The sequence below is a fragment of the Aquarana catesbeiana genome, linkage group LG03 (assembly GCF_042186555.1).
Source record: "Aquarana catesbeiana isolate 2022-GZ linkage group LG03, ASM4218655v1, whole genome shotgun sequence".
NCBI lineage: Eukaryota > Metazoa > Chordata > Amphibia > Anura > Ranidae > Aquarana > Aquarana catesbeiana.
In genome coordinates this window covers 489,039,304-489,111,392 of record NC_133326.1, presented here as the reverse complement: position 1 = coordinate 489,111,392, position 72,089 = coordinate 489,039,304, and positions in this window count along the sequence as shown.

Sequence of the window (72,089 nt, the reverse complement as noted above, 5' to 3'; positions counted from 1 at the left end):
GAGGGTGCCCGTATGGCCACAGTTTCTCCAGCAGTCGTGTGAGGCGTGTTTGTGGAATTTGGCCAGTCTGGACGGAGTTAGGTACCATCTCATTAGCGTTTTTTGGGTGATTTCCCAAAGGGAGGTGCAAGTTGTTGCTTTATAAATAGATGTGATTGCCTGTTGCCATTGGGCATCTGTGAATTGTGTCTGTAGGTCAGGAGAGGAGAGGTTTGGTTTTGCTGAACATGTTTTTTTCCTGTAGGAATGAGTATATGAGGGAAGTCCCTTTAGTGTTAGAGTGTTCTGTAAAGAAGTAGGTCCATAGTTTCAAGGGTAGTTTTCCTTCTAGAGATGTGTGTGCCTTCAAACAGTTTTGTAATCTGAAGTAGCTGAGGAAGTCTTTGGAGGGTACATTGAGGTCTTTGCCTATTTGTGAGAAGGATTTGCAGGTTGTTAGATCGCAAAGTTCTTGTGTGTATGTTACCCGGTCAGTAATCCAGGATGGGAGTGTTAAGTCAGGAGTAAGAAGCTTTAAGGTGTTTAAAGGAATGTGTAGTGGTTTTGTCAGTATGTGTGACCATTTGGTATTGTGTAGTGTACGCCACACTTTAACTGAGGCTTGGACAGTGGGTGAGTAGTGGAAAATGTGAGGATTATGTGTAGAGGTACTAAATAACCAGTTGGCGAGGTTTGTGCCCGGTGTCTTGTGATTTTCTATATTCACTCCAGAGAGTTTTGGGTGAGGTATTCATCCATTCTTTCATTTGTGATAGAATGGTGGCATTGTAGTAGTCTTTGATGTCTATGTATCCCATTCCCCCCGCGGATCTGTGTTTAATAAATTTTGTGTGACTACATCTAGATTTTTTCCCTTGCCAAACAAATTGGCTTAGGATGGATTGGAGAGATTTCAGGTAGGTAGATGAAAGTGGTATAGTAAGCGTGCGAAATATGTAGAGCAACCGTGGCAATACCATCATTTTAAAGGCTGCCAGGCGGCCTGACCATGAGAATTCATGTTTGGAGAGTTTTGTGGTTTCAGTAAGCATCATCTGTTTGGCGTCTGTGTAGTTGTGTGCGAAAAGACCTCTAGTGGATTTGGTGAGATTAATCCCGAGGTAGGGAATACTATCCTCCGCCCATGGGTAAGGATATTGGGTCTGGAGTAGATTACTAGTGGTTGCATCAATGCCCAGGTCTAGAATGTAGGATTTATGTTCATTAACTTTGTAGTAAGATAAAGTACTAAACCTTTTCAGTAGCGATTGGACCGAAGCCAGGGAAGAGTGAGGGTTTGTGATCATCATTATCACGTCGTCTGCAAATAAATATTTTTTGTGTTCTGTGGTACCAATGGTGAAGCCTGATATTGTAGAGTGGGATCTGACATGTTCTGCTAAGGGTTCCATAATTAGGTTAAAAATGATTGGTGAGAGCAGACAACCTTGTCGGGTGCCATTAGTGATGGAAAATGGATTAGACAGCATCTCCGACGTAGAGACCTGTGCTGATGGGGAGCAAAACCGAGCCATTATGGCTGCCAGAATGGGGCCCTGAAAACCAAATTTGCCAAGGGTTGCTTCAAGATATTTCCAATGGACCCTATCGAACGCCTTCTCTGAATCCAAGGATAGGAGCAGAGAAGGCGTTCTAGATATCTCAGCGTGATGGATTATGTTGATAATTCTGCGAGTGGCATCAGTTGTCTGCCTCCCTTTTGTGAAGAACCAGAGAAAAAAATTAAAAATACTGCGCTTCCCTACACCTCCAAGCTGCAGTTCTAATTCCTAGGTAGAAGAATCAAATAAGTACAATTTTTAAGAGAACCGCGCTAAAATTTAAACATACAGTGAATCCTCAGACATTTCAAATGATATAATGTAGTCAATATAATATATTGAATTCTGAACTCAAATAACAACACGATATGTAGTGAAAGGTTAGATACTAAAAGAAAATGTGCTATAAAACTAAACACAGATAAATATGAAAAGTGACAAAAAAGAATAAAGTCTGTGACATTAAAAGTGACTTCCAATATCAACAGTCCTTAATATAATTAATTCCACCAATAGTGATTGAAAATTTTAGTGAATAAAATCATCTTGTGAGAAGAATCCACCACCTATGCAGATATATGTTTACCAGAGATAAGCTGTAATGAAGCTTATGCCAAAAATCCACTCAATGGGGACACCACCATCTGTCTCAGCATAAAGGGAGGATCACCTGGGACTCACCGACAACACGGCCAAATAACTCAGCAATGGGAACCCAAAGGAATAAAAAACACATCCTCCATAGTGTGAATCCGCTTAACCAGTTTATTGAAAACAGTAAAAGTAGCGCACTTACCAAAAAGAACAGATAAAACAGCATATAGTATAAATCAGCCGGCCGGCCTGCATGCACCCGTTCACAATGGAATAGAAACGATGACGTCAGCGCGTCTGCCTTCCGACGTACGTTTCGTCCTATTGGACGTTGTCATAGGAACGGGCGACGCACTGACTCATCGTTCCTTAAATACAAACATAGAACCACACCTCGTTCTGACGCTCTGGTGGCCACATCCTGATTTGAAAACAGGAAGTACTCAGGACTAAACCAAGCCTCACTATGATGTCAGGAAATGACGCTGGTCAGACCTATCTAATTGCGACTAAGAGATTGGTAAACACAGATATCAAGAAATGACGCTGGTCAAACCTATCTAGTAGCGAACCAGAGACTGGTAAACACAAAACAAACATTTACTACAGCATTCAAACAATGAAATTCCTCGGTCGCTAAAGGGGCCAAAACACCATAAAAATATCCCTTAAAAATAAAAAACATGAACACACTAACTGAGCCTCACAGAATAATGCTATTAAGAGAATAACCACTTAATAGGATAGCTAATTTAGAAACATCCTATCGGAACATATCTATGAACAGTTTAGAAAAACGCCATCTAGTGGGGAATGTTCTATTATACATATCCTAAAGAGTATACCTAGTACGCTAAGATGTTATTAAAGGGAGTTTCTTATTGTGACATTCCCAAAATCATATACCAACCTGTGATTGAGTGCGAATCATATCATTCCCTTGTTAATGCATTAAAAGCAAAAATCAAGCTTGTTATATAAACATAAAAAGCATGAAAAAAATGAAAAAACATATAAATAATAAGATTAAAAAATAGTACCCAACCTCATAGGTACATAGGCCTCCACATATCTAATCAGCCAACCATTAAGAAGTATTAAAATCGAAAGTAAAAAAGGCAAAAAAGCCTTTAACAAGGGTAGAGCGTACCAAACCTCCGTAGGTATCCTAGCAAGTAATAATAGACAAGTAGGACAAAGAAAAATCAAAAATTAACTGTTAGAAAATAATTAAATAGAATATTTGTCAATTAATAAAAAGACCTTAGACAGTCCGAACTTCGAAACATATGCACCTCCACAGAGAAAAAAAAAAAAAAAAAGGGGGAACAAGGCCAACAATGGCCATTTATCAAAAACTAGTTGACATTAAAGTAAGGCCACCAGAGGGTCAAAGCGGGTTCACATTGGGCAGTAAATCAGAAGTAGAAACCTTAATTAATAAATAAATAAACACAAATAATTACAAATAATTAGAGTCCATCTTAACATGTATATAGCCCTCATAACTCCATGATTGTGTTACAAAAAACGTAAATTCATGAATTATCTAGAAAGGCGTTAAGGTCTACCTCAACGTTGAGCCCAAATGGGGTGTAACACCTGAGTTTGTATATCCAGGCCATCTCGAGCCTAGAAATCCCCCTTAAAAGGGAACCCCCTCTCCAAGGTATAGTATATCTATCAATTCCCAAAAAGATAGTCTTCCTAGGGTCTCGATTATGTGTTTCAAGATAATGTCTAGAAACCGGATGCTTAGGGAAACCAGCCAAGATATTAGTTACATGCTCATTGAGCCTTACGGAGAGAGGGCGTTTTGTCCTCCCTACATATTGCAATCCACAAGGACATTGCAATAGATATACTATGCGCTCGGTGGAACACGTAATAAAAGATTTAATTTCGAATTCAATCGAAGTACTGGTAGAGGTAAACTTATGTGTTCTCCTATGCGTACATCCACTCAGGGAACATATTCTGCATTTCTTACATTGGTAGAAACCCGTCATGTATTCAAAAAAACCCCTCTTGATTGGTGGGGGATCAAGGATGTTGGGGGCCACTCTCCCTCTAAGGGAAGGGGCACCTTTATATACCATTTGTGGTTTAGCCGGGAGAATGGTACCCAATACATGGTCATTTTGAAGGACATGCCAATATTTTTTAACCAGCCTCGCCACATTCCTATGTTGTAGGGAATAGGTGGTAATAAATGGTACGGATGGTGCCCTATCCATATTGGGAACCTTGTCGTTAAGTAGAGTACGTCTATCGAGGGTAGCAACCTCATCTAATGTGGTTTTAAGGGACACCTCCGAGTAGCCTTTCTCGAGGAAACGTCCTATCAGGACATCAGCTTGAGCCAAAAATTCTTCATGGTCTGAACAGTTACGTTTCAGGCTTTTCGGCACTGACTTTAGCCAGGCTTCATGGTGGCAACTGTCTACGGATATATAAGAATTACGGTCAGTATTCTTGAAATGGGTTGCTGTGGAAAATTGTCCATCTTTGATACTTATCTTGAGATCCAGAAAATTAATCTCGGTCTGGCTTGCCTCATATGAGAATCGTATGCCACGATTGTTGTCATTTAACATACTCATAAAGGCGTCCAGATCATGGCGATCACCATCCCACAGGAGGAGGACGTCATCTATATATCTAGCCCACAAGACCACCTGTGGTCTCTGGTGGGCATAGATGACATCCTCCTCCCATAGGGCCATGAAGAGGTTAGCCAGACTTGGGGCGTATTTAGCCCCCATGGCGACCCCTCTATCTTGCCTATAGAACTAACCCCCAAACCAAAAATAGTTCCGGGTGGCTACAAAATGGAGTAATTGCATGATGAAACAAATCTGTTCATCAAATAATCCGGAGTCACGCCTCAAATAATACTCTACTGCAAATAGCCCCAAACTATGTGGTATCACCGTATATAATGAGGCGACATCCGCTGTCACTAACCAACATCCTGACTTGGGAGTAACATTGGAGAGTAGGTTGATCACATGACGGGAGTCCTTCAAATGTGACGGCATCTTTAGAACCAATGGTTGTAAGAAGAAATCAATGTACCTGCCCACCCGGGATGAGATGGAATCAATGCCACTAACGATAGGGCGTCCCGGGGGGCAGGTTTTTTTTTTTTTGTGAAGCCTGATTGGTCCTTATGTATTAGAAGGGGCATTAGGTTGAGTAATCTGTGGGCTATTAGTTTGGCATAGATTTTTGTGACCACATTGAGAAGAGATATGGGTCGGAAATTTTGTGCAGAGGTAGGCTCTTTCCCCGGCCTCGGTGGTGTAACAATTAAGGCACTTAGCATTTCTGGGGGGAGAGAGGAGGAGGAGGCAGCGTCATTGTCACTTTGGTCAGATATGGTGTTAGCACAGTTCCAAATTGCTTGTAATACTCTCCTGTAAGACCATCTGGGCTAGGAGATTTGTTAGAGGGAAGTGATGAAATTATATTTTTGATTTCTAGATCTGTAAATGGGGTGTTCAGGGAGTCTAGTTGTTCTGTGGTCAGTTTAGGGAGGTTGATCTCATTGAGAAATGCCTCTATGTCAAGTAGAGACGGCTGTGTGACAGATGTGTCATCTTTTATATTATAAAGTGTATTGTAGTAGTAACTAAATGCGTCTGCAATAGCTTGTGGATCTATCAGTTTCTGTTTAGTAGCTGGGTGGAATAGATGGGTAATTTTGGTTTTGGAATAGTAACCTTTGATTCTATTGGCCATTGCCTTTCCGGCTTTGTTACTAATAGAGTAGTGTTGAGCTCTAAAATGCTTATGTGCTCTTTCAAAGGATTCTAGAAGGAGAGATTTTAATTCCTGTCTAAGGGAGTCCCGAGATGACTGGAGGCTTACCAGAAAGTTGGGACCCACCGAGCATACGCTATATGGGTCAAACAGGCTTAGGTTGCTCACACAAGGTGCAAATCATGATTTGCACCTTGTGTGAATAAGCCCCTTCTTCATTACATGTGGGTAATGTCCATTGATGTCCGAGCTTCCATATGGAGAAGACTGTCTCGGGATAGCAACGTCACAACTTCACCATCTACCAGCCCTTGGTATCCTACCTCCTTTGCCAGTGAGCAACCTAAGCCTGTTTGACCCATATAGCGTATGCTCGGTGGGTCCCAACTTTCTGGTAAGCCTCCAGTCATCCCGGGTGGTGGTTGTGCACAAGTGGTTATCAGCACACGTTGGAATATATCAGAAATTTTCACGAGTATACGGTTTTGGAATTCATCACCATTGCAACATTTATGTTCACTGCACCTGCATATTTTGTTTTGGACTTCATTGCTATTATTGCATCTTGTCATCACGTTTGGTGACCTTAAGGGTTTATTATATGAGTGACTTTTATGTATGAATTTTCACAAAATATACAAAACACCATTTTTTCACAATTTATTGTACATGTGGTACAGCAATAATTTTTCTCATTTTTTAGCGCTACACCTGGTTTTATATGTAGGGAGAAGGAGCATGTAGATTTAATGGCTATCATGACTCCGTTTTTTTTGTCAGGACCCGAGGCTTTAAAGATGTTTGAAAAATTCTTATTGGAGCACTGAGGTTCGGTGTTGGTTTTAAAGTGCATTTCTTGGATGCACAGGACATCGCAGTGAGAATCCTGTGCAGTTTGCCACAGAGATGTCCTTTTAGCAGGGTGATTGAGTCCTTTTACATTCTGTTCCTTGTATTTTAGATGACACCTTAGATCTTCACTCTGTTTTTGGTGTCAGACTCAGGGATTTTATCGTTAGACATATCCCTTTTCTTGTCAGCATTATGGGGACAAGTTATGTCCGGCATTATCTATATAGTCTTGTAGTAATTTAGATGCAGTATGCCAAGCATTTAACATATACGTTTTTATTCACATACACACATTGTGTCACATTAATTATATTATACTTTATTTCTATTCGACATGTTCATGTCAGTTCTCGATATGCATGATCCTTACCAATACTTCTCTGTGTATATTACACCACTCTTTTGTTCTCTATATATCATTTGTTTCAAGGTTTTTATTCCTATATGCATGTAATTCTATTAATTGATACACTTGGGTTGTGACTTTGTAATTTTATTTCGTGATATACTGTCCCTCTTTGGGTCGTGTGGTCTGATTGCCTGTTATCCATATGCTAATTTGTATACAAGTCATATGGTGGCCTGCATTTACAGTGTCTACCCAATATAAGTCAGTTTCCGGTCATAACGAGCCTTTGGAGAGCGTTTGCGTTTCAAATTAAGTGTGAATTGGTTACTGCTTCCTGTCTCCGATGATACTCGATCTCCGAGCGCATATTACGTCATTGCGCAAACGTCTGGTCACATGGTTATCACTTGACCCCTCATGCTGATGAGCACTTTGGAGCTGTTGATTGGAGCACGATAGGGACACCTGGTTCCTGACCAACCTCGCTCACACACGATTGGCTGATTAAACTGTCACATGTTAGCAAATAGTTATGGATGCTAACAAACCCGGAAGTCAGGCCGTACATGGTCCGATCAGGTGTGTAATGGTTTTAATTTATTTATTTCTATATAAGCGTAGTGGTGGCAGGTTGGCTTACACCCCAGCAGAAGTCCTAGAGGACGAAACATGTCGGGTCCATTTTGCTACCCTAGCTACCTTTTACTGCGCTTTTTAAGTTCAATTGAACCCAATTTTTTCCACTCACATTTTTATTGTATGCTGGAAAACGTTTTATATCAATAAATTTTCCATCCTTGTCGGATTTACACTATGTGGAAGTTTTCCTTTTTTCTTTTACATTATGGGAACTGTCTCTGATTAAGCGGAGTTCGGTGGATGATCCAAGCCAGCCTTAAGATAGGAGATCAAGACAGCTGGAAATCCGGGTCTAGTCTATCCTCACTGCCGACGGCCTGTGAGTCTACCATTTCTGGTAAGGGTAGTTTATCTTTTTTACTTGAAGTCTGTTTTGGAGAAGACAATACCCTATACATGTCAGTGTTCTTCCAACATCGTTTCAGAAGCCTTTAACAAGCACCATGGCTTTAACACCATGAATTCTCATCTCGATGATTGTTATGGACTACCCTTCCATGTCAGCATTCATTTACGCCTATGATATATAGTATTGTAGCCTATTTTGTATGCGGTATTCCTATATTCGCTCATTTATTTTTCTTTGTATTTTCATGTCAGATTGCTACTCATAGGATCATTCACTCACAGCATGTTGATCCCGCCCTCTTACTGATAATTTTGTTGGTTTTGTATTTTTGATGTTGCACTCACTGCTTTTCACAAGCACATTTTCTACCTCAAATATATATTCCTTATATATATTGATTTGAATTATGACCTTTACCTACAAGCTACAGTGATCCCTGTGGCTATTATTATCCACAACAAACATATTGCATATTCTTTGAAAATGATTAAATGTGTTTTAAGTGCATCCTGTGTAAATGGTTGAATGTGTCTTCTTAAAGTGGTTGTAAAGGCAGAAGGTTTTTTTATCTTAATGCATTCTTCTATACATTAAGATAAAAAGCCTTCTGTGTGCAGCAGCCCCCCTCAGCACCCCTAATACTTACCTGACCCCCATCTCTGTCCAGCGATGTCCATTTGTCCCTTGGCCGTCCGGGACTCCCCTCCTGATCAGCTGAGAAACAGCAGCAATGCCATTGGCTCCTGTTGCTGTCAATCAAAGTCAGTGAGCCAATCAGGAGAGAGAGGGGGTGGGGCCAAACCACGACTCTGTGCCTGAATAGGCACACAGAGCTGCAGCTCGGCTCGAGTTCCCCCATAGTAAGCTGCTTGCTGTGGGGGCATTTGACAGGAGAAAGGGGCCAGGAGCACCGAAGTGGGACCTGACAAGAGGATGATCCAGGCTGCTCTATGCAAAACCATTTCACAGAGCAGGTAAGTATGACATGTTTATTATTTTTTAAGAAAAAAAAAAAACAAGACTTTAGTATCACTTTAATATCAGCCTCATATAACCCTGCCTACACAGCAGAATGTAGAAACAAGATTGGCAATAGAATCCAGTCACGCTTTGAAGTGGGAACATGGTTCAAGGAGGAGAGAGCAGTGATCACTCTTCACTGTGCTGCAGCTTCTTCACTGTCCAGTTAGTTGTCCAAGGTTTCTATATTTTAGGTGGGTGTTGCAAAGATTCATAGTGGAGGGTGCTCCTAAGCAGAGGCTAGTCAAATAGAATAGGCAGTGGGTTCATCATGGATGACAAGATTTTGGCAAATTTACCCACTAGTTTTTTGCCCTACTATGCACTGGAAGGTGTAATTAGGAAGAATGCAAATAATTTAAAACTCCCCTCAGTTCAGCAAAAAAACCCCAAATTGCTCCATGCACTAGCTGTATCATTTAGGTAAGAATATCATCAATATAACATCTTCTGAATGGTCTGTAACGTACACAAAGGACCACTAATTACAAACAGAGAAGGGAAAATAAAAGTGATTGTAAATAAGGATGAGCCGAACACCCCCCAGTTCAGTTTGCAGCGGAGCATGCGAACAGGCAAAAAATTAGTGCTCATTTAAAAGGCTTAAATGCAAGTTATTGCCATAAAAAGTGTTTGGGGACCCGGGTCTTGCCCCAGGAGACATGAATCAATGTAAAAAAAAACTGCAGTTTTTTCGGGAGGAGTGATTCTATTAATGCTTAAAGTGAAACAATAAAAATGAAATATTCCTTTATCGTGCCTGGGGGGGGTCCTTAGTATGCCTGTAAAGTAGCGCATCTTTCCCATGTTTATAACAGTACCACATCAAAATGACATTTCTAAAGGAAAAAATTTCATTCAAAACTGCTCGCGGGTGTAATATATTGTCGGATTCTGGCAATATAGATAAAAATATCAAAAATACCCAAAAAAATGGTGTGGATGTCCAGACCCAAAATCCATACCAGGCACTTCGGGTCTGGTATGGATATTACAGGGAACCCCGCACCAAAATTTTAAAAAATGGCGTGGGGGGCCCCCAGGCACTATATACTCTGAACAGCAGTATATATACTATATGGCCTGCCCTATATACCCTGCAGAAAAACTGGGCCTTGGGTGTTGGTGGTACCAGAACACTGTAACCCCTCACTGTAACCCCTTACTCTTGTTGGGGGCAGGAACGGGACCTGCTGTGAAATATTATATCAAAAATTGTAATTACATGGCCCTGTTAAACAGGGGCAGAAAAATTGGACCTTTGGTTTTGGTGGTGCCAGCATACTTTAACCCCTCACAGTTACTCTTGTTGGGTGCAGGAACGGGCCCTGCTTAACTATTATTTCAAAAAAAGTAATTACATGCCCCTGTTAAACAGGGGCAGAAAAAAATTGGGTTACATCAGCATCAGGTGCTTGGTAGCTGGTGGTGATCCAAGACTGATTCATTTTTATGAAGGTCAGTCGATCGACCGAGTCGGTGGACAGACGCACCCTGTGATCGGTTACAAAGCCTCCAGCAGCACTGAATGTGCGTTCAGAAAGAACGCTGGATGCAGGACAGGCCAGTAGCTCAATTGCATATTGAGCAAGTTCTGGCCAGTGGTCCATCCTCCAGACCTAGTAACCCAGTGGATGCTCTGTTGGAAAGGTCTCCAAGTCTGCTCTCGCCCCTAGATATTCCTGCACTATACAATGAGGACGTTGGCGATGGTTGCTTGAACCGATCAGACCTTGGTGCTGAGGACTGAAAAATTGTTTAAAGGTATAGGTCAGCCGGCCACCTTCTCCACCACTCTTCCTCTGACTGAACGAAGCCTCAGCAACACGTTGTCCAGCACCAGGAAATGGTAACCTCTCAGGGTCTGGAAATGCATTACACAAACCTTTCTTCAAGGCCTCCTGAAGATGTTTCATCCTCTGCTCCCTCTGCGAAGGCACAATGAGTTCTGCAACTTTACCCTTGTAACGTGAATCAAGAAGGGTTTGCCAGCCAGTACTGATCCCTCTCCTTGATACCACTAACCCTAGGGTACTTTTGCAGGCTTTGCAGAATCAGGGAGGCCATGCAGCATAAGTTTGCAGAGGCATTAGATTCTGAGTCCTCTGGGTCACTAAAAAAAATCACATTATCAGTAACTACCTCCACCCAGCCATGTACAAATCCTTGGGTTTCTGGGAACTGAAAACCATCCCTTGAAGACTGCTGCTGAGTGCTATCCACTACACCCATGCTGACACAATCCTTCTCCTCCTCTTCTTCTTCCTGTGTGTGTCTTGCAGGCCCGCAGGAATGCTATCTGGATAAAGGGGGCCTTGAGAGGAAAGGAAATCCTCCTTTTCCTCCCGCTGTTCTGCCTCAAGTGCCCTGTCCATGATTCCACTATGCGCGTGCTCCAACAGGAAGACTAGAGGGACAGTGTCACTGATGCATGCAATTTCGCAGCTCACCATCCTTGTGGCCTCATCAAATGGTGATAGGACAGTGCATACATCCTTGATCAGTAGCTGCTGGCGTGGCGAAAAAGAAGCCAAGCTCCCCTGACCCTGTCCGGATGCCACACTCGCACAGGTACTTATTGATGGCCCTCTGCTGCGTGTACAGCCGCTGCAGCATTGCCAACATTGAGTTCCACCTGGTGGGCATGTCACAAATGAGGCGGTTGGTGGGCAGGTTGTATTCCCTTTGAATGTCAGCCAGCCAAGCACTGGCATTGTATGACCGGCGGAAATGACCACAGACTTTTCTGGCCTGCCTCAGGAGATCTTGTAAGCCTGGGTACCTGGTCAAGAACCACCAAATTCAGGACGTGTGCCAAACATGGAACATGGGTCAAGTGTCCCTGTTGGAGGGTGGAGAGAAGGTTGGTGCCATACAACCATTCATGGCTGAAGCTGGCATTGCGTCAACCACCTCTGAGCTTGCCTCTGCAGAGCTGACAGAATCTCTGCCCTAGTGTTGCTTCTGTACCCTAGGCAGACCAGCTCAAGCACCGCATGGCATCTTTTAGCCTGACTGCTTGCTTAGCCTCTTGAACGCTTGTGGAGCACTGCTGGTTCAGAGGACAATTCTACAGAAGAGGCCATAGAGGAAGAAGAAGAGGAGGGGGTGGAGGAGAGAGCTGTGGCAGAATCACCACTAGCATTTTGGAGGCATGGTGGTGGAACAAGCTCCAACAATACTTAACCCTGTCCTGCATAATCCCCAGCTGCCAGCAGAGTTAACCAGTGCGCCGTGAAGGAAAGGTAATGTCCCTGCCCATGCCTGCTAGACCATGAGTCAGCGTTAATATGCATCTTACTGCTGACCGCCCCTGCCCAACGAGGCCAAAACATTGCCTTTCACATGCCGGTAGAGAGCCGGAATGGCCTTCTGTGAAAAGAAATGGCGTTTTGGAACCTGCCACTGAGGTACAGCACATTCCACAAATTTGCGAAAGGGGGCAGAGTCTACCAGCTGAAAAGGCAGCAGTTGCAGTGCTTGCAATTTGTCCAAGCTAGCATTTAGATGCTGAGCATGTGGATGGCTGGGACCGAATTTCTTTTTACGGTTCAGCAACTGGGGTAGGGAAATTTTCCTACTAAAATCAATTGTTGGTGTACTGCTAGCAGATTGGCTGCAAGTACTTGGGACACCTATTGCTATACCTTCATTCCTCTCAGTGCAGGTTTTTGAGAGAACTGGAGGTATAGTAGGGTTGGAGATCCCAGATGAGGAGCAAGGAGAAGTCTGCCTTTTTTTTGATGTGGGTCTTTCAAGTGCTGTTGCCAACGGACTGCATCGCAGGTCATCATACGTGTGGTCAAGCATGTGGTGCCCAAGCGTCTTCTGTTCTGACCACGCTTGATCCGCTTCAGAAATAGGTTGCAAACAGCAATGGTGCAATCTGCAGCACACATGTCAAAATAGGGTTGCTGTCCTTAAGCTGCCTCCTAGAGGACATCCTGCCTCATTGGAGTTGTGCCTCCTCCTCCTCCTCTCTTCTCTCAGGCACCCATGTACAGTCATTGACCTCATCATCCCCTCCCTCCTCATCACTGGAGCAAACTTGGCAGTATGCTGCAGCTGGGGGGAACATGACTGCCAGTTTCTTGTCCTTCTGTGGCACCCCCTCTCTCTAGGTTCACGTTACTCCCTTCCTCAACCTGGGAACCAACATCAGAGCCTTCAAATCGCTGCGCATCCTCCAGCAGCATGTATCCGACACTGTGGTCGAATAGTTCTGGGGACTCCTCCATGCATGATGGTGGGGCAATGGAAGGAGTGACTGTGGACAAGGAGTTGGTGGAATAGGCTGCTTTGGCAGGTGCGTTGGTTAGCAAACTACTCAGAACCTGGGTGACAGAGGATAAGGAGGATGAGGACGGCTTCGTTATCCACTCCACCAACTCTTCTGCATGTTGTGGCTCAATTTTGTGGCCAGCAGCAGAAAAAAAGGACAAGCGTGCCCCACAGCCACCTGCAGAGGATGTACCATGTCCACGACCACCACTGTTGACTGTGGACACAGAGGCTGCATGTCCTCTTTTAGTGGCCTGTGAGCGTCTGCCTCCCCTTGGTGGCCTTCCAGACATGATGTATTTTTTGTTTTGCAACACCACACTACACTGTATTAGATAATGTGTACACCGCCTTAAGTGTATTAGAAACTGTATACACTGTATTAGATACTGTGTACACCACCAGAAAAGTAGTAGAAACTGTACACAGTATATTAGATACTGTGTACACCACCTGCACTGTACTAGAAACTGTACAATGGCTCCACTGTATTGTATACTGTGTACACCATCAGAAGTGTAGGAGAAATTGTACACAATATTAGATATAGTGTACATTACCTGCACTGTATTAGAAACTGTAGAACGGCTGCACTGTATTGTATACTGTGTACACCACCAGAAGTGTAGTAGAAACTGTACACACTGTATTAGATACTGTGTATATCTCCTGCACTGTATTAGAAACTGTACTACGGCTGCACTGTATTGTATACTGTGTACACCACCAGAAGTGTAGTAGAAACTGTACACACTGTATTAGATATTGTGTACATCTCCTGAAGTGTATTAGAAACTGTACACACTCTATTATATACCGTGTACACCGCCTGAAGTGTGTTAGAAACTGTACACACTGTATTAGATACTGTGTACATCGCCTGAAGTGTATTAGAAATTGTACACACTTTATTAGCTACTGTGTACACCGCCTGAAGTGTATTAGAAGCTGTACACACTGTATTAGATACTGTGTACACCACCAGAAAAGTAGTAGAACCTGTACACACTGTATTAGATACTGTGTACACTGCCTGCACTGCATTAGAAACTGTACAACGGCTGCACTGTATTGTATACTGTGTACACCAGCAGAAGTGTAGTAGAAACTGTACACACTGTATTAGATACTGTGTACACCACCTGAAGTGTATTAGAAACTGTACACACTGTATTAGATACTGTGTACATCGCCTGAAGTGTATTAGAAATTGTACACACTTTATTAGCTACTGTGTACACCGCCTGAAGTGTATTAGAAGCTGTACACACTGTATTAGATACTGTGTACACCACCAGAAAAGTAGTAGAACCTGTACATACTGTATTAGATACTGTGTACACTGCCTGCACTGTATTAGAAACTGTACAATGGCTGCACTGTATTGTATACTGTGTACACCACCAGAAGTTTAGTAGTACACACTGTATTAGATACTGTATACACTGCCTGCACTGTATTAGAAACTGTACAACGGCTGCACTGTATTGTATACTGTGTACACCACCAGAAGTGAAGTAGAAACTGTACACACTGTATTAGATACTGTGTGCACCATCTGCACTGTATTAGAAACTGTACTACGGCTGCACTGTATTGTATACTGTGTACACCATCAGAAGTGTAGTAGAAACTGTACAGACTGTATTAGATACTGTGTACACTGCCTGCACTGTATTAGAAACTGTACAATGGCTGCACTGTATTGTATACTGTGTACACCACCAGAAGTGTAGTAGAAACTGTACACACTGTATTAGATATTGTGTACACCTCCTGAAGTGTATTACAAACTGTACACACTCTATTAGATACCGTGTACACTGTCTGAAGTGTGTTAGAAACTGTACACACTGTATTACATACTGTGTACATCGCCTGAAGTGTATTCGAAATTGTACACACTTTATTAGCTACTGTGTACACCGCCTGAAGTGTATTAGAAGCTGTACACACTGTATTAGATACTGTGTACACTGCCTGCACTGTATTAGAAACTTTACAATGGCTGCACTGTATTAGATACTGTGTACACTGCCTGCACTGTATTAGAAACTGTACACACTGTATTAGATACTGTATACACTGCCTGCACTGTATTAGAAACTGTACAACGGCTGCACTGTATTGTATACTGTGTACACCACCAGAAGTGAAGTAGAAACTGTACACACTGTGTTAGATACTGTGTGCACCGTCTGCACTGTATTAGAAACTGTACTACTGCCGCACTGTATTGTATACTGTGTACACCACCAGAAGTTGTAGTAGAAACTGTACACACTGTATTAGATACTGTGTACACTGCCTGAAGTGTATTAGAAACAGTACACCACCAAATGCACTGTAGATATAGGCTACACTAAATGCAGAGTTTATTTATATATATATATATATATATATATATATATATATATATATATATATAATATACAGCCTGCTCACATTTTGCGAGTGGATTTTGAGGGCTGGCGAGCTATTGGCTGCCTGGGGGGCGAGCACTGCCGGCAGCCTGGGTTGAATGGGAGTCCAGCGATTGCAGACGGGAAGAGAAAGAGAAAGGAGAGCCGCCCAGATGATCAGAGTGCAGGGAACGCAGCTATAACAGCTTTCATTTCACATTACTGTACTCCCAGCTGCTCGCTGTCACATATAGCCCCTTCTACTGGTCCCGGGACTATGATAGACAGATCAGCCATCTAGTCCCAGGATGGGCGATCTGTCAATCAAAGTTCCCCGGCCAGGGGGCAGGGCTATATGTGTTGGTGAGCGGCGGGAACACCGCAATTGAAATTAAAGCTGTTATCATTGTGTTCCATCATCTGGGTGGCTCTTCTCCTCCCCTGCACAGGTAGGCTGCATGGTGGACTGAGGCTGCATGAGGGAAACAGGCTGCATGGTGGACTGAGGCTGCATGAGGGAAACAGGCTGCATGAGGGACACAGACTGCATGGTGGACTGAGGCTGCATGAGGGACACAGGCTGCATGGTGGACTGAGACTGAATGAGGAACACAGGCTGCATGAGGCTGCATGAGGGACAAAGGCTGCATGGTGGACTGAGGCTGCATGAGGGACACAGGCTGCATGGTGGACACAGGCTGCCTGAGGGACACGAGGGACACAGGCTGCATAAGGCTGCATGATGGACACAGGCTGCATGGTGGACTGAGGCTCCATGAGGGACACAGGCTGCATGGTTTACTGAGGCTGCATGGTGGACACAGGCTGCATGAGGGACACAGGCTGCATGGTGGACACAGGCTGCATGAGGGACACAGGATACATGAGGGACACAGGCTGCATGAGGCTGCATGAGGGACACAGGCTGCATGCTGTCACATATATCCCCTCCTCCTGGTCCCGGGACTTTGATAGACAGATCAGTCGTCCAATCCCAGGACGGGCGATCTGTCAATCAAAGTTTCCCAGCCAGGGGGCAAGGCTATATGTGATGTTGAGCGGCGGGAACACCGCAATTGAAATTAAAGCTGTTATCGATGTGTTCCATCATCTGGGTGGCTCTTCTCCTCCCCTGCACAGGTAGGCTGCATGGTGGACTGAGGCTGCATGAGGGACATGCATGGTGGACTGAGGCTGCATGAGGGACACAGGCTGCATGGTGGACTGAGGCTGCATGAGGGACGCAGGCTGAATGGTGGACGCAGGCTGAATGGTGGACGCAGGCTGAATGGTGGACGCAGGCAGCACAGTGGACACAGGCTGCACGGTGGACACAGGCTGCACGGTGGACACAGGCTGCATGAGGGACACAGGCTGCATTAGGCTGCATGAGGGACACAGGCTGCATTAGGCTGCTTGAGGGACACAGGCTGCATGAGGCTGCATGATGGACACAGGCTGCATAAGGCTGTATGGTGGACACAGGCTGCATGAGGGACACAGGCTGCATGGTGGACTGAGGCTGCATGAGGGACACAGACTGCATGGTGGACTGAGGCTGCATAAGGTACACAGGCTGCATGAGGGACACAGGCTGCATGGTGGACTGAGGCTGCATGAGGGACACAGGCTGCATGGTGGGCTGAGGCTGCATGGTGGACACAGGCTGCATGAGGGACACAGGCTGCATGAGGCTGCATGGTGGACACAGGCTGCATGAGGATGCATGAGGGACACAGGCTGCATGAGGCTGCATGGTGGGCACAGGCTGCATGAGGGACACAGGCTGCATGAGGCTGCATGGTGGGCACAGGCTGCATGGTGGACACAGGCTGCATGGTGGACACAGGCTGCAAGAGGCTGCATGGTGGACACAGGCTGCAGGAGGCTGCATGCTGGACACAGGCTGCATGAGGCTGCGTGGTGGACACAGGCTGCATGAGGCTGCGTGGTGGACACAGGCTGCATGAGGCTGCGTGGTGGACACAGGCTGCATAAGGCTGTGTGGTGGACACAGGCTGCATGAGGCTGCGTGGTGGACACAGGCTGCATGAGGCTGTGTGGTGGACACAGGCTTCATTGGTGGGCACAGGCTGCATGAGGCTGCATGGTGGACACAGGCTGCATGAGGCTTCATTGGTGGACACAGGCTGCATTGGTGGGCATGGATAAAGTTGTTGTTGTTAATATTTTAATTTTTATAACTTAATTCTGTATAAAATATTAAAGTGTCATTTTATTAGGGCGTGTTTAGGGGCGGAATTAGGGGCGGGGGGAAGCAAGGTTGAGTGGGGCAACTGGTGGCGAGTAACCCTTGAGGCCTGGCTAGTAGCTCAGGACTTGAAATTTTGAGCCCTATATATATATATATATATATATATATATATATATATATATATATATATATATATAAAATATCATATGATATAATGAAATATATCATTTCAAATTCATTGTGGTGGTGTATAGAGCCAAAAAGATTAGAATTGTGTCGATGTCCCAATATTTATGGACCTGACTGTGTACTGTTTCTAATACACTTTAGGCAGTGTATTTATATTATATATAATAAATATATATATACACACTGCCTAAAGTGTATTAGAAACAGTACACCACCAAATGCACTGTAGATATAGGCTACAAAGAATGCAGAATATATATATATATATATATATATATATATATATATATATATATATATATATATATATATATATATATACAGTCAGATCCATAAATATTGGGACATCGACACAATTCTAATCTTTTTGGCTCTATACACCACCACAATGGATTTGAAATGAAACGAACAAGATGTGCTTTAACTGCAGACTTTGAGCTTTAATTTGAGGGTATTTACATCCAAATCAGGTGAATGGTAATGGGACAATTGGCTACTCAGCTGTTCCATGGCCAGGTGTGTGTTATTCCCTCATTATCCCATTCACAAGGAGCAGATAAAAGGTTCAGAGTTCCTTTCAAGTGTGCTATTTGCATTTGGAATCTGTTGCTGTCAACTCTCAATATGAGATCCAAAGAGCTGTCACTATCAGTGAAGCAAGCCATCGTTAGGCTGAAAAAATAAAACAAACCCATCGGAGAGATAGCAAAAACATAAGGTGTGGCCAAATCAACTGTTTGGAACATCCTTAAAAAGAAAGAATTCACCGGTAAGTTCAGCAACACCAAAAGACCCGGAACATCATGGAAAAAAACTGTGGTGAATGACCGAAGAATTCTTTCCCTGGTGAAGAAAACACCCTTCACAACAGTTGGCCAGATCAAGAACACTCTCCAGGAGGTAGGTGTATGTGTGTCAAAGTCAACAATCAAGAGAAGACTTCACCAGAGTGAATACAGAGGGTTCACCACAAGATGTAAACCATTGGTGAGCCTCAAAAACAGGAAGGCCAGATTAGAGTTTGCCAAACAACATCTAAAAAAGCCTTCACAGTTCTGGAACAACATCCTATGGACAGATGATACCAAGATCAACTTGTACCAGAGTGATGGGAAGAGAAGAGTATGGAGAAGGAAAGGAACTGCTCATGATCCAAAGCCTACCACCTCATCAGTGAAGCATGGTGGTGGTAGTGTCATGACGTAGACATGTATGGCTGCCAATGGAACTGGTTCTCTTGTATTTATTGATGTGACTGCTGACAAAAGCAGCAGGATGAATTCTGAAGTGTTTCGGGCAATATTATCTGCTCATATTCAGCAAAATGCTTCAGAACTCATTGGATGGCGCTTCACAGTGCAGATGGACAATGACCCATAGCATACTGTGAAAGCAACCAAAGAGTTTTTTTAAGGGAAAGAAGTGGAATGTTATGCAATGGCCAAGTCAATCACCTGACCTGAATCCGATTGAGCATGCATTTCACTTGCTGAAGACAAAACTGAAGGGAAAATGCCCAAAGAACAAGCAGGAACTGAAGACAGTTGCAGTAGAGGCCTGGCAGAGCATCACCAGGGATGAAACTCAGCGTCTGGTGATGTCTATGTGTTCCAGACTTCAGGCTGTAATTGACTGCAAAGGATTTGCAACCAAGTATTAAAAAGTGAAAGTTTGATGGATGATTGTTAATCTGTCCCATTACTTTTGGTCCCTTAAAAAGTGTGAGGCACCTATACAAACTGTTGTAATTCCTACACCGTTCACCCGATTTGGATGTAAATACCCTCAAATTAAAGCTGAAAGTCTGCAGTCTGCATCTTGTTTGTTTCATTTCAAATCCATTGTGGTGGTGTATAGGGCCAAAAAGATTAGAATTGTGTCGATGTCCCAATATTTATGGACCTGACTATATATATATATATATATATATATATATATATATATATATGCAAATAACATTTTCGTATTTACAAAGCATTTGCGCCGGTAACACAGCGCGATCCCCCATTTACTATTCTCTTCCCGGCACACGGGAAGAGGTGATCTGTACGCCACTATAGACATGGCGCACGGCATCTTTAACTTCAAATTTAAACAAGCTGGAAGTACCAATAATATGGGGGTGATGTGGGGAAGTGTAGTACTAACTGCCCAAGTCATAAATATGGCCAAAATAGAATGGGAAAGTGACTTTCTCTGAACAAGCAGCAGCGCCGGCAAATACATTTAAACTACGGGAGGTGAATTTATGCACTGCGCATGCTCAAACGGCATTTACGCTTGTTCAAATACTTAGGTTCAGTGCGCCGGCAAAATATTAGTAAATGTCAGGCAACGTAAAAGCATTTGAAGGGCCTGGTATTGATTTTGAGGGGGACCCCCACACCATTTTTTTTTATTTTGGCGTGGGGTTCCCCTTAATATCCATACCAGACCTGAAGGGCCTGGTATGGAATTTCGGGGGAACCCCATACATTTTTTTTTTTCTTAATTTTGTTTTTTTTCTTAATGCTGTTTTTATCAATGAACTTTTATGTGTATTGCCGGACCGACATTTCATTATAGCCGCAAGTAGTTTTAAATAACTTTTATTCCTTAAGGGCCAGTTCACACCACATGCAGTCCAGTGCGTTTTTTTTTCTGCATCAAAAACGCACGGAAAGTAGGTTATATGGTTTTCAATGGCATAGTTCACACCAGTGCTTGCAGTTCCAGTGCGTTTCCAGTTCCCCAAAAAAAAAAAAGTAGAACATGCTGCCTTTTTTATGCACTGGACTGTACTGGAACGCTGAAAAATGCATCAAGAACGCACTGGAACGCACCTAAATGCACCGCAACACACTTTAGCGCCAGTTCACACCATTGAAACGCAGTCCGGATGCATTCCAGGTGCTTTTCTGCATGCACGTTTTTTATGCGTTCCAGTGCTTTTTTGGTGCGTTTTTGATGCAGTCAAGTGCTTTCCCCCCTCTTTTTTCTTAACCTTAAATAAGGACAAGTGCGTTCCAGTGCTTTTTGATGTGTTTTACAGCTTTCCAGTACAGTCCAGTGCAGAAAAAATACAGCATCTTCTACTTTTTTTTTTCTGGAACTGGAACGCGCTGGAACGGCAAGCACTGGTGTGAACTATGCCATTGCAAACCATATAACCGAATTTCCATGCATTTCTTGATGCATAAAATATGCACTGGACTGCATTGGTGTGAACTGGCCCTTAAGCAATTTGGCATACTTAAAGGCATTTCTCCTTGTTTCGTTTTTGGGGTTGACCAATTGGTGACATTGATATATGTCCCTTAGGGTGGGACCTGGGCCCCCTACTGATTTTAAGGCCAATAACTAGAAGATAAGCCAGCCAAGTGGGGACTAGTAAAATTGCCAAGTCAGTTCCCTTAGACTGCAATGGTATTTGTTGTATAACTTTTGCACATGTTAGGCTCTTTAGTTGCCCCCCTGGACTGGGGGGTGTTTTGTCCCATCTGTAATTTTGGTGCATGCTGGATGATGTGCTTAATTTTGGACAGTGGGGTGGCTTATTTTGTGCTAACTGCATTTGGGTTGTTCTGGGCATGCTCAGGGACTTTGGTTTTTTTTTTTGGTGGTGCTTTTTGTGTGTGAACAGCACTTGGATGTTTCTGGGCATGCTCGGAGTGTGTTCTTTGGGTTAGTAATTTAAGAACATCCTTAACAGGTGTACCCACTTTGAAGTTCAGTCTCTACATTGGGTGAACTTGCATTTTGTGTGTTTCATGGACTGTCCATGTGTTTGCAATTGCCTCATTAGCACACAAACCTATGTTATATAAAGCTTGCATGTATTTTCTATTTGTATTTTGTTTGTTATGTTGTTGCAAAACAGATGTGTTTTTATGCAATTTATTTGTTACTTTGGTTCGTTTTGGTTTTTTTGGGTGGTGGTTATTTTACCATGAAATCTTTTTTATGTTGGCAATTTTTGTTGTTTTTACGTTGTTCACTTTGATTTAACTGTCTGTGCTGCATTATTTTTAAAATTGTTTCTCAAGATGTTGTGCCTAATGTTGTTTAATCCTTAATAGATGTCCATTTGTGGGTGCACTCCTTTTAACTCCTGTTAATTTACACTGCAAAAGGGTCAAACCTATTCTGTTAGTGTCTCAAATTTACATACATGTGTGTATTTTGCTTTTCTTGCTTCTTTTCCAAGTCTCTTTTTTTTTTTTTTTTTCTTTTGGACCAATAAAATCGTTTCAAATTCTTTGTTTTATGTGTGTTCTTTTCATGTCATGGATTTCCCAGCTGCAGCTTAACTAGGCTGATTGGCATGTCTTAGACAAATCCCTTTTACTTTTTTTAAGTTACTTTCCTGGTGCCTTCATGGTAGCGCATGCATGGATTGTGCGTATGCTGCCATGGATAGTGACCAGTAACATTTCAGAGTGGTAAGTATTCAATTTTCTTTTTGAGCAGTGGTTTTCAGCCTCAGTCCTCAAGTACCCCCCCACCCCCACCCCCACCCCCGACGGGACATGTTTAGGAAATTTTATCTTATCTAAAATAGCTGTCCAAAATACAAAGCCATTGACTTTGATTTAAAGCACCAGTGGAAGATGAAGGAAAACCTGCAAACATGGCCTGTTGGGGGATACTTCAGGACAGGGTTAAGAAGCACTGATTTAGAGCACTGAACTAAAATCAAGCTGAAGACAATCCTATTCTAATTGTGGACATTTGAGGGAAATCAAGATTTTTATTTATTTATTTATTTTTTAAAGGTTGGGCTTTGTGTCCGTTTTCTTTAAAATTGGCTTCACTTCCTTTCACATAGCCAAACAGGAAGTGAGAGTAAAACCCTAATATTTTTCCTTGGGGACACACAGGTCAATCTAACTAGTGCCCCCATTATGCAAATTGCACTCTAGCACTTTGTTGTGTATGCCCCAAATTATTAGGTATTTTGGGGTTTATTAGGCAAATCCTTTCTGCAATACAAGTGTAGTTGATGAAAATCAGAGAGGTAGCATTGGTTATTTTATCATCCAATCATGTAGAGGCAAAGATGCAGTTTTTTTCTTTTCCTTGCATGTCCCCCTCGGATCTCCAGCAACTGCACTTCTAAGTGCCCTTGTAGTGCAAAGTGGATTTACCTTTTAATAAATAAACCCCAAGATACATAATAATTTGGGATGTACATGGCAAAATGCTAGAGTGAAATTTCCCGAATGGGGAAACTATTTAGATTGACCTGTGTGTCCGCAAGGACATACATTGGTAGGGTTTTACCCTCACTTCCTGTTTGGCTATGTGACAGGAAGTGAATAATTTTGAATGAGAAATTGGCAAAATTTGGGAGGTGTCTTCACCCTATCAGGGGTGTAGACATCCCCCAAAACTTATAATCCCTCTGCAGTCTATCCCCAAGCAAAAATAAAGGATTTTAATGAGTTTAACTTTGCAAAGACACATTCCTAAGTTCAATTGTGATGCATGTTAATGGCCCATTTAGACCTTTAATAGAAAGTCATCAGTTGCCTTTGACTCTAAACATTATTTTTGGCCAGTCCTAGAAATCTGCATCTGTTTTTCTATTAACCACTTGGTGTCTGTGCTATAGCCAAATGACGGCCACAGCGTGGACCTGAATTTCTGGGAGGCTGTCATAGGATGGGCTCCCCGTATGCTCCCTGCTGCGCGTGCACTGAGTCACTGAGAGTCGGGTGATCACAGATCGAAGTAAGGGGTGATCTGTTTATTTTTTCTCCTCACGCTGACAGCATGAGGATAAAAACAAAAGCTGATCACCGGCTTAGGTGCAAGGGACATTGGTCCCGAAGAGGCAATTCTGCCTCATCTGTGCCCACCAGTACCACCTTCCAGTGCCACCTGTCAATGCCCACCAGTGATCCCAAGCAGTACCGCCTCATCAGTGTACATCAATGAAGGAGAAAAATTACCTGTTTGCAAAATATCCAAAAATATCCAAAATTATGTTTTTATACATAGCTGTTTGGCTATGTGAAAGGAAGTGAAGCCAATATTAAAGAAAACGGACACAAAGCCCAACCTTTAAAAAAAAATAAAAATAAATAAATAAAAATCTGTCTTTTCTTTTGTTTGAACAAAAGAAAAAAAACACACACGTGATCAAATACCACCAAAAGAATGCTCTTTTTGTGGGAACTTAAAAAAAAAAACATTTGGCTAAGTATGACCGCGCAATTGTCATTCAAAATGGATCAGCTCTGAAAATTGGTCAGGACAGCAGGGGGGTTTAACTGCCCAGTAAGCAAGTGGTTAATTTCCATGCTAAATATGGATTTCTTTAATAAAAATGTGTGCCCGCTGTGTATACGGCATGTGCGTAAGCAAGTCGCACACATATGAACGGTACTCATTGTAAATCATGGGGTACAACTTGTGATGCAACTTTTCAGTCCCAAGTGGCCTTAGGCTCTCTTTCCACTACAGCGAGTTGTTGTGCGACTTGACACATGTCAAGTCGCAGGACAAGTCAAAACACATGTATTTCAATGTTCCCCCATTCTAATTGGTGCAAATCCAAAAAAAGTTCTTGCACTACTTTGTTTCAACTTCAGTGCGACTTTTTCTCAGATGTTTTGAATTAGTTGCATGACACGGCATTAAGGCTCGATATCCACTATTGCAAGCCCAAAGTTGCGTGTTTTTTGCCGCGAGTTTTCCGCAACTTTTTGCCAAAACTTGAAGCAATGCCTGTGTATTTTTGAGGTCTATGGACCTCAAGTTGCATCAAAGTGGGACCAAAGTAGTGTAGGGACTACTCTGAAGTTGCTACGACTTGAATTCACACACATATGAACGGTAGTAATTGTAAATCATGGGGTAGAACTTGTAATGCAACTTTTCAGTCCCTAGTGGCATGACAAGTTGCAATAGTGGAAAACAAGCCAAAAAAGCACATTGTAAATCACGCAACTTTGGGGTTGAAATAGTGGAAAGAGAGCATTAGGCTAAAGCGGTAATAGGAAGATGCACTGTAAAAATGACCTCTCAGGGTCGGTTCACACATGGGCAACACGACTTTAGCGCGACTTTGTACCGCGACTTCAACGCGGCTTCAGCGCGACTTTAGCGCGACTTCAGCGCGACTTCGACAAATTACGAGGCGACTTGAAGTTGCCTCCATGACAGGCGACTTCGCCTGTGGCCAATCACCTCTCTGGGAGGGAGGGGGGAGGGAGGGGTTTTCTCTGCAAAGTCGCTTGAGAGATCCGACTTGCAGGCGACTTACATTGAGTTGAATGGGTACAAGTCGCCTACAAGTCGGATAGAAGTAGTACAGGAAGGGTCGGTTCACACATGGGCAACACGACTTTAGCGCGACTTTGTACCGCGACTTCAACGCGGCTTCAGCGCGACTTTAGCGCGACTTCAGCGCGACTTCGACAAATTACGAGGCGACTTGAAGTTGCCTCCATGACAGGCGACTTCGCCTGTGGCCAATCACCTCTCTGGGAGGGAGGGGGGAGGGAGGGGTTTTCTCTGCAAAGTCGCTTGAGAGATCCGACTTGCAGGCGACTTACATTGAGTTGAATGGGTACAAGTCGCCTACAAGTCGGATAGAAGTAGTACAGGAACCTTTTCTGAAGTCGGAGCGACTTCAGTAGTGTCAATTAAGACGCTCCCATTGCCTACCATGATAATCTAAATGCAAAGCGACTTGGGGCGACTTGGGGCGACTTGAGGGCGTACAAGTCGGATCCCAAGTCGCCCCAGTGTGAACCGACCCTAATTGTAGAAAATCAAACAGGCTCTTGCACTGAATCTAATTTATGGAAGATCTAACTGATTGGACAGTGTATGGTGACCTTTAAAGATATGAAAACTTGAATTTCTGGTGTTTAAGCCTCATACACACGATGGGACTTTGTACCCTGTGTACGGAGCCTGCTCTGCTCAGCGGGGGATCGCTACGTGGACCCCGCTGGGCAGGCAGATGACAGGTCTGTCCCTGCACACTGTGCAGGGACAGACCTGTCAGAGTGCTGCTCTCCTCTATGGGGGATCGGATGATGATGGACCGTAGAGTCCGTCGTCATCCGATGATGGATGGAAAAATCGTTTTTTCCTCCGTTACACTTTTTAGGATTGGAGTGGGTTGGATGTCAGTGGATATGTCACCACTGACATCCGACCCTCCATAGAGGTCTATGGAGTGTTCGTTCAGGTCCGAGGTGGACTTGAACGCTCCGTCCGTGTGAAGGGAGCCTTAGGCCCCTTTCACACTGGGGCGGTGCGGGCGGCAGCGGTAAAATGGCGCTATTTTTTGCGCTGCTTTACCGGCGGTATTCGGGGGTTAAAACAGCCAGTGGTATAGCCGCGCTGTCCCATTGATTTCAATGGGCAGGAGCGGTTTATACACCGCTCCAAAGATGCTGCTAGCAGGACTTTTTTTAGGCCCCTTTCACACTGGGGCATTTTTTAGGTGCTACGGCACTAAAAATAGCGCCTGAAAAACGCCCTAAAGAAGTGGCTCCATTCACTCCAGTGAGGGCTTTCACACTGGAGCGGTGCACTGGCAGGGCATCACAAAAAGTCCTGCCAGCAGCTTCTTTGGAGCGGTGAACTCACTGCTCCTCCCCATTAAAATCAATGGGGCAGCGCTGTGATACCGCCAGCAAAATGCTGATCCAGCGGCATTTTGCGGGCGGATTTAACCCTTTTTGGGTTTTAACCTTTTTAACTTTTTGGCCGCTAGCAGAGGGGTTAAAACCGCCCCGCTAGCAGCCGAATAACGCCGCTAAAGCGGCGCTAAAAATGGCGACGCTTTACCGCAGATGCCCCCCCAGCCCCAGTGTGAAAAGGGCCTTAGGCTCTATTCACACTAATGCGTTTTTTGATGCATTTTGCATTTTGCAGAAATGCATGGGAATTTTTTAACATGGGTTCCTATGGAACATGTTCACATCAATGCATTTTTGTGCCTCTGCATTTTTCGAAAGGGTCGGGGACTTTTTTCCCTGCAAAATGCAGCATTTTGCTTGTAATAGATTTCAATGGACCTGCATCCAAAACGCGGTTTTACCGCGTTTTTACCGCGATTTAAAATTTTTTTTTACACTGTATATAGCTGGTTACTAAGAAGGGGGCCGGGAAGCCGGCCGCCGCATCCTTAACAACCTATGTGTCATCAACTGTCAGCTGACTTCCCGCTCAGTGTAAAAAAAAAAAAAATCGTGGAAAAAACAGCATGGGGTCCCCCCCCAGGTCCATACCAGGCCCTTGGGTATTTTTTAACACTACACTACTTTTTTACAGGTGAATGGGTAGGGGTACAATGTACCCCATACTCATTCACATAGGGGGGCCGGTATCTGGGGGCTCCCTTGTTAAAGGGGGCTTCCAGATTCCGATAAGCCCCCCGCTCGCAGACCCCGACAACCATCGGCCAAGGGTTGTCGGGAAGAGGCCCTTGTCCCCATCAACATGGGGGCAAGGTGCTTTGAGATGGGGGGCGCAGAGTTGAGGGCATGCGGCCTAGTATGGTTCAGGAGGGGGGGGGGGGCGCTCGCTCGTCCCTACCCCCTTTCCTGACTGTCCAGGCTGCGTGCTCGGATAAGGGTCTGGTATGGATTTGGGGGGGACCCCCATGCCGTTTTTTTTTGCCGTAGGGGGTTCCCCTTAATATCTATACCAGACCGAAGGGCCTGGCATGCACCCGAAGGGGGAACCCATGCCGGTTTTTCTCGCGCTGCTTTAATAGGAAGATGTATTTTTCCTATTGCAGCGAGCGCGAGATGTACCTCGCCAAGAACCAGCACGATCCCATCGCGCTGGAAACATTCTCACGTGCAGGTACTCCTGTGTGTGCATTGGTTCACACGCTGGATTAAGGATCTATCCAGTGCACCAATTAAGGTCTGAACCAGCGCAGCGCATTCATGTTAGTAAATGACCCCGTGTGTGTGTGTGTATATATAATTATTAATACCGTGCCTGCACTGACACATGGCCACCGTGTAAGCAGCCTTATATAGTGTGGGGCGTGGACTTAGTTCTCCTGAGTCATGCTTTGCCAAAGGCACCCTGCCTTTGGCCAATTATGGTTCTCTCAGCAGAGCGCGCTGTGATTGGCCAAAGCATGCAGGTCAAGTACATGCTTTGGCCAATCATTATACAGCAATGCACTGCGATCTTGCAGTGCATTATGGGGCATTCCGCTGTGCTCGAATTTCCTGCGCCCCATACTGTTCGCTGTTCTGCGAACGGGCGTACACCCCATGTTCGACCCCAACATCGAGCTCATCCCTAATTAAAGTCTTAAAGAGTAAAGTCTCGTTTTTAAACCTCTTCTCCTCTGTGCAGTTGGTTTTGCATAGAGCAGCTCAGATCCTCCTCTTCTCGGGTCGCTCTTTGCTGCTCCTGGCCCCTCCCTCTTATCCTGCCCTGACCCGGCCCAATCCCCTCTCTCCCCTGATTAGCTGACTCACTTTGATTGACAGCCGCGAGAGCCAATGGTGCCGTTCCTTAGTCTCAGCCAATCGGGAAGAGTGTCCTGGATGGCTTAGACATTCGTGGACATCGTTGGAGAGAGATGGGGCTCAGGTAAGTAACTAGGGGGGTGCTGAGGGGGCTGCTACACACAAAAGGTTTTTTATTTAAATGCATAGAATGCATTTAGATAAAAAACCTTCTGCCTTTCCAACTCCTTTAAGACATGAGAGGAACATATGATCATTTTACACCAGGCTTAATCAAAGAGTGCCATTTGTTGGCAAAATAAAGTCATTCCATATGTTAACAGGAAAAAATATTGAGCACCCCTAGGTAGTAAAAAAAAACCCTCCCCTCTTCACCTGTATTCTGCTCATTAAACATATACGATTAAATGACTGGAGCACTAGCAAAGATAAGAGGAAATGTGCATTCCCTTGTTGGTGTCTGATCCAAGGAAAGGTCTGCTCTTCTCTTTTTCTTGTTGTCTCACAGCAAGTCGGAACCGAGGAAGGAAAGAATGTATGGATATTTTCATACGACAAAGACTTTTTTTCCTGTTGTTTATTGTTTCTGATCATGCAGAGTCCTTTGTATCTGATTTTTCTTGTACGAAAATTGTACTTAAACAGTACACATTAAAAAAAAAAATCGTTAGTTCTGTTCCTGTACATTTTGGAATTTGTCCCTTTGGAAATTTTTGTTTGGAAGGTCAAAATCGGCTGTTGAAAGTTTGTGTACACACTATCAGAAAATCGTATGATCGTTCCTCAGTTGAAAATGTTTGTCCAATTTTCTGTGTGTGGGCGAGCCTTTACTTGCTAAGGACCCAGGCTGCAGAGAATAGATAAACGGAGCATTCTCTAGTTTTCTGAGTAGTTCCCTGGACTGGCGGGCCCGGGGTAGCTGTTTCTTTTATGTTGTACATCTATTGTTAATGTGACCCTGCTTGCAACATGGCATTTTGTTGACAGCTGTAAAGACAGTCAAAAGAATGGAGTCGATGAAATGAGAACACATAGCTGCAGGAACAGATTTTTTTTTTTTTTTTTTAAACATCATAAAATTGTAGAAATGAGCAGTTGAAACTGGAAAATCAGCAAAAAGAGGGGGGCACAAACTCAGAAAAACTGGAGTTAGGGGGAAGGTGGCATAAAAAAATGGAGAGTAGAGAGGGAAAAAAGCAGTCAATACAAGTGGAACTCAGACATTGGATCTGGATGTCACCATGGTGTCTGAGCTTTCTCTCAGAAAACAATGCTAAGCTTTCCATCACTATTCCCTCAATACATAGAAAACCCCCTATTCAGCACAAACATAACACTTTGACTGATCTGAGGCTGCAGTTTGTTAATTTAGCTAACTGTTGCTTTGAAGAATAGACCTGAATATTTTATTAGTTGCATTTAAGTTCACAAAGCCTCTGGATTGCACACTTAAAGTAGAACTTAACCACTTGCTTACTGGGCACTTAAACCCCCCCCCCTCCTGGCGGCCTATCTCATTTCTTGAGACCCTAACAAGCCAGGAAAGTACAAATGCCCCCCAAGTGACCCCTTTTTGGAAGGTAGACATTCTAAGGTATTTAGTAAGAGGCATGGTGAGTTATTTGAAGTTGTCATTTTTTCCCACAGTTCTTTGCAAAATCAAGATTTTTTTTTTATTTTATTTTTTTTCACAAAATTGTCATTGTAATAGCTTATTTCTCTCACATGGCATGTGCATACCACATATGACACCCCAAAATACATTCTGATACTCCTCCCGAGTAATACGATACCACGTGTGGGACTTTTTCACTGCCTGGTCACATACAGAGACCCAACATGCAGGGAGCACCATCTGGTGTTCAAGGAGCATAAATTGCACATCTAACTTGTTGACTACTTATTACATTTTTGAAGGCCCTGGAGCACCAGAACAATGGAAACGCCCACAAAATGACCCCATTTTGGAAAGCTAACACCCCAAAGTTTAATCTATGAGGTATAATGAGTCTTTTGAATGGTTCATTTTTGTCCAGAAGTTTTTGGAAAATGTGGAAAAAAATGAAAACGCATTTTTTTTACACAAAGTTGTCTGTTTATAAGATATTTCCAACACATAGCATTTACATAGCAAAAATTACATCTCAAAATACATTCTGCTACTCCTCCTGAGTATAACAATACCACATGTGTGAGACTTTTACACAGCCTGGACACATACAGAGGCCCAACATTAAAGTAGCACCTTCAGGCGTTCTAGGAGCATAAATGGCACATCTCATTTCTCAACCACCTATTACACTTTTGAAGGCCCTGGAGCACCAGGACAATGGAAACACCCACAAAATGACCCCATTTTGGAACACTAACACCCCAAAGTATAATCTATGAGGCATATTGAGTCTTTTGAACAGTTAATTTTTTTTCCCAGACGTTTTTGGAAAATGTGGGAAAAAAATGAAAATCCATTTTTTCTACACAAAGTTGTCTGTTTATAAGATATCTCCAACAGATAGAATTTACATAGCAAAAATGACACCCCAAAATACATTCTGCCACTCCTTCTGAGTATGGCGATACCAAATGTGTGAGACTTCTACACAGCCTGGCCACATACAGAGATCAAACATCCAAGGAACACCGTCAGGTGTTCCAGGGACACATAGCATACACATACCAAGAATTACACCCCAAAATACATTATGCTGAGCAAAGGGTAAATAAAAGATTACCTGTGGTTTTAGTAGCGCAGTTGTCCACAGGAGGATAGCACTGGAGCAGGCAAGGACTTGGTCAGCAACGGCAAACACAATTGTCCAGGCAGCAGGCAGGGATACTGTTCATATACAGTCCATTATGTCAGTGCAGGCAGAGATATTGTCAGCAGTGCCAAAAATATTGTTCTTGGTAGTAGGCAAGAACATGTGGTGTGGTCAGTGCGACAGGCAGAGAGGCAGAAGTAGGGCCTCGTTCAGGACAAAACGGGGACGGGGTAGAGACTTCTCCCACCCAAATCTCTTTGAAGCCTCCGAGTCTCCAGACCCTAATCTAGGAATGAGGAAACAAACAAAAAAATATGTTTTCTTCATCCAGAAAAACTATTCTGGAGCCCCTCACATATGTGAGACCCCTGTGTTGAATCCCACTAGTCCAGTAGCAGGGTACAAGATCAGTCCATGAGGCAGGCAAAAAAACATGGTCAAACAGTCTAGGGTCAGTTCCAGATCAGGCAGAGGCATGTACAGAATCGTTAGGCAGAAGCATGGTCGAATAACAGTCCAGGGTCAGTTCCAGATCAGGCAGAGGAATGTACAGAATTGACGGGCAGAAGCGTGGTCGAATAACAGTCCAGGGTCAGTTCCAGATCAGGCAGAGGTATGTACAGAATTGGCAGGCAGAAGCGTGGTCGACAACCAAGCCAGGGTCAGTTACAGAACAGGCAGTGGCATTAGGGGTGTGAAGGCAGGAACTGAGGATTATGTTTACCATACTTCACTAATAATTTACTGAAGTATGGTAACGGCGAAAACAGTCACCTATGCATAGGCCTGGTTGGGAAGGACAATGGGGACAATAACAAGATGCGTCTCTTCTGACTCCTCAACTCCTACACACCTTACATTTTTTTTGGTCTTTGGCCTGTTGGTTTGGGAGGGAGTTTATTGGAAAAGTGGCATTCAGAGAGACGACTAAGAACATCTGATCGGATGTTTTCTGGTGGGCCGTTCGGCAATATAAGGGCAGTGAAAATTTCCTCCTGGTAGCCAAGAAAGGGTTGGGGGTTTTGGGTGGAGTTGCGGTAAATGATATAGGAGTTGTATATGGCCAATTGAAAAAAATTAATTGCTACTTTTTTATACCAATGGTATGTCCGTCTTGTGGCAAGGTATGGTTTGAGTATTTGGTCGTTGAAGTTGACTTCCCCCATGAACAAATTTTATTCATGGACGCATGTTGGCTTTTGGATGGGGCCATTCCTTCTGGGAAATTCCACAAAGGTATTATTGTGAATCGAAGACAACATGTAGACATCCCTTCTGTCCCTCCACTTCACTGCAAGAACCTTCTTGTTTCTCAGACTTGCTGTCTCTCCTCTTCTCAACGTCATATTGACAAGACTTTGAGGAAAGCCCTTCCGGTTCTTTCTTACAGTGCCACATGCTGGCGTCTTCTTCCGGTGAAGGTTGTGGAATAGAGGCAGATTAATGTAGAAGTTGTCTACATACAAGTGGTATCCTTTCTTGAGTAGGGGGTATAGGAGGTCCCAAACAACTTTCCCACTTGATCCCAAGTAGTCCGGGCAATTAGGGGGGTGCAGCTGGGTGTCCTTTCCTTGCCTATGAAGGCATATGTGTACCCTGTGGCTCGTCACATAATTTGTACACCTTCACCTCATAGCGGGCCCCTTTGCTGGGGATAAATTGTTTGATTTTAAGCCTGCCACTAAATTTAATAAGGGACTCATCCACACATATGTGTTGGTCTGGGGTAAACAACTGGGGGAATATTTCTGAAAAATAATTTAATATTGGCCGAATTTTGAAAAGCCAGTCATAATTTGGGTCATTTCGAGGAGGGCACTAGGTATTATCATTGAAAAGTAGGAACCTCATGATCATGACATATCTGGTTCTGGGAATTACCGCGGAGAAGATCAGCATGTGGTGGATGGGGTGGGTTGACCAATAGATGAGTCCCATACAAAATGTGAGGCCCAAAAAAAACCTTCAACTCCTCCACTGTTAGGTCTCTTCACTCGTAGGGACGGGCATAATAGATTGTTGGATTATTCAAAATAAATTAAATTAAAGAAATTGATTGGGGAAAAATTTTCCATGTCCACCTGGACTCCTGGCTGGACAATGAAAGGGGGAATGTTAGCTTCTCCTGAATTAGGAGGAAGCCACAAGGGGTTCTGAAGGGCATAGGGAAGGCTGGCATGGGTCCTAACCCTTTGGGGCTGAGGTGACACCCCACTGGCCTTTCTTGCCGAGGTACTGGGGTGCTGGTGGATGGTACTGGGGTGCTGGTGGATGGCACTGCAGTGCTTGTGGATGCCACTGCGGTGCTGGTGGATGCCACTGCCTCCTCACCAGAACGCCTTCGTTTGGCGGGCAGAATATCTTCCTCCTCTGAGTCTGTCAGTGTTCCACTACTGAGGACTGGCTCATAATTTATGTCAGACTCAGAATCCGAATTGGAAAGGAAATCCGAAAAAGAGAGCTCCCCGTTGCTCTCGTCGGCCGTGGAAAGTATTTGGTATGCCTCTTCGGCGGAAAAGCCGAAGGCGTTTTGGACATGGTTTCTGGTGGTGATGAGACCGCACAGGTGTGTGCTAAGCCTGCACTGATGGGTACTGATGAGGTGGCACTGATGAGCCTGCACAGATGTGTGCTAATAAGCCTGCACTGATGAGGTGGCACAGATGTTTGCTAAGCCTGCACTGATGAGGTGGCACTGATGAGCACAGATGTGCACTGGTGAGGCGGCACTGATGCGCACTGATTGACAGCACAGATGTGCACTGATGAGGCAGCACAGATGGGCACTGATTGATCGCACAGGTGTGCACTGATGAGGTACCACAGATGGGCACTGATGAGTTTGCACAGATGGGCACTGATAAGCTGGCACAGATGTACACTGAGCCGGCACAGATGTGCACTGATTGGACAGATGTGCACAAATGGGGTGGCACAGATGGGCACTAATGAGGTGGCACAGACGGGCACTGATTGCACGGATGTGCATTGAGGCAGCACAGATGGGCAACGTTGAGGTGGCACATATGTGCACTGATGAGGCGGCACAGATGGGCACTGATGGCACAGATGGGCACCAATTATTGATGACACAGACTGACACTGATGATAATTGGCACTGTAGCACTGTGGTACTGATTGGGCACTGTTTGGACACGGGGTTGATTTCTATTCACTGTAATATGTAGATTCACTCGCAAATCACTCACAGATCCTCTCTCTCCTCACATGTGGTCTCTGTGTGAGGAGGGAGGGCTGTCAATGAGAGATGATCTCATATGTTTACATTTGAGATCATCTCTCATTGGCTATGCCGATCGCGTAGTAAACGGCCGCTGTGATTGGCCATTTACAGCAATTTGTGATCTGTGATTGGCTGTGTCCAAGGGACACGGTCAACACAGTTTTTCCCTGATGCGCACTCACGAGTGGGCGTGGGGAGCGAGGAAAGGAGAGGACGTCTATTGATGCCTTCCCGACAATGTAGGTCCGCGCTGTAACCGTCATTAGGCTATAGCGTGGATGGGAACTGGTTAATATGTGTGTGTTTTTGGTTTGATGGTGAGGGTGCAAGCTTATTTATACATTATGGCAAACTTATGCCTTGGCTTTTCCTGTTTCGCTGAATCTGTGCTCTCCCTCGCTCTACAGCCGCCAGTGCCTTCTCAGCAGGAGCTTCTTCCGCTGAAGGCTATTCCTTCTTAGTCCATAGGGCTGCCATTGGTGATCTAATTCCCACACATTTCTCTTTGAAAAAAACATTTAAAGCAGTTTAGAAAATGTAAGTGCTTTTATCCTGGTACCACAATCAAAAGAATTACGACAACCATTAGTGAGTGTGGTTTTTCCTCAAATGTGCTGGGCAGGGCCATGTTGCCAATGAGGCTGATTAAGGCAGTTACCTCAAGTCTATACCAAACATGTCATTCCTAAAACATGTTCCACCTCTAAATTTTCAGCCACCTGGCCGCAACAGTGTCATTGGGCTCAATTCACAAAGAGTTATTTTACTCTTGAAATCTGAATCTGCAATTCACAAAAAACACTTCTAAAATAAAGCATGTTTTTTTTTTTTAATCAAAATGTGAGCTATTTTACTTATGAAACCATGTGGTATTTTATCTCATGACATGAAATCCAGAGGGATGGATACAGTGAAGAAGGATTAGAACCCCTTAGTGCTAATAAAGAGGTAAAATAGTTTAAACTGTAGAAATATGCCAACTCACTATATCAGCGCACTTCCTGCAGCTTATGTATTAATACAAAAAAAAAAAAAAGATGACTAGAATATTAATCAAAGGGAAGCTGCTTTCACATGACACACGTTGCGTATCAAAAACAACCAAGTTAAATTAACCGCTTGGCATCCGCGCTATAGCCGAATGACGGCTACAGCGCGGACCTACATTCCCGGGAGGACGTCATATGACGTCCTCCCCTGTGCACGCTCCCTGCGCGCGCCCTACAGGGCGCGCGCCGGGCGCGTTGTGATCACCGAGTCACTTAGACTCGGCTGATCACCGATCTGTGTAAGGGGCCGGTCCCGGCCCCTTACCATGTGATCAGCTGTCAGCCAATGACAGCTGATCACATGATGTAAACAAAAGATCGGTAATCGTTTTTTTTTTTTACTCACGCTGACAGCGCGAGTAGAAAAAAAAGCCGATCACCGGATCGGATGTGAGGGACATCGGTCCCCAAGTGGAAGAGGCACATCTGCCTCATCAGTGCCCAATAAAAGTGCCACCTAATAGTGCCCACAGTGCCACCTAACAGTGCCCACAGTGCCACCTAACAGTGCCCACAAGTACCACCTATCAGTGCCCACAAGTACCACCTATCAATGCCCACCTGTAGTGCCAATCAGTGCCACCTGCCATTGCTGCCCATCACTGCCACCCATCAGTGCCCATCACTGCCACCCATCAGTGCCCATCACTGCCGCCTATCAGTGCCCATCACTGCCGCCTCATCAGCGTACATCAATGAAGGAAAAAAATTACCCGTTTAAAATTTTTTAAAACAAAATATAAAAAAAAAACTTTTTTTTAAAAAAAAATTCAGTTTTTTACATTTTTTTAATAAAAAGTAAAAACCGCAGAGGTGATCAAATACCACCAAAAGAAAGCTCTATTTGTGGTGAAAAAATGATAAAAATTTCATTTGGGTACAGTGTTGTATGACCGCGCAATTGTCATTCAAAGTGCGTCAGCGCCGAAAGCTGAAAATTGGTCTGGATAGGAGGGGGGTTTAAGTGCCCGGTAAGCAAGTGGTTAAGTAAATACAAAATATCTTTATAAATGTCAAATATTGAATGAAAACAGTTTTAAAAAATTTTCCACCATTAAAAAAAGACAGCTTTGTCATTGGGGAGATTTGCCTTCACTTCTGTCCCATAGCCATAACAGGAAGTGAGAGGAAATGCAAGTTTCAATACAAGTTAAAAGAATTCCTTGCCCCCCCCCCCCCCCCCCCCCCAGGTCACCAGAACCAGTGTTCCCATCATCAGATTTTCCTTCTATTACTTTTCTGGGGACAACCCAAAATTTTGGATTTTATTATACTTTCAATGATAACAGTAAACAGGACAAATAGAGAGGGTGAATCTCCCTAAAGGGGCACAGACAGCAATAAAACCTGACAGGGGGCCTAATCCATTCCCACTATATCCAAAACTGAAAAAAAAAATGTTGCTGTATACTTTACTAGTTACTGTATACTTTAAGTAAATGATCCCTGATGATTGTGTTTTTCCATTTAGGCTTCTATGCATTACTGTCGAGAAACTGATCCAAAAAAGCAGAGACTCCTCCAAATTGGTTATTGTATTTTTATAATCCTTAAATACCTCATGCCTGGGCCAGAAGTTATTTACCTAATCCATGTATTTATTTATTTCCTTAGTGAATTGACTTTGACGCTGTTTTATGAGTTATTTACCTCATGTTTTCGGTTTGCGAGGTAAAAAACTCATGAGGTGATAGTGAAACAACATTTTTAGCATCTCATGAGATAATTGGAGAAATTGTGTCACATAATTCAATTATCCTTATTCTCTAGTGAATTGAGCACATTGTTTGTTATGGCTGAGCCACCTGCTTCCTAGCAACCAAAGACACTATGCTGTCTGGCCGTCAGCATCCTAGCAACCATTGACTAGGATGAGTGTGACAAAAATGGCCAGCTCAGGCAAAAATCATCCTTAGCATGACTAAGTGTTGAAAGTTATGTTGTCTGTGGATTGGACCTGCACTTGGAGCATGATTAGGCTGACATTCAGACCATCATGCAGTGGTGTTTCATTGTTGTTTTTCCACTCTTTAGCACCTGATACATGTTGGTGGTGTACACTGCATGCACTCAGGCATTGTTAGAAAAAATATGCCAGTAAAAAGGAAAAAGTTTGTTTTTTGGCAGAAGGGATGCTGCCAGCAGTTATTAAAATATGATCGCTAATATTTAGGGAAATGTATTTTGCTCAGTGGATCACCAGATTATGCATGTAGGTATGAATGAGCTTTAAGTCCCATCATGCATTTTTCCTGGTGATCGTTGCTAATGAGAAAGAAAATATGGACAAATAAATACATTCTATGGTTGTCTGTTTCACGGTGGCCATAATTATATTTTTAAAATGTAAGCAAAAACTTGGCAGGCTTCTTGTCTGTGTCCCTTTGCAGAGGTTCTCCTTCACTTCTTGTTCAAGAAAAATAGCAGCGGGAGGAGACCTCATCAAAGCAAGGGGATATCCTCATTCAGTTTTCACTATAATTAGTGTCCCCACTGGAAGATTTCCCCTCACTTCCTGCTCCTATGACAACTCAAAACGTTTGGGCCAATACCTTTGGACAGCAGAAGAAAAAATTGGGGCCTAATCTGTACAGCAGAGAGACAGAGAGCAACAGAAACATGACAAATGTTCTGATGCTTACATGATTTGTTTAAAATTGAAAATATAGTTTTTGCTCTAAGCACACTTTAAGTGATTTATATGGAAAATATGGTAAACATCATTAGCTGAGTTTAGACATCCTTTCTTAAATGCTAATAGAGCTTTGACTACCATATGTGTTGATTTTTTTTTTATGAGCTGGCCTGAATAAAGGTTGGTAACACCAAAAGATGGAGGCATCATGATAATGTAGCAGGTGAGGGTAGTCAGAAAACTTGAGGAGAAGAAAAAAAAATGACCATGTGCTCTCTGTGCAAGAGAAGACTTCTATAACATAATTTTTATGAAATTAATCATGCATCAGCCACAATCATTTTTTACTCATGTAAGTCACTGAGTTAAAGCTTAGTTCTGCCCCCCCATAACTAAGCTGCTGACTTTGAATATTCAGACACTTACCTGTCCTGGAATCCAGCGATGTCGGCACCCCAGTCGATGTTTCCATCGGCTCTCAGGTGCTGCTGCCGCCGCCATTGCCTCATTGCCTCAGCAGTTTGGCCAAACAGGCTAAAATTGTGCAAAAGCCACAAACCTGAATTGGCACACCACTGAAGTCACTGTACAAGCAGCATTTCCTATGGTAAATTACAGATTTCCATCTATGGTCATACCGCCAGGAATCCTGGGTGATGTCATTGTGCAGATTTCAATGACATCACCTGGGATTCCTGGTGGTATATTAAAATTTCTGTAGTTGGGAATCTGTCATTTAACAGTGGAAGAGCACCATGTACAGATTGCTGGGCTATGGGTTATATTGATTGGCGTGGATTACCTTACTGGTTGGTTTGACTGATGGATACACTGCTAAATGTTGTGATTGACAATGGATTTACTTCTCAAGACCTTATAAACTTTATTTTAAAAGCTGGAAAGTATGTGTTTGTGTTTTATTTTATTAAAGGCTTTTTTATTTTGTTTTTTTTTTTTGTTTTTTTTTTACTTTTAACTGTGGAAATAGGTAAGCAATACTACCTGTGCTACTATGTACCCCTGTGCTCATTACCCTGGGAGGGGGCAGATATCTGGGGCAACTCTCTTATTAAAAGGGGCTTCAAGGTTCCACCTTCAGTTCCAACTATTTTTCTATCAGCCTGCTTTTTTTGTTCGGACAAACAATGTTGGGAAAGAGGGCCTTGACCCTCAGCATTGGGAGGTGAAATCCCAAAGGGGGGGTGTGGTCTTTGCTGTTGAAAAGCATGTGGCCTGGTATGATACAGAAAGGGAATCTGCCTTCTATTTCCTTGCCCCCAGGCTGCATGCCTGGAAAAGTGTCCGAGTGATATGTTAAGGGAAACCTAAAGTTTTTTTGTTGTTGTTTTTTTTGTTTTGTTTTTAACCACACTCTCCACAGCTGATGGGGGGGGGGGGCTTTCTATGTCATTTTGAAGACAATACAATGCTGAATTATAAACCAGCCCTTTACTGGTTTATAATTTAACAATTTAATTTAATAGACCTCTGCTGACTTCATGTGCATATAATTATGCATACTGCACAGCTTTTGCTACATCTTTTTGTGTCAAATTCAGTGTACTTGAACGTCGCAGATGTTCCTTTCCAGCTTTTCAGAACCAATTATGTGATGATAAGGACGAATTTAGTTTTTTTTTTCCCCAAATACAATCAGCAATCTTAATAAAGATATACTTTTTACACCATTTTTTATGTAAATATTTGCTTTCTTAATACAAATTTAAAGAATTTATGTATATAAAGTTAAAGTGGAGTTCCACCCACTTTTACAACTCTTCAGCATCCCTCACTAAACTGTGCACTGTAAACGAATTGGATATTTAAAAAAAAATTTTCTCAGCACCTACAGTATATCTGCTGTATTCATTTTTCACTTCCTCCTCCCTTGCCATGGCCCATTGCATCATTTCCTGTTTGCAATGCCTTTTGGGAAGGGGCGGCAACTTCCTCTGACACTGCCGTTGCTATGGAAACCTGACCTGAAACCTATTACACTGCTTGTGATGTACTGAGCATGTGCGAGATCTGCAAGGATGAGATCCAGGAAGAAATACAGTCTGGCTTCAGATGCCCACACTTAAGATGGCCACGGCCTGCTGTAAGTTTATAAAATAACAAACTACTGCTATAAACTAACAAAACAGACCTTAGTTTACAGACTAACTTTACTAGAATACATTAAGCTTGTGTATTATAAGGGTATTTTTATTTAAAAAGTATAATTTCAGCCGGAACACCACTTTAAAGTTTTTTTCTTGTTTGGATAAAGTAGGGAAAAGGTACCACCTCAGCCTGTGCATGTTTAGTTGTCTGTTCATTTGGGGTGATTTCTTGTCAATGGGACAGGAGGTGGAAGGAAATAGCTAAAAAATGAATACTTCCCTCTTAGAAAGTTGTCATTGGGTGTTCTCAATGGAAGATTTCCCTCCCCTCTTGTTCTGGCGAATACTGCAAAAATTTGGATTACCTAACTCTGTCTATACATATGTAGAGGGTGCATCTCAGCAGCAGGGGGATAGACATCACTAAAAAAGTCTTTGGCTACACATGCACAATTAAAGCATTTTTCCTAGTATTACATTGTCATTAGCAGGCAGAGAGAAGATATCTTTCCGTGTAGAACCTTGTTCTACTGAGTAAAAATGTCCTCAAAGTGAGAAAGTGAGGGGAAATTCTACCTTGTTCTCAGTAGAACAAGGTTCTACACTGAAAGATGCAGAACTGAAAGCTTTTGCAAAATCCAACTATACTACATATGCAGCCACTCTTGTCTAAGGTTTTACTGACCTCCTCATAAAAAAATCAGATTTGTCTGACAACTTCTGTCTTTCACGAATCCATGCTGTCTGTTGCTTAAAGTGGTTGTAAAGGCATATGTTTTTTTTATTTTAATGCATATGCATTAAGATAAAAAAAGATCTGTGTGTAGCAGCCCCCTTAATACTTACCTGAGCCCCATCTCTATCAAGCGATGTCAATAAGTCTGGGACTCTCCTTCTCTACCTCCTGTTTGGCTGAGACACAGCAGTGGCGCTATTGGCTCCCACTGCTGTCAATTAAAGTCAGTTAGCCATTCAGGAGAGAGAATGGGTGGGGCCGCATCGCAGCTTCATGTCTGAAAGGACACACAGAGCTGCGGCTTGGCTAGGGTGCCCCAGAGCAAGCTGCTTGTTGTGGGGGCACCCGACAGGAGGGAGGGACCAGGAGCTCCGGCGAGGGAACCGACAAGAGGATCTGGGCTGCTCTGTGCAAAACCACTGCAGAGCAAGTAAGTATAACATATTAATTATTTTTAAAGAAAAAACAAATGAGATTTTAGTGTCACTTTAAAAGAACTCATCTATGTGGTCTTTTATTAAACTCTCAAGTATGTTCCCAACTATAGAAGTTAAACTAACAAGTCTATAGTTATTTGGTAAACACTTTGATCCCTTTTTAAATATAGGCATCACATTGGCTTTACAGCAATCCAATGGAACTATTCCAGTCATTAAAGAGTTCCTAAAAATTAGAAACAAATAAAATGACAGTGCTCAATTATTTTAGGAACCATGGGTGGATGCCATCTGGTCCAGGTGCTATAGCCACCTTTATTCTGTCTAAATATTTCTGGACCATATCAATTTTGAGCCAAAGTGGATCATTTGGGGCTGTGTCAATATCATCCTCAATATGGTCATGATGCTCCTTTGTATACACAGAGCTGAAGAAGGTATTTAATAAATTTGCCTTCTCTTTGTCCCCAGTCACCCACTCTAGATTGTTTTGTAAAGGGCCTACATGCTCAGACCTGAAATTTTTACTATTAATATATTACTATTGTCATAAACCAGATGTGACCAGAACTGTGTGACTGCGACAGAGTGAACCAGACATAAATAGGTGAAAGTAAGTTTATTAAAGTAAATGCATATAAATGTGAACACACCACCAATACAAACAGAGTGAACAAACCAAACAGTGATAATAAACCAACCAGCATATGTAGCACAAGGGAGTACCAGAATCGTAGTCAAACCAGGCCAGGGTCATAAACAGGAGATCAGTAGGCCAGGAGTAAACAGACAGGAAACAAGATGGAAGGGATCAGGCTGCAGGGCAAAGATCCAAGGATACAGGAACAGATACAAACAGGTTTAGGGTTCAGGATACAGGAATCAGGGTTCAGGTCTAGGATCAGGATCACAGATAAACAGGCTGCAGGTCAGGGCACAATGACAATACCAGGGCAAGGTGTGTGCACTTGCCGGGTATTTATACTATAGCCTCTATCAAAGTCAGGTGATGCCTAATTGCAGAAGGTAATGCCTGCTCCACACTGCCAGGATCCATCCGCAGTACTGCGGCCCAAAGATGACATAATACCAGCAGGAAAAAGCTCTGACAGTTCCAAATTGCCAGCAGACACCTGCTGGTGGACCTCAGTACTGCACGCCAAATGATAGATAATACCAGCGGAGGGAACCTTTCCTGACAGTATCCCCCCCTCGAAGGAGCGACCCCCGTACGCTCCAACTAACCGTTGCTGGGGAAAGTCCATGGCGTCAAGCCGGGCAGTGGGCAAAGTCACATCAAGCGGGGTAGCAGGCACGGGCACATCAAGCGGGGCAGCAGGCATGGGCACATCAAGATGGGCAGCAGGCACCAACACATCAAGCTGGGCAGCATTCACGGGTACATCAAGCTGGGCAGCAGGCATGGGCACATCAAGCTGGGCAGCAGGCACATCAAGCTGGGCAGCAGGCACTGGCACTTCAAGCTGGGCAGCAGGCATGGACACTTCAAGCTGGGCAGCAGGCACGGGCACTTCAAGCTGGGCAGCAGACAGTGGCACATCAGGCTGGGCAGCAGACAGTGGCACATCAGGCTGGGCAGCAGACAGTGGCACGTCAGGCTGGGCAGCAGACAGAGGCTCGTCAGGCTGGGCAGCAGACAGAGGCTCATCAGGCTGGGCAGCAGACAGGCTGCCCGGCCTGACGAGCCTCTGTCTGCTGCCCAGCCTGACGTGCCTCTGTCTGCTGCCCAGCCTGACAAGCCTCTGTCTGCTGAAAAGTATAGGTTGTACAAACTGTAGTTTTAAATCTCCCTGTCTAACAAAAGACTGAGCAGACACAATGCACTCAGCAATCACCTGTAGGGAACAGGCTGAGTAGTGCTCACAAAAATCAGCGGGATCATCTTCAAAAAACCACACTATTGATACAACCTGATTCATACTAAAAGGAGGAGTGACATCATCATGGCTCTCTGGAATACAGGGCAGGGCCAGCTCAGTACAGATCTTGATCAAAGGCTGCACATCCCCAAACAATATATAACCCTGATCGACCAGCTGCAAACAACTGGTCACTAGACCATCCTTTCAAAGCCTAAAAAAATAATCACTACTTTCAGATGCCAGCAGAGAAAAATAAATAACCTCATCGGCATTCATGTTTGCAAAAAAACTGAATCAAAATGGTTCCCCTGTGCAGCCACTTCTGGTCAGGGATGACCTGGTATTCTGTGATAAACCAGATGTGACCAGAACTGTGTGACTGCGACAGAGTGAACCAGACATAAATAGGTGAAAGTAAGTTTATTAAAGTAAATGCATATAAATGTGAACACACCACCAATACAGAGTGAACAAACCAAACAACCAAACAGTGATAATAAACCAACCAGCATATGTAGCAAAAGGGAGTACCAGAATCGTAGTCAAGCCAGGCCAGGGTCATAAACAGGAGATCAGTAGATGGGGGGGGGCCAGGAGTAAACAGACAGCGAACAAGATGGAAGGGATCAGGCTGCAGGGCAAAAATCCAGGGATACAGGAACAGATACAAACAGGTTCAGGGTTCAGGATACAGGATACAGGAATCAGGGTTCAGGTCCAGGATCAGGATCACAGATAAACAGGCTGCAGGTCAGGGCACAAGGACAATACCAGGGCAAGGTGTGTGTGCACTTGCCGGGTATTTATACTATAGCTGCTATCAAAGTCAGGTACACACTGCCAGGATTCATCTGCTGGTGGACGCCAGTACTGTGGCCCAAAGATGACATAATACCAGCAGGAAAAAGCTCTGACAGTTCCAAACTGCCAGGAGACACCTGCTGGTGGACCTCAGTACTGCATGCCAAATGATAGATATTACCAGCGGAGGGAACCTTTAATGACAACTATACTATTAATATATTAATCTATTAATAATATATGTCAGTATTATGGTACACAGGTTATCCGCCCCCTCCTATGTGCCAAACGCTGCGCTCGTGGAATTAAAGCCTCACTCTGAGCAGCCGCTTAAATATTCAAAACAGTGCAAAACAATAAATGATTCACTATACACTAGCCCCAACCAATAGTGAAATTGAATAGCAGCGCTAAATTAATTCCCCTAAAAATATGTGTAAAAATTATATGTGACTAATAATTTGCACCACCCTATATCAACACAATGTGAACTGTGTTCAAAATCAAAACTCATTAAATGCGCATAAAATCTGAGTGAAAAAGATTTTTTTGAAAAAAACTTAAAAAACATACATTTCTGCAAACATATAAAGTCCAATATTCAGTGAAACGTAGTGGTAATAGTGGTAATCCATAGCGTAATATAGTGCAGATCTTCAATAATTCAATCTTCCACCACACCTCTGTGACTTGTGATTCCACTTCCCTTAGGCGAATAAACTCACCAGCTCCTCTTGCCTTACACTCTCGTGCTCGGCTTTAAGGCTTTTTCCCACACAGAAGGGGGCAAGATGGTGACCTCCAATAAATCCCTGTTTGATATCCAGAGTATATAAGCAAAGCTCTCTCCACATGTAAAAAAGGAAAGCGATCCAATAGTGCAGTAACGCAATAAAACTTTATTAAAACAACACTCTCCTCCACCATTGAACTCACATTTCACAAGTTAAATCAAGCAAAGAGGCACAGCAACCATGGTCATCACCACAAAACACTCCAATCGATGAGATAAACGTATGGTGGTCACGGCGGACCCAGGCAGCTCAATAGCTGGTGACACTCTCACCCGTTCCCTGGAACCTCCTGGAGCCGCTTCCTCGTATGGTGCTCCCTGTCACAGCGTCCTACTTCATGCACGTTCGATTGCCATATAGCCACGCCCCGACATGTTTCGTCACGAAGGACTTACTCATGGGATTGGCTATACGGTCTGGCAATCTTTCTTTTATACCCTCAGATTGTAAACCGCGCTGCGCTGGTGACACTGCGCTTGCGTGCTCCCTGTGTCCCCGCTCGCACCATACGTGCACATTGCATTGTATTAAAGAGTCAACCTGCACATAAAACCTAATCGCACTGCAAATGCCTCAATATACAGCTATATGGAGACAATGGCTTATTAGAAGTTGCGCATTCCACTCATAGAAAACGCAAATACTCCATCCTATTTGCAAACACTATATATTACAAATATAAAATGACATTCTTAAAAATATATATCAAAAATATATAAAAATATATAAAAATAAAAATAAATGGTTGGACATATATACTACAAAAAGGTGCTTAACTTATTATGGTGTACATCAAATTAGTACATGATATTTGAGCCCTCGATACACCCAATTAAATAAATTAAATAAGGTCAGTGATACCAAATCATTCCTCTTCCCTTATGACCCTAACTTAAGGTGACTGCAATGTCTCTTAATATTACTACCAAGAACACCCCATCACTAATTTCCATACTACAGGCCTACATGGTTCATATGGACCATATTTATATGACCAATGTATGCCTGTAGTATGGAAATGCTTGTCTGCCACAATCCTAGTTTAAAAAACCCTCCAGCCTTCTGAAAAACTTCTCCCCCAGCACAGCAGACCCCCTTCCATTTAGGTGCAAACCATATTTAGCATATAGGTTGTACCCCAATGAAAAGTCAGCCCGATGCTCTAGTAACCCAAATCCTTCCATCTTACACCAGGTCTTTAGCCATTCATTCATTTCTCTAATCTCCCTCAGTCTTTTCTGTGCTGTGCATGGCACAGGCAATATTTCAGAGAATATCACCTTGGAGGTCCTTCCCTTCAACTTTGAAGCCTGGTTAACCCTTTCATGACTAAGCCTATTTTTGACATTTGGTGTTTACAAGTTAAAATCCGTATTTTTTGCTAGAAAATTACTTAGAGCCCCCAAACATTTTATATATATATATATATATATATATATATATATATATATATATATATATTAGCAGAGAATCTAATGAATCGAATAAAATGGTGATTGTTGCAATATTTTATCTCACGCGGTATTTGTGCAGCGGTATTTTAAACGCAACTTTTTGGGAAAAGGGGCGCTTTCATGAATTAAAAAACAAACAGTAAAGTTAGCCCAATTTTTTTTGTATAATGTGATAGATGATGTTACGCCGAGTAAATAGATACCAAAAATGTCATGCTTTATAATTGCCCGCACTCGTGGAATGGCGACAAACTACGGTACCTAAAAGTCTCCATAGGCGACGCTTTAATTTTTTTTTACGGTTACCAGGTTAGAGCTACAGAGGAGGTCTAGTGCTAGAATTATTGCTCTCACTCTGACGATCTCGGTGATACCTCACATGTGTGATTTGAACACTGTTTACATATGCGGGCATGACTTCCGTATGCGTTTTCTTTGCTGCGCGAGCTTGCGGGGATGGGGGAGCTTTAAAAATTTGTATTTTTTCTTATTTATTTTTATATTTATAAATTGTGTTTAAAAAAAAAAAAAAAGAAAATTTTTGATCACTTTTACTGCTGTCATATGGAATGTAAACATCCCTTATGACAGTAATAGGTGGTGACAGGTACTCTTTATTTACCCCCGATCCCTCCTTTGCACTTCAAAGTATTCAGATCACCATTTTTGGCGATTCTGAATACTGTATATTATTTTAAAACCGGCGCCATTGGCAGCTGAGTAAACGGGAAGTGACGTCATGACGTCACTTCCGTGTTTACTATTAGGAGGCTGGAACTAAGACGCTTATGGCTTCGTTCCAGACTGCCACTAGCCGCCGGAGGCGGCAGATTGGTGATCGGGCCTCCCGGTGGATCGGGAGGCCCAGTAAGAGCAGCGGGAGGCGGCGCAGGGGGGGACGTCCTCTCCCGCTCCTCTGGTATAACAGCCAAGTAGCTTTTAGCCGCATCGGTTGTTATACCTGGAAAGCCGATCGCCGGGTCTAAAAAAACAGTACCGGGATGATGCCTGCAGCTGTGGGCATCATCCCGGTATAACCCCTGAAAGCCGAGAACGCACATCTGCGTACGCTCGGCGGGAAGGGGTTGAATTGATTCTTAAGAAGCCTCCACCTTCCATGTATTCTGTCATTGGTTCCAACATGATATCTCTCTCTCTGCAGTCCATACCTCTCCTAATAGAAGAAAGGATTTTGCTCACTTTGGAAATTGCTGCTTGGCATTGCATGCCATTATTAAACCTATAATCCACCAAAACATCCAGAACCTTCTCCACCATTTACTCCCCAGCTGTTCTCCTACTAGTATGTACTGTGTGATACATGCATGTTTTTGGCCCCCAAGTGCATAACTTTACATTTATTAACATTAAACCTCATTTTTCACACAGCTGCCTAATTAAACAGTGCATTGAGGCCGACTTGTAATTTAGAGACATCGTGTAAGGATGTTATTCCATTGTATAGCTTGGTGTCATCTGCAAAGACTGAAATGGTACTTTTAATCCCAGACCTATATCATTTATAAAGATATTAGAAAGTAAGGGTCCCAACAATGAACCTTGGAGTACTACACCAACAACCTCAGACCATTCAGAGTAAGACCCCTTTCACACCGAGGTCATTTTGCAGGCGCTATAGCGTTAAAAATAGCGCCTGCAATCCGCCCTCAAACAGCTGCAGCATTGTCTCCAGTGTGAAAGCCCGAGGGCTTTCACACCGGAGCGCTGCGCTGGCAGGACGGGAAAAAAGTCCTGCCAGCAGCTTCTTTCGAGCAGTGAAGGAGCGGTGTGTTTACCGCTCCTCCACCGCTGCTCCCCATTGAAATCAATGGGGCAGCGCTGGGATACCGCCAGCAAAACGCCGCTATTGCGGCGCATTGCGGGCGGTTTTAACCCTTTCTCGGCCGCTAGAGGGGGGTAAAAGCGCCCCGCTGGCGGCCGAAATGCGCCGCTAACCCGACGGTAAAATGCCGCTAAAAATAGCGGCGTTTTACCGCCGACGCTATGGGCGGCCCGGTGTGAAAGGGCTCTTAGAATCATTAACCACTTCTCTCTGAATACAGTCCTTTAGACCTTTTTTATCCATTTACAAACTGATTTTTCCAAGCCTCTAGACTTTACCTTATAGTAATAATGTATTCATATTCCTAAGAGAAGCAGGACAATCAGAAATGGCTGATGAAGCCCATGAAATATATTTTGGATTGCCATAACTCCCAGAAAAGTCTAGCACTATTGCCTGAACCTGCATCAGTCATCATGAAGACTGACCTCAGCAGCTATAGACGCTTAAACTGGAAAGCCTATAGCCAAATAGCCAGTAGACATGATGCTTAGTGCAGCCTTAATGTCTTGCTAGTATAGAGAGACTATAACTATATAACACAATTATTTTTTATTTTTGGATAGAGTAGAGAAAGATCATGTAAGGATTTTATGTCCATTTGGAGAGACACACCCTTTCTCTTTGCACTGATGATCATTGTTACAGAGACAAAAATTGGTTGAAAATGTTTCAGTTGTCTTTGAACAGGAGGTGAGGACATTAATAGTTTCAGTGACAACTGCTTAATAGAGGCTTTCCCTTTGTTTTAGAGAGATTTCAATTTACTTCCAGTTTTGTGTCCAGGACGTTAGGGGAAATTTCCTAATTTTCCAAATGAGTAAGGGTTCCCCACTTTGTCCAAAACAAACAAAGAAAGTTTGGGCTTTAGATATATTTTAACTCAGATATTTCTTGCAAAACGTCTTAACAGATTCAGTGTAGCAGTATTTTCTTTAGCACAAAAAAAGAATACTTTAGCTTGATAACATAATGAGGAGGGTGTTCCCTGTCTTCTCCATTAGAGCACACTTTACACATTACAGACAGGACAGCCGCATATTGATCAGAAGGCTGTATATTCTCAGAACCTCTCTTTATGACTGGAAACTTCTTGTGATATTTCCAATCTTTATTAATGCACAGCTGCCATTGAGTGGGGGGAGAGACGATTCTAGACTGGAAGCTGAAGATGATCCCACAAGTGTACTTTATACTTTGACCTCAGAGATCCTGCTGAGAACATGGGGCTGGCAACCTGTAAATTGCATTATGAAAATAAAGAAGGTTAGAAAGGTAGAACTCAGTACTAAAGTGCAGAATATTACAAAGAACTGACTTGCAAATTGATGAATTAGCACGTGTTGGCTGACAGCATCCACAACCCATACAGCCATACAACCCATGGAAAAGACTGCATATAACAGTATAGTATGTTAATGAAAGTAAGTACATGCATAGCCAAAATTTTTATTTTGACTTTGATCTAGTAAGGAAGGCTTTAAAAAAACTGGCTAACTGGCTAGCCTAAGCGCACACAGGCATGGACATCTTATATGTTCCAGACCATTGTAGGTCCTTCTTCAGAAGTTTTGAAGTCGTATGGGTAATAGATTCTACATGTAAATATATAATATTAATATCATAGTAACATAAAAAACTAAAAAACAAGACACTATATATATATATATATATATATATATATATATATATATATATATATATATATATTGTTTCTTGTTTTTTATGTTACTGCATATGTAGTTAGTAAAGATTGCATGGTCTTTACTTACAAATTTGCACAGATGGTTATTGCCACTGAGGTATCATAAGGCTGGCAGCTTGATGATCAGCAGTCCCACAGCCAGCACAATGCACAGAAACTCCCCAGAAGGGTGAGCCAAACACAATGAGGGAAGTGAGGCACTTAAAAAACTTCACAGGACCCTACAGCTATGGAGTGTAAACTCCATCGTACACAGATACGATGATCAGTCGTCCAGTCGCCTGTCTGGCTATTGGTAACAGCTGTATACAAAAGATACGTTGCGCTAAGGTGAAAATGTCAATCTGGAGATCATTAATGCATATGAGGTATACTGAAAATACCGCATAAGCGGCTTATCCAGCCACAGCAAGGCACAAAGGATATATGTATGAAAAAAAAAAAAAACAATTTTTAAGTGATTATAAGGTACAATGTGTAAATAATATACTAGATGTATACCATTAGAATAAGAGTAGCGATGATTAAACTACTAACTGTATATATAATGAATGAAAATTTATATATATAATCTGAAATTTACCGTGTAAAAAATAAAGAGCCAAGTGCCACACAATGAGTGTGAATATCAGATCCAAGAAGTGATAAGTGGTTATTAAAGTCCAATTTATGAAAGAAATGCACATAAAGTTCATAAAAACAGTTCATAAAAAATCCAATGTGCGTGCATTAATCTTAGTGCTTAGTGCTCAGAATTCCATGCTCAAGTGCCATCCAGGGACCCCCCCGGGGACAGCCGCTCACCTCAGAGCGTGCGACTCAGCTGTGAGACTGAATCTAAATACGCTTATGAGCCATCCCACGGCTCAGTGATGGAATCCAGATACACAGTATTCAGCAGCAGCTCCACAGTTAGGAATAAAGGAAAAGAAAAACTGGATAGTGTGATATTGTTTATAAATGTTTATTGGAATAAAAGCTCCCCACATTAGGGTACTCACATTTGCAAGGTGCGTGAGTGCACCAATCTGATAACAGTCTCCAAAGTTTGCCTCAAAGTTTGCCTGTCAGGAGGGATAAGCTGTGCATCGCATCTCAGTGGAGTGAAAGGCTCCGTGCTCCGTCCTGGCCCCTCCCCTACGCGTGTTCGACACAGGGTCACGTGTCTTCATCGGGGGATGTGATTGGACGGACGCTCTGCAGCCTAAATATAGTCATCGCGACCATTTTGCTGTGGATTTGCAGACACTCTAGTGCCAGGCTACATGTGTTATTGCTCAGTGTATTGAACGACGCCACAGAAAGCAACAAGCATCTGCGAAACTAGGATTTATAGCTGTGTATATGGGGAACGAGTTAATAGAGTCCAACTCAGAGCCCAAAGGAAATATCCACATATATAGAAATATATCAACAGCCAATGTGATGTTTGTGCAGGACGAAGAGCGATGTTCAGCACATACTATCCCAAACATACAAAATATACCAGTGCTACTATATGACCTATGACAAGGCAATCAAACAGTAAATATCCACAATCAAATCTCATGTGTAATGGATAACATCTAAGCGTATCCCTAATATCATGTTGATTATATGTAGTGTCACTTAATAGTGTGTACTATGGATATATTTAAAATCAACATCCTCACAATCTGTTACAAAATGGGAACATCCCCAAGTACAAAGACCTATATGCACCCCCAAAATACATAAGAGATGAATATGACATAAAAAATTGAAGGTAACATTAGATCCAAAAAAGAGATTAAAATACGTATAAAACGCATGTATACATGCGTGTGTATGGGTACGCACACATATATATAAAATTCTATAGAGGCACTAAATTTCATAGAGATACCACTACAAGCTGTGTCCTACAAGCATTTGAATAAAATTTAAAATATATATGAAAAATATATATAAAACGCATGTATACCTGTGTGTATATAGGTACGCACACATATATATATAAAATTCTATAGAGGCACTAAATTTCATAGAGATACCAATACAAGCTGTGTCCTACAAGCATTTAAATAAAACTTGAATAAAATTTAAAATATATATAAAACGCATGTGTACATGCGTGTATATAGGTACGCACACATATATATAAAATTCTATAGAGGCACTAACTTTCATAGAGATACCATTACAAGCTGTATCCTACAAACATTTGAATTAAATTTAAAATATATATGTGTGAAATGCAATGTTATTTTATAATAAAAATAAAATGTTAAAAAAAAAAAATTTTTTTTATATAATTAAAAAAATATATATAATATTAGAACCGTAAACTAGGATACAGTGATAGGAGCTTATGTATATATGTGTACTCTTCAATCTGTTTGATCCCATTGCAGAGAAAAAGAGAATTTGTGTTTTTTTACAGTCAAATAAACGCAGGGTCAAACGTTGCTTAACCACTTGACAACTGGGCACTTAAACCCCCTTCCTAACCAGACCAATTTTCAGCTTTTGGTGCTCTCACATTTTGAATGACAATTACTCAGCCATGCAACACTGTATCTATATGAAATTTTTGTCCTTTTTTTCACACAAATGGAGCTTTCTTTTGGTGGTATTTAATCACCGCTGGGTTCTTTATTTTTTGCGCCGTAAAAGAAAAAAGACCGAAAAATCTGTAAAAAAATGCATTTTTCTTCATTTCTGTTATAATATTTTGCAAATTAGTAATTTTTCTTCATATATTTTGGCCAAAATTTATACCGCTACATATCTTTGGTAAAATTAACCCAAATCGGTGGATATTATTTGGTCTTTGTGAAAGTTATAGAGTCCAAAAGCTATGGTGCGAATATCTGAAAATTGATCACACCTGAAGTACTGACGGCCTATCTAATTTCTTGAGACCCTAACATTCCAGAAAAGTACAAATACCCCTCAAATGATACCTTTTTGGAAAGAAGACATTCCAAGGTATTTAGAAAAATGCATGGTGAGATTTTTGAAGTTGTCATTTTTTCCCACAATTCTTTGCAAAATCAAGGTTTTTTTTTTACTTTTTTTTTTCCCACAAAATTGTCATATTAGCAGGTTATTTCTCACACACCACATATGCATACCACAAATTACACCCCAAAACACATTCTGCTATTACTCCCGAGTACGGCGATACCACATGTGTGAGACTTTTACACAGCGTGGCCACATACAGAGGCCCAACATGCAGGGGAGCACCTTCAGGCGTTCTGTAGCTCCCAGGCCAATTCTGACATTTCTCTCCTACATGTAAAAATCATCATTTATTTGCTAGAAAATTACATACAACCCCAAAACATTATATATGTTTTTTTAGCAAAGACCCTAGAGAATACAATGGCGGTCGTTGCAACTTTTTATCTCGCACGGTATTTGCGCAGCAATTTTTTTAACGCGTTTTTTTTGAGAAAAAAACTGTTTTGTGCTTTACAAAAACCAAAACAGTAAAGTTAGCCTAATGTTTTTGCATAATGTGAAAGATGAAGTTATACTGAGTAAATAGATACCCAACATGTCACCTTTCAAAATTGCACGCGCTTGTGGAATGGCGCCAAACTTTGCTACTCAAAAATCCCCATAGGCGACGCTTTAAAATTTTTTACTGGTTACATGTTTTGAGTTACAGAGGAGGTCTAGGGCCAAAATTATTACTCTCGCTCTACCGATCGCAGCGATACCTCACATGTGTGGTTTGAACACGGTTTTCATATGTGGGCGGGACTTACGTATGCGTTCGCTTCTGCATGCGAGCACGCAGGGACAGGGGCGCTTTAAAATTTTTTTTTTTTTTTTATTGTTCATTTTACTTTATTTATTTTAGTTTGATGCTTTTTTCCAAAAAAAAAAATTTTTGACCACTTTTATTCCTATTACAAGGAATATAAACATCCTTGTAATAGGAATATGGCATGACAGGTCCTCTTTACAGTGAGATATGGGGTCAATAAGACCCCACATCTCACCTCTAGGCTGGGAAGCCTGAAATAAAAAAAAAAAAAAAAAAAAAACGATCCTGGCTTCGATCGTAGCGGTGAGTCGGTAGAAGCGCGGGAGGGGGGGACATCCCCTCTCGCCTCCCGTAAGAACGATCAAGCAGTGGAACAGCTGCTATGATCATTCTCATGGTGTAGGGAATCGCCGGCTGAAAAAGCCGATATCTGAATGATGCCTGTAGCTGCAACCATCATTCAGATATCTCCGCACAAAGTCAAGGACGTTGTATGACGGCCGGTGGGCGGGAAGTGGTTAAAACGCATTTTTTTTTTAACACAAAGTTGTCCATTTATACAATATTTCTACCACATAACATGTACATACCAAAAATGACACCCCAAAATAGATTCCCCTGCTCCTCCTGAGTACGGCGATACCACATGTGTGAGACTTCCACAGCCTGGCCACATACAGAGGCTGAGTACAGCTGAGCATGGCTCGGTATGGCGGGGTATTGCGGAGTATGGCGGGGTATGGCGGGGTATTGCGGAGTATGGCGGGGTATGGCGGGGTATTGCGGAGTATGGCGGGGTATTGCGGAGTATGGCGGGGTATGGCGGGGTATTGCGGAGTATGGCGGGGTATTGCAGAGCATGGCAGAGTATGGCGGAGTATGGCGGAGTATGGCGGGGTATTGCGGAGTATGGCGGGGTATTGCAGGGTATTGCAGGGTATGGCAGAGTATGGCAGAGTATGGCGGGGTATGGCGGGGTATTGGGGAGTATGGCGGGGTATTGCGGAGTATGGCGGGGTATGGCGGGGCATGGCAGAGTATGGCGGGGGCATGGCAGAGTATGGCGGGGGCATGGCAGGGTATGGCGGGGGCATGGCAGAGTATGGCGGGGGCATTGCAGAGTATGGCGGGGGCATTGCAGAGTATTGCGGGGAAATTGCAGAGTATGGCGGGGGCATTGCAGAGTATTGTGGGGGCATTGCAGAGTATTGCACAGCATTGCAGAGTATTGTGGGGGTATTGCAGAGTATTGTGGGGGTATTGCAGAGTATTGTGGGGGTATTGCAGAGTACTGCACAGCATTGCAGAGTATTGTGGGGGTATTGCAGAGTATTGCACAGCATTGCAGAGTATTGTGGGGGTGTTGCAGAGTATTGCACAGCATTGCAGAGTATTGTGGGGGTATTGCAGAGTATTGCACAGCATTGCAGAGTATTGTGGGGGTATTGCAGAGTATTGTGGGGGTGTTGCAGAGTATTGCACAGCATTGCAGAGTATTGTGGGGGTATTGCAGAGTATTGTGGGGGTGTTGCAGAGTATTGCTCAGCATTGCAGTGTAGTGGGGATGGCTGAGCATGGATGGATGGATGCCTGGATGTCTCTGTGCAGCGCTGTGTAACTACACATACAGCCCACAGCGCTGCAGACATCCCTCCACCCCCCTCCCCGCTCACTGTGTACCGATCGGTACACAGGCGGGGAGGAGAGGAACCAGCGTCATCAGATGACGCCGGTCTGTTTACATGTGATCGCGCCGTCATTTGACGGCGCGATCACATGGTAAACGGCCGCGATCAGCGGCCATTTACCGGGATCCGTGATGCGCCGGGTCCTCCGGACCCGGCGGTCACGGATGTGTTCGGGTGCGCGCCCCAGGGGGCGCGCGAGAGGGGAATTCTGGGAGGACGTCATAGTACGTCCACCCAGAGTTATCCAACCGCCCTGCAGCCGTCATTCGGCTATGGGCCGGTTGGTAAGTGGTTAAAATATATTAGTAATTGCTTAAAAAACATTTTAAATCGAAATCTTTGTTCAATCCCCCAGGTGCTAGTGAACCCAATTGGTGTATCCACCAAGATTCACGCTTGCTGATGTCCCTAACATAATTGGAGCCCCTCCAATGACGTTTAGGTGCCTCAATGCCCCAAAAACACATACCAGCTGTACTTTGGTTGTGCACATCCCTAAAGCGTACAGATGTTGATGCCTATCAAAGCATTTTCGGATGTTTCTAACGTGTTCCTCCATCCGATCTTTTAGGGCTCTGATGGTACGGCCAACATAGAGAAAATCGCATGGACACTTAATTACATAGACGACCCCCACAGTGTCGCACGAGATAAAATCCTTTATAGTGTGGAGTTGATTGGTACAAGGATTACAAAATTCTCCCACTCTCCTGATATTGCCCCGAACTCTAATGCAGCTGTAGCACCTCCCACACCCATGAAAACCTTTCACATCCCAAAACATTTTGGGTTTGGGGGGGGGTTCCACCACATTATGCACTAGTAGGTCCCGTAAATTCGGCGCCCTCTTATATATAATCCTGGGCGTGTCTGACAGATGGTCTTTGAGATGAATGTCTTGTTTCAACACATTCCAATATTTCTTTATAATTTTTTCCACGTCGCGGTTCTGTAGATTGTAGTCGAGCACTATACTTGTGCCCATATCCTCATTACTTCTTTTATTGTTGGTACCCTCTGTTAGTAAACTATCCCTGTTCAAATCCCTCACTTTGATTCTTTCTTTCTCCAGAAAAGTGTCTCGATACCCCTTATCCTTGAACATCCCACTCAGCATTTTGGATTGGGCTTCAAAATCTCCATCCCTTGTGCAGTTTTTCCGCATTCTCATGTATTGCCCACGGGGAATATTATTCAGCCATGGTTTAAAATCTCAACTTGTGGTGGGGATATACGAGTTGCGATGCCTTAAAGAATGATTTGGTTACAAAACCTCTTACAGTGTTGCTGATCTCCAAATCCAGAAAGTGCACGCTATACCTACTGACATCCCAGGTCAGGGAAATATTGCAATTATTATCATTCATAGATCGCAGCATTTCCATCAGAGATTCCATATCGCCCTTCCAGATGATCAAAACGTCATCTATGAACCTCTTGTATAACATGATGTTTTCATATCCCTCACCTAGGAGCCCTTCGGCCTCCCATTTGGCCATATACAAATTTGCCATGCTAGGGGCAAATTTAGCGCCCATAGCCATGCCTCTTGCTTGTAAATAGAATGTGTTATTGTACCAGAAAAAATTGTGTTGCAGGCAAAACTCCAGACATTTTAGGATAAAGTTGCGCATATTAATCTCCATAGTACCTTCACCATTTTCCAGGGCCCATCTTACGGCGTCCATAGCTCCCTCATGATCGATAATAGTGTAAAGGGAAGCCACATCACCTGTGGCCATAATCACATCCATACCCCCTACACATTCTTTTAATAATTGTAAGGTGTGTTTGGTGTCTTTGAGGTAAGCCTGCGTATTCTTCACCAAAGGCTGCAGGTGGAGATCTATGTATTCTCCCAGTCTTGATGTTAGTGACTCAATCCCGCTTGTATTCAGCTCATCACTATTTCACCTTTGCAGCCACTATGGAAGTATTCACATTCATGGATCATAGAAAAATGAACTTAGATGAAATTTTCTTCACACAAACTAAAACTAATAGTGATCTAGCCAGTCTGGTACGTAAACTGGGACACATTATGGAGAAAAAAGTCAGTCTGTGGTGGGACACTAACACCTTTGAACGCTATCTCAGAGAGAACATTGTACCCAGAAGGCTTAGATGGGAATTACCACCCAACGATGGACTCATGGATAAAGAGTCCATAGATGAGTGGTATGAATTCTTTAACAAAAAAAAGTATAGAGGGTTTAGAAAAATGCAGTATATAGATCAGCAGATAGAAGATTTAAAACTTAAACTGGAACCCCGTAAGTCCTCTACTGAGTTTAGCCTATTAGCTAACCAAATGCAGAAAGACCTTATTGCCAAGGACCTAGAAGTCCAACAAAGAAAAATGAGAAAGTATCAAAGAGACACCTCGGATTACAAGGCGGATCAAGTTTTTAAGTGGCAAAGTAAATTAGAGGAACTGCTAGTATCCTCGGCCTATTGGACTCCCGAACGGGAAGTAAGAATTAAAGAACCGCAAGCAAGTACTTCTCAACAACCTCTGCCATCTGGGGGATGGAGAAGAGAAGATTACTATACACCAAGAAGAAATCAAGATCATGCAGGACAACAAAACAATTGGTATCAAACCCCTAGTAACAGCAGAAAAAAAACTTAAAAAAAAACATTTAAGAGACCTTATTCCAGTGAGGACCATCATTCAAGGGCCCAATATGACAGACCATATAATACTGGTCACATCTATGAAAGACCTCAACAAGACAAACCTTATTATGAAGGATACCAGAGACACTCTAGAGAATATACCCACCTATATCCGCAAGCAAGATGGGAGAGAAGTCCGATACCCACTCACAATAGATTTGAACCTTTGGGATATCAGACCAATTATAACTCCTATTATAGACAACCCCACTATCAGCAGGATAGACAGAAGGTGATTTTTTTAGATTGAGGCCGCAGGGATCAATCCCCAAAAAGGAGGCAAGAACAGATACGCCAATCCCCAAGGAGACACCAACAAGACTCACACAATTCACCAAGGAGACGTCAACAAGAAGATTATCTAAGAAGAACACCAGAACCAAGAGAGGACACAGAGCAGGAAAGAGAATCCAAAAGAAAGCACGAATAGTTGGAGAAGGCATCTTTAACCTCAGTGGACAAGATCTAAGCAAGGAGGAGCTAGCTGTCCTTGATAAGGGTCTCAAGTATGCCCCAGTACAGCATTTAAATAAATTTGACGCATACATTGGAATACGCAAGTACATAAGGAAAATTAATATCAAGAAAGCTATCTTGAGCAATCCCCAAACTAGGGCGAATATTACAACATCGGCCCAAGGGATTGTACAACACAGTACCTTACGCAATAAATCTTTGTTCAACCCACAAAGTCATGATAATCAACATATTGAAGGCTTCAAGAATTTAGTCTTAAAAGATCTTGATGAACTGAAAATTAAGGAAGTCAAGGAACCCAACTACATCAAAAAAGGCATACAATCACTAGTTGCTAGAAAAGATATAGTAATCAGACCAGCTGATAAAGCAGGAGGAGTGGTGCTACAAACTAAATCCAATTATTTGAATGAAATCCAATGACAATTGCAAGATTCCACTACATATACTAAACTTCTAAAGAATCCCACAACGCAAGTTAAACATGGACTAGAAAGGAGTGAAGAAATCAATTCTGAATAGTAAAGAAGCTAGTACCTGATTCATGTAGAATTTCAGTGATCTATAACATTCCAAAAATACACAAGAATCAAGAGAATCCGCCAGGGAGACCCATTGTCAATGGCATTAACACATTAACATAAAGATTAGGCCAGTACATTGATAGCTTTATTTAACCAGCTGTTCAATACACAACATCTTATCTCAAGGACACGAAACATGTCCTACAGCTATTGGAAACACCTACGGTCTTGGAAGGAAGGACACTATTGGCAACAGCTGACGTGTCCTCCTTGTACACAATTATAAAACACCATCAAGCTTGTGAGGCCGCGAAATGGGTTTTGAGTAAATATAGTAACTTACACCGCATGCAGAGGAAGTATCTTGTCAAATGTATAGAATTCTCCCTTAAAAATAATTATTTTTGGCATAATAAGGATTTTTACAAGCAAACCACAGGAATTGCCATGAGGGCCAAATTTGTCCCAAGTGTGGCCAATGCATTCATGGCCCAATGGGAAGATGAAGCAGTATATAAAAACACACCCTGCCTACTAGAATTCTACAAAAGATTCATTGACGATATTTTAATTATATGGAATGGTAATAAAGATTCACTGGAGGAATTTCTGTCTAAATTGAATCTGAATGACAGAAATATAGGTCTGACTTGGCAAATTGACGAGAAACAAATACAATTTCTGGATCTCGAAATCAGTATCGAAAATGATAAACTCATTACCAAAACACATTTCAAAAAAGTGGGAAGAAATAGTTACTTACCTATCACTAGCTGTCATTATAAACCATGGTTGTTTAACATACCCAAGGGTCAGCTAGTTAGAATTAGACGCATCTGCATGAAGGATTCAGACTGCAAGACACAGGCTGACCTAATTGGCAAGAGATTTATTACGAAAGGATATACGTCAGAATTCGTCAATAAACAAATCCAATCAGTACAATCGCTCGATAGGTCTCTAATGATTCACAGGGAGAAAAGATCACAACCAATATCTGAAGCACCAGCTCTAGCCTTGATTTCAATGTCCAGCACAAAGACATAGAATATTTAAGAAACATTGGCATATCTTAAGAGGAGACAAACACCTTCAAAGCATCCTATCAGACAAACCAGTGATCATATATAAACGTTCGACTACTCTACGAGATTGAATTGTGAAAAATGTAGTGAATCCCCCTCCAATAATACTTTTTCTTTCTTTAATGGAAAATGATTTTTTCCATGCAAATATTGCTTTGCATGCCAGCATTCTAAAAAATTCCAAGGAAAAAAGACTGAATTTCTGGCAACCAGCACTGGACACACACACCCAATTAAAGATTTTATTAGCTGCCACACAGAGGGGGTGGTGTATGTTTTGCAATGTTCTTGCAAACTACAGTATGTAGGAAGAACAAAAAGAGCAGTGAAAGTTAGAATTAAAGAGCATGTCCAGAATATTATGAAAGCATTCCCAAAACATAATGCATCAAGGCATTTCGCTTTAGCACACAATAGCAATATAGATAGATATCACAAATCTTGGAGGGGAGACCACAAAATTAGAAGTATCAGTCAAAAAGAATCCCAATGGATCCACAAAATGAATACACTTACACCTAATGGGTTGAATATAGACTTTGATCTGAATTGTTTTATTAGTGATTATTGAGTTGATTTGAGTTGTTATGGTCTATTGTGAACCTTTTATTCAATTTCCGGGACGCTGTTTTATTTAATTTAATTTTTTCTACATTTTTATCATTTTTATCAGCATTTCTATTTTTACTTTCCATTTTTATCTAGATCGGTTTGTTTTTTCCGATGATCTTGATTTCATTGTCTATAGTTTTGAGATGATGGACAGTCTAATATATTATTTAATTTTAAATTATTTCTATGAGCCACTAGTCACTGGTTTACTATGACCATTAGACTAAATGCAGTTAGATATATCTCCACAAGATGTCAACAGTGAGCACTTCTTAGCTGTTCGTATGAACAGCAGTGCCCGTGGAGGTTTTCTTTATTTTAAAATTTTTGTTTATTTTGTCTTCAGTACGTTACATGTACTTTAGAGATTTTAACCAATCTATTAAAAAAATTTCCATTTATTTTTTATATTTTTTCCTTTTTTTCCTATTTCTAATTGCCACACTGATTTCTACAGCCGCCACTATTCGATACAGTAAATATCCCTCAGACTCCATCAAAATGGCGTCCGCACCACTTCTTGTTCCATCATTATAAAATGGACTGATTGTTCAACCAATCAGAATCCCTGAGGAAGTCACGAGGGGTCATGACGTAACGCGTAGGACCCACACTTGCTTACGCAACCGGAAGTTCTTACTCCGACCCGGTTGTTGTTGTTACGGACCGGAAGTTTTGTAATAGGTAACGGTGGAATGGCGCTTTGTGCTGTACTGTCTGCATCCCATGCCCTGTACAGCGGTTTTACTATTAAAAACGGGATTTATTTTACTACACTATTGGAGGCTGTCCTTTTTCCTCTCTTTGCATATATTCATCTGGATCTGGAGAGCCTGACCCAGCCTTATGATTGACATCTACTCACCTGAGGACTCATTGGTCCCCATCACCGTCCACCAGATGGAGCAATAAGGCATTTACCTATGCCTATAGAGGTAAAGGCACTGTGAGCACATTACCACACAGACGTCACCTATTGCTGTCTTCATCACCTACGTTATACTTTGAGAAGATTCATGAATATCCAGCCTTATGCTATTGGACTAAGTTACTGATTGACCTATTTAGTACCTGGCAATTCACTAGAACCTTTTTTGGATATTTATTAATATTTTTGATGTTTATCATTGCTCATATATTTAATGATTTTTTTTAACAATTTAACCCTTTCATGACTAAGCCTATTTTTGAAATTTGGTGTTTACAAGTTAAAATCCGTATTTTTTGCTAGAAAATTACTTAGAGTTCCCAAACATTATATATATTTTTTTAGCAGAGAATCTAGAGAATAAAATGGAGATTATTGCAATATTTTATATCACACAGTATTTGTGCAGCGGTGTTTTAAACGCAAATTTTTGGAAAAGGGACACTTTCATGAATTTTAAAAAATCCAAACAGTAAAGTTACCCCAATTTTTTTGTATAATGTGAAAGATGATGTTACGCCGAGTAAATAGATACCAAACATGTCTCCCTTTATAATTGCACGCACTCGTGGAATGGCGACAAACTACGGTACCTATGAATTTCCATAGGCGACGCTTTAAATTTTTTTTACGGTTACAAAGTTTGAGTTACAGAGGAGGTCTAGGGCTAGAATTATTGCTCTCGCTCTGACGATCGCGGCAATATCTCACATGTGTGATTTGAACACCGTTTACATATGCGGGCGCGACTTCCGTATGCGTTTTCTTCGCTGCGCGAGCTCGCGGGGACGGAGGCGCTTTAAAATTTTTTTTTATTATTTATTTTATTTATTTTTATACTTATAAATTGTGTTTAAAAAAAATTTTATTTTTTTTTTACTTTTATTGCTGTCACAAGGAATGTAAACATCCCTTGTGACAGTAATAGGTGGTGACAGGTACTCTTTATGGAGGGATCGGGGGTCTGAAAGACCCCCGATCCCTCCTTTGCACTTCACAGTATTCAGATCGCTGAAAACGGCGATTCTGAACACTGTATATTTTTTTAAAACCGGTTCCATGGGCAGCCGAGTAAACGGGAAGTGACATCATAATGTCGCTTCCGCGTTTACATGGAGAAGCCCACAGCTTCGTTCCAGCCCACCCCCAGCCGGCGAAGGCAGCCGATTTGACACCGGGTAAGAGCGGCGGGAGGGGGGACGTCCCCTCCCACTCCTCCGGTATAACAGCCGAGCAGCTTTTAGCCGCATCGGTTGTTATACTCGGATAGCCGATCGCCCGCTGTAAACAACGGTAGGCAGGCATCATCCCGGTATAACCCTAGAAAGCCGAGTACGCAGATCTGCGTACGGTTGGTGGTGAAGGGGTTAATATCACTTGGATTTCTATCTTCATTGTGCGCAAAATCACTTTACTGTCTCGTCAATCCCGCTTATGATGGGTCTTCCAGGGGGATTTTTACTGTCCTTGTGTATCTTTGTTAAATAATAAATTACCGGGATTCTACTGGCTGTAGGGATCAAATATTTGGCTTCCTGTTTGCTGAGAAGCTTATGATCAACTCCATATTGTATGATACTTCCCAATTTCTTCCTGAAACTCCACATCACTGAGTATCCTATTAATTTCCTCCTTATATTGTTCCACTGACAGTATCACTATAACCCCCCCCCTCCCCCCTCCCCCCTTTATCCGCTGGGCGGATCACTATGTCAGTTCTTTTGTCCAATGATTCGATACCCCTCTTAAGGTCCCTATGTTCATATACCTTCTTGACAGGTAGTTGTTCTAATTCAGTGGTGACCAATCTTTTGAATAAGTCCACATATTTGTTGTTGGTTGTAGGTTGTAGGTCCTTCTTCAGAAGTTTTGAAGTCGTATGGGTAATAGATTCTACAATGTAAATATATAATATTAGTATCATAGTAACATAAAAAACAAGAAACAATATGTATATATATATAGACTGGAAGCTGAAGATGATCCCACAAGTGTACTTTATACTTTGACCTCAGAGATCCTGCTGAGAACATGGGGCTGGCAACCTGTAAATTGCATTATGAAAATAAAGAAGGTTAGAAAGGTAGAACTCAGTACTAAAGTGCAGAATATTACAAAGAACTGACTTGCAAATTGATGAATTAGCACGTGTTGGCTGACAGCATCCACAACCAATACAGCCATACAACCCATGGAAAAGACTGCATATAACAGTATAGTATGTTAATGAAAGTAAGTACATGCATAGCCAAAATTTTTATTTTGACTTTGATCTAGTAAGGAAGGCTTTAAAAAAACTGGCTAACTGGCTAGCCTAAGCGCACACAGGCATGGACATCTTATATGTTCCAGACCGTTGTAGGTCCTTCTTCAGAAGTTTTGAAGTCGTATGGGTAATAGATTCTACGTGTAAATATATAATATTAGTATCATAGTAACATAAAAAACAAGAAACATATATATATGTTACTGCATTTGTAGTTAGTAAAGATTGCATGGTCTTTACTTACAAATTTGCACAGATGGTTATTGCCACTGAGGTATCATAAGGCTGGCAGCTTGATGATCAGCAGTCCCACAGCCGGCACAATGCACACAAACTCCCAGAAGGGTGAGCCAAACACAATGAGGGAAATGAGGCACTTAAAACTTCACAGACAAGGACCCTACAGCTATGGAGTGTAAACTCCATCGTACACAGATACGATGATCAGTCTTCCAATCGCCTGTCTGGCTATTGGTAACAGCTGTCAGTATGATGAACTTGCAGGTATATACACTGCACCAAGAAAATGTTCATCATGGGTTCCTCAGCGCCATGGTTCGTGGCGCAAGCTCGCCCAAGAAGGGTGGAGCAGCGTCCTGCATCATCGTGCCGCCTAAACCTGTATGGCCATTGCCTGCGCTTAAAATTGGAGCGCAAACAGGAAGGGATATCACAGAACTTACCGTGTATCCCCAGGCCAGAAAAGAGTCCAGAGCAGCCCCCACATGGGGAGAGCGGGTGCCGCAAAGGACCTACGCACGCTGGGCTGTGCCGCCAGGGTGCTACCCCCCAGAAATGAAAAAAGGCTCCCATAGGGCAACTATGCAAGCCCGGACCGGGGACATCAGACCAACCAGTACCAAGCCACTTAAGGGGGTATACATGTAGAGAATGACCTCTAGTGGAACTATTGAGAATTACACCCAGCCAGTGATGTAATCATATGATCACAAACATAGTATTAAAAAAATCATACAACATAATCCACTGGAAATTATATCATATAAAGAGATACAGTATATGGTTATAGAAGACAAATATAAGAAGAAAAAAAAGGAAAAAAGGAGAGAAAAAAGGAAAAAGACATAATGAAAATAAAAATAAAAATAAATAAAAAATAAATTAATTAAAATAAAATTGAAATTAATGTGAGTATGTGGGAGGATACCCATTACAAGTCTAATTCACACATGCCTGATTGGAAACCTGCTGGATACGGTTTAAAATTGAACACCTCATTGAGACCTGGTGGCCTAGTTGCTTGTAAATGGAATATCCATCTTAGTTTACTCTGTAGTAATAGTTTATCCCTTTCATGACTAAGCCTATTTTTGAAATTTAGTGTTTACAAGTTAAAATCCGTATTTTTTGCTAGAAAATTACTTAGAACCCCCAAACATTATATATATTTTTTTAGCAGAGAATCTAGAGAATAAAATGGAGATTGTTGCAATATTTTATATCACACGGTATTTTTGCAGCGGTGTTTTAAACGCAAATTTTTGGAAAAGGGACACTTCCATGAATTTTAAAAAATCCAAACAGTAAAGTTACCCCAATTTTTTTGTATAATGTGAAAGATGATGTTACGCCGAGTAAATAGATACCAAACATGTCACGCTTTATAATTGCACACACTCGCGGAATTGCGACAAACTATGGTAGCTATGAATTTCCATAGGCGACGCTTTAAATTTTTTTTACGGTTACCAGCTTAGAGTTACAGAGGAGGTCTAGTGCTAGGATTATTGCTCTCGCTTTGACGATCGCAGCGATACCTCACATGTGTGATTTGAACAACGTTTACATATGCGGTCGCGACTTCCGTATGCGTTTTCTTCGCTGCGCGAGCTCGCGGGGACGGGGGCGCTTTAAAAAAATGTTTTAATTTTTTTATTTATTTTATTTATTTTTAGATTTATAAATTGTGTTTTTAAAAAAAATGTTTTTTTTTTTTACTTTTATTGCTGTCACAAGGAATGTAAACATCCCTTGTGACAGTAATAGGTGGTGACAGGTACTCTTTATGGAGGGATCGGGGGTCTAAAAGACCTCCGATCCCTCCTCTGCACTTCAAAGTATTCAGATCGCCAAAAACGGCGATTCTGAATACTGTATATGTTTTTAAATTCGGCGCCATTGGCAGCCGAGTAAATGGGAAGTGACGTCATGACGTCGCTTCCGCGTTTACATTGAGAAGGCTGGAACGAAGCCACCCACGGCTTCGTTCCAGCCCGCCCACAGCCGCCGGAGACAACCGATTGGATACCGGGCCTCCCGATCGCACAGGAGGCCCGGTAAGAGCGGCGGGAGGCGGCGGGAGGGGGGGATGTCCCCTCCCGCTCCTCCGGTATAACAGCCGAGCGGCTTTTAGCCGCATCGGTTGTTATACTCGGGTAGCCGATCACCCGCTCTAAACAACGGTACCAGGATGATGCCTGCAGCTGCGGGCATCATCCCAGTATAACCCCGGAAAGCTGAGTACGCATATCTGCGTACGGTCGGCGCGAAGGGGTTAATAAAGTCTCCCCCTCGGGGTTAGCATAAATATGATCCAAAGCCAATAATTTGACCCTTGGGTTGGTATCGCCATGTACTAGCGAACTATGCCTCCCAAGGGGCAAGTAAATCAAGTGTCGGTAAATTCTACGCCAAAACTCCAATTTAGTTTTGCCAACATAATAACAGCTGCACTCACGTGAGTATAAATTCCTGAGTGCAGCAATTAACATAATGTTTAGATTTGAAACTCTCTCCATTGGGTAGTGTGATACGTTTGCGAGTATCCATATGTTGGCAGTAAACACAATTACCAATGGGAAATGTTCCTGTGATTTTGTTTCTATTATCCCTTTCTGTTTTATACTTGATATGCACGAGTTTGTCGTGTAAGGATGGAGCCCTTCTGTAGGTGATCAGAAACAAAGGGGGCCAGGTTGGGATCCATATTAAGAAGGTGCCAATATTTTTTGAAGATATGGCTAATCTGTTTATGTTGACGGCAATATTCTGGTCAGTATTTTCTCTTTCACTTTTTTCTGTGAAAAGAGCAACTCATTACGTGACCAGCTTTATGGTCTTTTGTAGGCTTTTTTATGGGCATTGTTTGAATAATCTAATTCTAAGTGTGTGGGTCTCTTTCTGAAATAGAGCATCGTCTGAGCAATTGCATCTGGCCCGTACGTACTGTTCATATGGGATAGATGCCAAAAGAGGTTTGGGATGGAAGCTAGAAGCTTCAAGTATGGTGTTCCCTGCTGTGGGTTTTCTAAACAATTCACTATACAAATGGCTATCAGGATGTTTATGTATGGTCAGAGCTAGAAACGTGATAGTAGATGGACTGTGAGACATAGTAAATTTTAAGTTAAAAGGTATTGTGCTGATTGATGTAATTCAGAAATGGCTCCAAGAATGTTACAGGGTCATCCCATAAAAGTAGAATATCATCTATGTATTGATGCCATGCAAGAGCATGGCGCATATACATAGATGTAGTCTCGTCAGAAAACAAGAGTCTCTCCCACTCCCCCAGGTATAAGTTGGCATAAGAGGGTACGAAACATGTGCCCATGGCTAAACCCTGTACCTGGAGGTAGTGGGAGTTATGGAAAGTGAAATGGATGTGTCTTACAATGAATTCTAAGCATGCCAGAATAAACCCAACAAGTTGGTATCCCAAGCTGGCTTCTCCGAAGTAGGATGTTTTGGATGGCAGATAAGCCACTGTCATAGAATAAAGAGCTGTTCAAGGCCTCCACGTTGATGGCAACCAGAAGGGTATGGCCATTGACATGGAGGCCATCCAGCATCTGCAGGAGATGAATCACATCCTTAGTGTAAGATGGTGGTTCCTCAACCAAGGGTTTTAATTGTCAACAAATCTGCTAAGAAGTTTGGTTAGGCTGCCTCTAACTGAAATAATGGTTCTTCCTGTTGGATACCACAGCATTTTTATGCACCTTGGGAAGGGCATAAAAGGTGGCTTCCCATGGATGGCTCGTTCTAATGAATTCCCATGTGTTTTGTATCAATAACATTACATTAATAAGCTCCATCAATAAGAGTGTAAATTCCTTTATATAACTGTCAATTAGAGATTTAGGTATTGAACGGTGCTAGTCTGAATTTTTCCAGGATGTTTGTGCACATACGTATGTAGTGCACATGATCCTGTACAACAATATTGCCACCTTTGTTGGATGGTTTTTATCATTATCGATTGATTGTGCATAGAGATTGTAAGGCCTTCAGTTTATTTTGTGACAGATTACTTGTAAAATTTTGGGGGATTTTAAGTTCTTGGATCTACTTTGATTCTAATTTCAGAAATGCTGCTGCATTAGAATTCGAACTCGTGCCGGATATAAAAGTGGATTTTTTCTTGAGACCAATTGTGTCCGACATTGGCGGTGGGGGCTCATTGCTGACACTGTCAACCTCAGCCAGGATGGTATCAAGATCCATAGTGTAAATTAGACAAAAGGAGGGTGTCCCCTAAATTAACTTTAAAGGCACTAGTATATTGGAGTAGAAAAAATTCTCATACTAGATCGTATCCATCCCAGCTCCAGAGGAGGGGATTGGAACAAAACTCTCCTCCAAACAGAGCTGCGATGGATACACAACCTCAAAGCCACATTACCACCTGGCCTCCATGAGGCTAATTTAAACCCTTTTTGGAAGGCTTCTCCTCAGGAGGTATGGAGAAATAAAAGAGAAATACAAAATATAATATACCCACCTCCTAATATCCAACAATAGACCGACTTGCACTGTTACCTGTTTTTTAAGACTAGTTACTCCTATGCAAATGTGATTATAGATTCTTGCACATATACATGTCCTCTTTTTTGTTCATCCCATCTCCTTTACTTAATTCATTGGCATAACTTGTGTGTACCAATACAGTATTGATTTTCATGTATATTTACATGTTAATAACCTTCTTTTTTTTTTACTCACTTAACATGTCCTTGATTTGGGCACATATACATCTTCCTGTGAATATATGGTTAATTTGTACCAGTGGATTTCTGTGTCCCCTTCATTTGCCTGTAAATTCTTCACTATTTTATATTTCTTACCACTAGAGGACCATAACCATATGTTCATGCCCCCTTTTGTTCTTTCCTATACTTGATTGAGCAAGCAATTGGTGCTTACATAAATATATACATTTTTTTTTACTTTGCCGGGTGGTCCTTGGTGAATGGACTGTTGAAATGCCCGGCACACACAGCCGCCCAAATCTGGTAACTCGTGGAAGCCCCTTATGGAGGCTACAGATGACTTTCCTTTTCGTTTGGCCTCCATTTTGCTACTCCAGTGGGCATATGCTGTCTGCCGGTGAAGCTCCTGTGACGGTGGGTCGTGAGCGCATGACGTCGTGCGCGCGCGGCTCAGGAAGCCTGCCAGTGATGCGCTTGTCATCTCCTCTCGGTCTCAGTTGATACTTATCGGCGAGACCTGTGATTGGAGGGGGAGGTGTATATTACAGACACCTTGGAAGACATGGCTGACATCCACCTGAGGGTTTGGATGCCAGGACGTGTCTCCATGCGGCGGTCTGTTACTTAGCAAGGTAAGAGCAATTTAATACTCCAGTTGTACTCTGATACTTTGGTACATGTTTCCACTGTTTGCTTTCGAGATGATTATATCATTTCTGTCTGCTCTGGTGACATCAACATATAAACTGCATTACATACACTTAAAGCCCTAAAACTTTCTGTGATGGTGGTCAGTACTGATTTTAAAGTGGTTGTAAACCCTTTTGTGTTAGTTTTATCTATAGGTAAGCCTAGAATAAGGCTTACCTACAGGTAGTTGAAATATCTCCTAAATGTGCTCTGTTTAGGAGATGTTTCACATACACATACACTGACCCACACTGACCTACATGACATGCACTGACCTATCTGACATACACTGACCTACCTGACACACACTGACCCATCTGGCTGACATACACTGACCTACCTGACACACACTGACCTACCTATCTGACATACACTGACCTACCTATCTGACATACACCGACCCACACTGACCTACCTGCTCTACCTGACATACACTGACCTACCTATATGACATACACTGACCTACCTGACACACACTGACCTACCTGGCTGACATACACTGACCTACCTGACACACACTGACCTACATGACATGCCTGACACGTACTGATCTACCTGTCACACACTGATCTACCTGACACACACTGTCCTACCTGACACACACTGACCTACCTATCTGACATACACTGACCTACCTGTCCTTGCCCCCTTAATGCCCAAGTTTATTTATTTAATTAGCCAAGGGGCAGTCAAATGCAGCCACTGTGACCGTCAATTGCAGCCACTGTTGCCCGTCAATTGCAGACACTGTGCCCCGTCACATGCAGCCACTGTGCTTCGTCACATGCAGCCACTGTGCCCCGTCAATTGCAGCCACTGTGCCCCATCAAAAGAGAGAGAGAGAAGAGAGAGAGAAAAAAAAGAGAAAAAAAGAGAGGGAGAGAGAGAAAGAGAAAGAGAGAGACAGACAGTGACACAAAGTGAGACAGAAACAACTTTTTTTTTTTCTTTAATCTTCGTTGTTCTGTCCCAGTCACAGGCAGCCACCATGGCCGTTATCCAGCGTGACTGGAGGTTGAGGGTGAGGGAGAAGGGGGCGTCGCCGTGCCGTTGTTCTCCTGACCGCCTGCGGCATATCACTCTGCCTTCTGTCAGTCAGTGGGCAGCGCCGCAATCGAAGCACACAGAGTCTGTGTAAACTGCCGCCGCTGCTGTCTGCCTGTCTCAGTCTGACGGCCACCTATTTTTTTTCCTTCTCTGACACTCGGGGGATACTCGGGGCTATTGGCCACACATTTGGGGCTTCAGCCTCAATAGTCCCATGCTAACGATGCCTCTGCCATCTATTATCTCTATATTACTCCTTATTACCTTTACTTACAGGGCAAAGCCCTCCCTTGGCTTCAGTATAATCAGCTGTCCAATGTTCCCTATGGTAGGCTGGCTTTATTCAAAATTCCACTCTCTTTGGTGCAACATCAATGCATGCTGTGAAGACCATTCACTGTAAACAGGCAATCTTTGGAGACACAGTTTTGTCTGTTTTTGTTTTTAAATAGCTTTTTTGGAATGCTTCAGCTGTGATATCGCCACAATATACGTGAGTTTATATATGCATAATTGATGTAAACATACATATTATACAGTGTTGTTTACTATATACTCTTTCTGACTTTTTGTAACCACTATATTGTAGATATATGATTGACCCCCTCATAACACCCCTGAAGAAAGAGAAAGAAAGATACTCTGAAACGCGTCAGTGAATTATGAGAAACTTACAGTCAATCTTTGTGGTGATATTGTATCATAATCATTGTACTCTGTTTTTATTATGTCTATCTTTGTTTAATAAATGACACTTTTTTTTATTCAATATACTAGTGCATTTAAAGTCAATTTAGGGGACACCCTCCTTTTGTCTAGTCAGTTTGTATGTGGCACCCCATTGGGAAACTTTTACTGATAAAACTTCTTGCTCATAGTGTAAATTAAGGCACCTGGCTCATTTTCTTCTAGCAGTGCTGTTAAATTGCCAATGGCTTTTAGTTCTTTTTGTGTATATGTGATGCCTGCATCATTTAGTTTTTATGGAAAATAGATTTTTAATAATAAATTTCATATAAATAAATGTGTATTCTTGATAACTTCAAGCTTATTGATTTGTACTACTGGGCAGAAAGTGAGGCCTTTGCTTAGAACATTTGTTTCCTCTTGTGTTAGAGAGTATGTTGACAGAGTAATAATATTTAATGGGTTTTGGGTGGGTGTGTTTTGTGCACTTTGTGAGTGGAACTCTTAATGCTTCCCTGAGTTTTTACTCAGGGAAGCATAAAGAGTCCAGTAGTACAAATCAATAAGTTCGAGGTTATCAAGGATACACATTTATTTATATGAAATTTACTATTACAAAGTCTCTTTTCCAA